This window comes from Macrobrachium nipponense, chromosome 2, assembly GCF_015104395.2.
Source record: "Macrobrachium nipponense isolate FS-2020 chromosome 2, ASM1510439v2, whole genome shotgun sequence".
Lineage (NCBI taxonomy): Eukaryota > Metazoa > Arthropoda > Malacostraca > Decapoda > Palaemonidae > Macrobrachium > Macrobrachium nipponense.
This window is the reverse complement of record NC_087201.1, coordinates 36729913-36802001: the sequence shown is the minus strand read 5'-3', so window position 1 is coordinate 36802001 and position 72089 is coordinate 36729913.

The window sequence follows — 72089 nt, the reverse complement described above, 5'->3', positions numbered from 1 at the left end:
CCGTAGAACTTCCGCCTCTCCTGTGTTCTTGTTTTAGGAACAGTCAATTCATTCAAGAGCTGCTAGTCTTTGGCATCCTGTTGTTGCAATTGAAGCCTCCCTTCGGGGTAGCTTCGCATTCACTTTCTTCATTAGAAAATGAAGGCGGTCTGCTTCCAGTCCTTCTTTTTCCTCTCTCAAATGACAAGGAAGAAATTAGGCTTGTTCTCAATCAACAGGATCTTTTGAATATACTGGTTATTTTCTCCTTACTACAGCGTCTGTTATCAGATGCACTGACCAAATAATAAGCGCATACCTGTAGGACTATTGTCATCAGGTGTGTAACTGAGAAGATAAGAACCTTCTCATCAACATCCGGGAAGTCAAGGCATCATTTTGGGCCTCCTGAGAGTTGTGGGATTTGCTTTTTAGGTACCCAGTGGTGTTTTTAATCAACACCACCATGTTACTGGGATTATCACCAAACTGGAGGGCTACACTTCTCTCCTGTTATGAAGATATTGTTCGACTTATTATTGTTTCTCCTATGCCAATAACATCTAATGATGATCCTCTCTATCTTTGGTCAGAATCGTGAGTTACTTATCTCCTATTTGGTTGTGTAAGACTTAAGTCCCTATTTGCCCTAGTCATTCACATAAGTAATATTGTTTCTCCTCAGTCTACTGATGAGAAACTTCTTTCTTTCATGCCATTACAAGACCTCAGGTCCGTAGACAAAACTTGACTCACATTTAGGGTGCATACACCCTTGCGAGAATCAGCAGTGTGTTTTGCTTTTCAAGACCTCATCTCTCTCTGGGATTGTAGAAGGGGATAGAGAAATTGTTTAGATCTTATATAATATCACTATTCTAAAGGTGGATGTCAAGAGTCTTGACTCCATCTTGAATGCCATAATGAACTCTGAATCATTCGGTATCTGTCGACAGGTTCAAGTCCTCCATGATCCGTAAGCAATTTCCCAATGTAAAGGACCTCAATTTTGTATAATTAGGAAAAATATAATTTATATACCTTTGAAAAATGTCATTTTAGGGTCTTTACAGTGAGAAAAAAAATCAATTTGCCATAGTGTAACTGTATAGCAACTTTGAAACCGGTTGTTTGAAGAATTGAAGAGTACTATACAATTATTTTGATAAAAGATAAAAGATACATTTTATAAGAATAATTACATTTTACACCATATTGATAAGCCATGGTCTCATGATGTATCTACATGCTTTGGCCATGAACCCCCCTAGTAAAATGTCAGTCAATTACATTTGTACAAATTTCTTAAGGAATTTTCTTTTCTTAGATGTTGGCAATATCATAATGAATAATGCATTTTGTGAAAAGAAGCTTCTTTCTTGTTGTTTTCATTAGGATCATTTCAGTGTCCTTTCCAGGAATTGGGACTTGATTTATATATGTGGTTTATGAAGTGAACACCAAGTTTTGACATGATTAACAATTGTCACAGTTAGATAGTGGAAATGAAGATTTCATGACGTACATACTCTTATGACTGGATTCGCTTGAAGATGGAATTTTTCTTGTGTTTCAGGATCGTTCTGAAACAAGCTCCCTCAACCATAGTGGTGAAGATGCTATTGATGTGGATATGCCTTTGGTGGACACAGCCTCTCCACCCCATCAGGTAAGGAAACCTGTCAGTTCTCAATGTAAAAGCTCTGAAAAGGTAACCTTGATCAACATGTTAGAATGAATTTTGCCATGTAAAAAGTAGTAGACATTAATTCTAATAGTCTTCCATCTTGTGAAGTGGGAAGAGTAATGGGGGGGGGGGAAAGGGGGGAGGGGAAGGGGGGGGTTGGCACCACACACTACTCATTTTTTCCCAATAAGCTTTGTTTTGTATCTCGTCAGGAATGGACTATTATTGAAATGAAAGGAGGGACAGTTTTAGGTTCTGACTTTAGTGTCCAAAGAAGGAAAACAGTCATTACACTGTTTGAAAAAAACATGCCTCAGTAACTCTTACGAATTCATGTTTCAAGAGCCTTGTAGAGAGAGAAAAAAATATAGCCATAGTTGAACTGTTTTTGCTATTTTGAAATCTGTTATGTTGAGGAATTGAAGAGTGGGAGCTGCCAGTAGTATACAAGAATTTTTATGGAAAATGTATTTGTTCATATGCTCTCCTTACCAAACTGTTTTTTTTTCCCTATTCATTGATGATTCTTTGTGTATGAGTGCTTGTAGGTGCTTATGTTTTAACATGGATCCCTCTAAGATTGTTAGTCTAGTCCCTGGCAATGTGTGTGGGCCTTTTAGGATAACCATGTTCACTGTTCATGGCTTCCTCCTTGACCTACCCCCATATCACTTGCAGTAGGTGCTGTTCTAATTTTTGCGGTATCACTAACCCCTGATTGGAATGTTGTTCCTGGTCTGTATTGCAGTTGAAGAATTTCTATAAGAAGAGGGAGGATCATAGAATATCTACTTATCCTTCTTGGGAAGGGTGCACGCCTCCTTGAGTGGACGATTCTGCTTCCCCTCCCAGAGTTTTTCCCTCTGCTACGTCTTCTGTTAGCATTCTGTCTCCTTCCTTTTCTTCCATTGATTCGTCTTTGGAAGCTAAGTAGTATATCTTAGTTTTACCAGACCACTGAGCTGATGAACAGCTCTCCTAGGTCTGGCCCAAAGTATTAGATATTTTCACACAGCTAGGAACCAAATGGTCACCTAGCAATGGGACCTACAGTTTATTGTGGGATCCGAACGACATTATATTAGGAAATGAATTTTTATCACCAGAAATAAATTCCTCTGATTCTGCATTTGCAGAGCCGGGAATCGAACTTCGGACCACTGGATTGGTAGCCAAGCGCAAAAACCATTCGTCCAACAAGGAACTTGAGTATCGCAGGGTGCACTGCTCACGCTGCTCCCCCCCCCCCCCCCCCCTCTCTCTCTCTCTCTCTCTCTCTCTCTCTCTCTCTCTCTCTCTCTCTCAGGAGGAAATTATCCTCCTAGGGGAGCGGAAGCAGCACCATCTTTTTAAATTTTTTTTTTTTTAGGGGATTATTCTCGCATGATAGTGGCTTTGGTGGGGACTTCGCTAGGCTTGTGGAGGTAACCCCCCCTTGGAAGGCCTATTTTTGTATTTCATGTCTGCTCGCCTTCCAGCAGTCTCCCCAGCTGTCTTCCCTTCTCCTGCCACCACTACTTTGGGTATTGAGTACAATTCTTGGAAAGCATTGTAATATACAGCAGTTTATATAAATTTATGGGGGAGGTGGGCCTCCTTAACCCAAATTTAAATTATACATATTGTCTTTGGTAATAATATATATTATATATTTATATTAAATATATATATATATATATATATTATATATATATATATATATATATATTATATATGATATATATATAATATCTATATATATATAGATTATAATTAATATATAATATATATATATATAATATATATTTAATATTATATATATATAGGTATATGTATATGTATCTGTATATATATCACATAATTATATATAAATATATATATATATATACACACATATATATAAACAAATATATACAAATATTTAGATATTTTTATATGAAACTTATTTAAAATTAATTTTTCTATTTAATTTATTTCGGTGTCAATTACCTATATGTTGTGACGCCAGGTTTAATAGACACAATCAATCGAGTCCTGTCACCCAGTGGGACACAGTCAATAATTTTGCTGCAGCCTGGCTCACCCTTTATCTCGCTGTCAGGGAGGCCATCAGCTCTGGCTGCCAGTCCAAATACCATGATTTTACTCCCAGCAGCTTCTCTACCTCAGCGTCCTCAAGCTAGTTCTTCATCACCTCGGCCCATTCAAGTTGTCATATGGATGACAAAAATCGCCTTGGCCTGTTTTAAGTTTGTTGTAAGGATGACAAGGCTCCGATGTAGATATTGAAGGTGGTCCTTTCTCAGGTTGTTGATCCAGGGCCTTCTATAAATACAGGTAGCCCTCGGTTAGTGGCAGGGGTTCCGTTCCTGGCCGCCGACGCTAAGTGATTTTTGACGCTAAGCCTATGGCTGCCGCACACCTTTAAAAATTCTAGACCAGTTAACAGCACAGCCTAAACCAGTCAAACAGCGCCATAATGGCACAATAGTAAAATTATATTTATGTAGTATAGTATTATAGAATTTACTGTACAGTACATATATAGTTTTATAAATACTGAAGTGAAAAAAGCCTAGCTTTAATCCTTTGGGTGTTTAGACTATGTAATATAATAATGTTTTATACAGTGTACAGGTAGCTGTAGTGTTCAAGTTACGATAATTCGTCTTATGATAATCTGATTTTATGAAAGACCAAATTACAATAGCCTAACTTGATCCCGACTCCTAGTGGACATAAGTTCAAAAACAGCAAAAGAGAATGATGAAAGTATGGTTTTAACGTTATACTCGTGTAAACGTTTACAGCCATGACCATCCGAATGAGAAACTCTCTCTCTCTCTCTCTCTCTCTCTCTCTCTCTCTCTCTCTCTCTCTCAGTACAACCAGATTGGATAACATCTGTTTGGCTTGTATTTCAATCATCGTACTATAGTACACTATTATATTACCGTAGTTGATATAAATAATGATATGTAGAATAGAACTGCGATATCTTAATGTAATAACTATATTTGCTGTAGATCAAAGATCAATTGAGAAATATACTGTTAAATTTAAACTTAGTTATAACTGAAGCTGAGAAAACTGTAAAAGCTGCTAATTACAATTATCGTGCATCAGCAACAAGGATAAAACTCCAGAAAACGTATGCCATCAAACACAACAAGTTCGTATTACGGTGATATAAAGGAAAATTGTGAACGGAATTTCATAATTTTTTTACGAAATAAACATGTTGCCAACGTAATCTGTTAACGAATAAATAAAAATTAGTTCACAATCACTATAAGACCTTTTCAATTCATAGTTCAACCTAAAAACACATTGTATAAAGGAAAATAACCTTGTCTCATATAAGTCAAGTAACTAGATATTTGTTTATGCTAACTAGAAGCAAGAAAATTTGCTCAGAAATGCGTTAAATATGGTGAAACAAACTTTTATTCGCCATCAGCTGATTTCAAACCAAAATATTGGCAGTTCCGCTGAATAGTGTCTTAGATTTGCCGTATTATAAAATACAATAATATGTATTTTATAATACATATTATTGTATTATAAAATACAATAATATTTATTCTCATATTATTGTATTTTATAATACAATAATATGAGAATACATACAATATTATTGGATACAGTGAAGTAATGTATAACTTTTTAAAGGATATATGGAAAAGATGCATGATTAATAAAGTAATACCATGCATTTTTCCAATCTGTGACTGACGAAGTACAAACATGAAAAAACATCCTCAGACAACATGGAGGGTAGTTACAAAAGCTGCCTTAATTTGTATGATATTTATGACTAAAATAAAAATACCCTAGTCGTAATACATTTTCATACACATTTTAAACATAGAAGCATGAACATTAATAAATCGACACATCCAATGTTAAATTTGCACTTATGTAATTCGATATTTTCAGCCTAGAACAGCGTCAGAGGCATATATTTTACTCTTAATACCAATGTAATAACTCTCCATAAAATTTGTTAATATCATTTGCATGAACTTTATGGTCTGAACGGCATTTCTTCAAATGTATGAGCTCTTTAGGCATAACGGCGCTTTTGACCGAAAATTGTGCCGTAAAAATACCTTAAAATGCCTTATTTTTTTAATGAATATTTTTGACGACTGCTGTAAAAGCGATTCACCTCTAAGTGATTCACTGCTAAGCGATTGCGCCATTAACTGCGAGCTGCCTGTACTCCTCTTCCATGGATGTGTTTCTAGTGATGGACGTGAGGAGGTTGTTGGTTGTGGTTCTCCTGTGACCAAGAAGCTCGGGCATTTTTCTCATTCTCTATTAGGTTCAATTCTTGTTTCTTGGACCATAGTGTCTGAGAACATAGGATAGAAGAAACAATCTCTTGAACTGTCTTCTGTAGTGGCTTCGTGCTTGGGTGGAGATTAGTGCATATTCAAGGGAAGCAATAGTTCTTGGCAGATGAGTTCTGCTCATAGTTGTGCACTGCTCAGCTCACTCGATTCAGCTGAATCAAGTGCTCTGTGTTGTAAGGGAGAACTTGTGCTCTACTCAGGTTGGTGCTTTGCCTTGGTATGAGTACCTACCTTCCCTGTGCAGCAGTATCTCAAGTGATGATCGCTTATAATCGACCTCTCCTTCTGGTTTTTCTTATGGAATTAATGAATGATAGGAAGTTTTCTGGCATCCTGACATCGAAGGTCATTGACGCTGTTATCGTGTATAATAAAGAATAAAAGTATATTCAATTAAAACCATAAAAGCAAATACAGTGTTCCCCCATATTCGCGGGGGATGTGTACCAGGCACCCCACGAATAGTTAGAACTCCCTTCTAAAAATGCCTAAAAATGCCTATATCTGCCTATCTTGAAAGTTCAAATACCAAATGTATACTTAAAGTATCATCCTACATCAAATATACCATTGAATTGGTATTATTAACCCTCTTATGCCAAAGGAGTATAATAAGAATAGTCTCCCGTATGCCGAGGGGGTCTCGGAGTGAGCGCTGAAGCGGAAAAAATATTTTTTTCAAAAAATCACAGCTCGCTTAGTTTTCAAGATTAATGTTCATTTTTGGCTCCTTTTTTTGTCATTGCCAGAAGTTTAGTATGCAACAATCAGAAATGATAAAAAATATAATTATCCTATATAAATAATGTGATATATGATAGCGCGAAAACAAAATTTCATATATAATTGTATACAAATCACGCTGTGAGCAAAACGGTTAAAGCTAACGAGTTAATTTTTTTTTCGTTGTATTGTACACTAAATTGAAATAATTTTGGTATATAACACATTGTAAAACGATCAAAGCAACACACAGAAAATATTATCACGAAATGATGCATGAATTAGTAATGCGCAGACAGTGTTTTTTTTTTTTTTTTTTTTTTTTTCAAAAATTCACCATAAATCTAAATATTGTTTTACAGACTTCCAATTTGTTTCAAAATTAAGATAAGTGATTGAATATTACTATACTGTAAGAGTTTTAGCTTAAAATTGCAGTTTTTCGGGACCATTTCGGACGACAAGGTCAAAGTTAAACCGAAGTGTTGAAAATTCCTTTTTTTTATATGCAAATAAATTTTGAAAAATGAGAAGCTACAACCTCAATTATTTTTTGTTGTATTCTACATGAATTGCACACATTTTCATATATAAAAACTATGAAAATGGAGCAAACATTACGAGAATGCGACATACCCATTTCGGAGATTTGCGGTGGGAGAAATCCGCGGCGCGGAGGGAAGGAAAGTTTTTTTTTTTTTTTTTAAATTCACAATTAAATCTAAATACTTGTGATAGAGACTTCAAATTTGTTTCAAAATGAAGATAAATGACTGAATATTACTAGACTGTAAGAGTTTTAGCTTACAATTGCGTTTTTCGACTTTCGATAGTCAAAGTTGACCGAATGTGGTTTTTTTTCTATTTATTGTGATTTATATGCAAATATTTCGAAAATGAGAAAAGCTACAACCTTCAGTCATTTCTTGTTGTATTTTACGTGAAATTGCGCACATTTTCATACATAAAACTTTATGTAACGGCTAATTTAAAATGGTGCAAACATTACGACAATCACACAAAAAAAGTTCAGATGTTTTTTTGGAAGAGTCACCGCGTGGACGTAAGTTTTTTTTTTTTTTTTTTTTTTTTCCCCTCTCCATAAATTCACCATAAATCAAATATTGTGCTAGAGACTTCCAATTTGTTGCAAAATGAAGGTAAATTATTGAATATTACTAGAATATAAGAGTTTTAGCTTACAATTGCGTTTTTCGACTATTTCGATAGTCAAAGTTGACCGAATGTGGCTTTTTTCTATTATCTTGATTATTTTTTTTTTCCAAAAAAATTCACCATAAATCAAAATATTGTGTAGAGACTTCCATTTGTTGCAAAATGTAGGTAAATTATTGAATATTAACTAGAATATAAGAGTTTTAGCTTACAATGTTTTTTTTTTTTACCATTTGGTAGTAAATTTGACCGAAGGTTGACATTTGAGAAACTATCATTATTGAAATGGAATTTTCAAAATTGCATAAAAGCTACAATATGAGCAATTTTTTTTTTTTTTTTTTTTTTTGTATTCTCATGAAATTGCGCACATTTTCATACATATACTCCATGTAACGGCTATTTAAATGGTTGTATGTAAAAATTGTCAAGTGACTAAATAGTTTGAGAGTCACTGATACTTTTTAGTGCGATAAGAAAGGACTATTTCGTGCTTGCGCACATGCCGTAAACGATTGTAAACAATACAGCAGTTCCGTGGAGCTCTCAGCATCCCCAAGGGGAGTGATTCAAAGTTTTCGCCTGGTAGGCGTATAAGTATTTTTCTGCGAATTTTCTAACTTTTTATCAACGTTTAATACGGCCAATTGGCACCTGACAGACAATATATGTCTACGTTCAATACATCCAATCGGCGCTCGGGGTTAATATAATTTCAAAGGCATCTTAAGGGGCCGGCCGGGAACCCCTATACAGGTGGCCTCGTTAGCGGAAGGGTTCCCGTTCTGGCCCACCGACGCAAGGATTTTCGACGCGAGCGATTTTAAAGCCTACGGCCCTCCGCACACCTTTCGAAACTCAGACCAGTCAACGGCGCCATAATACCACAACGGCGCAATAAGGTAAAATATAGTTATGCAGTATATACTATAGAATTTACTGCTACAGTACATGTGGGTGTCTAGGAGTTGTAAAGATATAATAAAGTTTATACAGTGTACAGGTAGCTGTAGTGATCATTAGTCGTACGAAGTTCGATTTTTATGAGAGATCAATTACAATGCCTAACTTTTATCATCTTCTAGTTACATAAGTCAATTAAAACAGCAAAAGAGAATGATGAAAGTATGGTTTTAAGTTATACTCGTTGCCGTGAAAGGGTACAGCATGAACAACCGAACGAGAAACAACTTATTTTTTTTTTGTTCTAAGTACACGAACTGGATAACATCTGTTTGGCTTGTATTTCGATCCATCGTATACAGTTGCAACATTACAGTAGTGGTTATAAAATGGCGTTAGTATAGAATTAGAAACGAGATATCTTAAGTAATAAATTTATCGCTATAGATCAGGATCATAAGATAAAGATCAATCGGGAAATATACCGTTAAAATTTAAACCTAGTTAAACTGAAAGCTGAAAAAAAACTGTTTCAAGCTGCTAATGACTATTATAGTACCTCGGCAACAAGGATAAACTGCTAGTTAAAAGTCTGCCATCACACACAACTGTAGATAAAATGGGATAAAATATTTTTAATCAAAACTACTGTGCTGAAAAAAACATTTTGACCGTTGGTTTCACGCCGATATAAGATAAAATAACGTAAAGTTCGTATCACGAATGATATAAAGATTACGTATTGCGGAACGTGAATCACGTAATTTTTTACGCAATAAACAGCCGCCAACGTAATCGGTGAACGAAAAAAATAGTAGTTCACATTAACAACGAGAATATTCAATAAAATATTTCCACCTAAAAAACACGCTGTATTAAGGAAAAAATAACTTTGTTCATTATAAGTCAAGTATCTAGAATTAGTTTATGCTACAAAATATAAGCAAGAGCATTCGCTCAGAATTGCCGTATGGTGAAACAGACTCGTTTCATCAGTGATTTCAAACCACAAAAATTGGCCGCTCCGAGGAATCCGGGCTTTAAGTTTGCCGTAGTATCAAAATACAAATAATATGAGAATACATACAATATTTCTTGGGAAAATAATGTATAACTTTTTAAAGGATCTATGGAAAAGATGCATAATTAATAAAATAACATTAATGGCATTTTCGGAACTGGCGGACAGAACGAACATTGGAAAAACCATCCCCGACAAAAGTGGAGCGTAGTTACAAAGGCTGCCTTAAATTTGTATCTTATTTATGCACAAAAATGAAAAACCTGTACGCAAGATATTTTCATACACATTAAACATAAGCATAAACATTGAAAAATCGACACAGCGATCACTAAATTGCACTTTTTTTTTTTTTTTTTTTTTTTACAATAATTTTGGAAAGAGTGGCAGACGGCGGCCTTTATACAGAACGACTTGAAAAAAACATCGTCAGGTCGTATTGGGGGTAACTTGAAGGGGAGGTTTAAAAGCGCCTTTTATCATATTTCCTGAAACATAAATAAAAATACACCCTATCGTATACAGTTCATACACATTTTACACATAAAAGCATAAAAATTTTATAAATCGACACATCGATCGATAATTGCACTTTTTTTAACATCCGATATTGTTCATGCACTTACCTGACAGATATATAATAGCTGATTTTCTGAAGTCCGACAGATTTTCAAAATCGCGGGCACACGCAGTGGGCGGCCAGGTGGTAGTACATTCCGCCGCTGGCGAGCGCGGATATCAGGAACATTCCCATTTTCGATTCTATTGTTTTTCCTGTCGCCGTCGGTAAACAATGCTTACAGACCTACTGCTCAGGATTTTTTGGATTTGACTCGCTTTTAAGTATCTGATTGGTTTTTTGGTATGACTGGATTGTTGTCTGAATTGGCTATGCGCGATAGTGGACTGTTTTTGGACTTTGGATTGGCTTTCTGTAAACGTGATGTCTGGATCAAGTGTGTGAGTTTCAGTGTGATGTGTGAGGACTGATTGTAAGGTGAGGCTACGTAAGCATTGGTAGAACCCACACACAGTATGTTGAGTTGTAGGGGGCATATTGTTTGGTGATATCGGTGCATATGAATGGAGAGATTTGAAGAGATTGATGGAGAGTATATGAGTCTATCGCCTTAAATTGGAACGCGATAGGGGATCAGGAGGTCTTCATCCAGGAGTGGTTCTACCAAAGGTAGGCTAAATCTCTCCTGTATTAACACCTGTAGAGTTTGCAGTCCTAACTTGTGGTGCCTTCGGGCCTCTGATTCTGTGTTCGGGAGAGCTAATGCTCTCTCTCTTATTTTGAGTCTATACGCAACTTGGAGACCAAAGTGAAAGCCTTGGAAACTGGCTCGGTGCAAGTGTGTGGTTTGTGATCCGTGCCACTATTGTGTGGAGGGGGCGTCAGATCGGCCCCATAATGCCTCTAGGCATAGACCTCTATCGGACCTCCCAAGACTCAGGGAGGAGGGTTTATATGTCCCCGAAAGACGCAAAGAGGGTTTTACGGGGGCTCCCACCGATCCTGGCGTCCCTTCGGCAGGCTTGTTGCAAAGTCCCAGGCTGCCAAGAGCGCGCGTCTGAAGGAGTGCTTTCGTGCCTCCGAAGCGTCCTCCCCGCGCAAAGGGGTGGAGCTGCTCGGAGAGACTCTGGTCCTCTGAAAGGACGTTTCGTGTTTGAAGGACGCTTCACAGTCATGTATCGCCGCTTTCGTTCGGGGATGCGTATGACGCTTTTCCGCCTCAGAAAAGGGGGTAAGATCTCCTCCGGATGAGGACGCTGGGTTGCGTGAACAGGCGCGTACTCCCTGAGAAGCAGGTAGTGTACCTGTGAGAAGGAAGGAGGTGTCCCCTCGCCCCTCGTCTTCTGCAGGATCAGTTCTACTTCATTCTGTTCGTTCCTCTCACAACGAAGAACATTTCTTTTGTCCCTCAGGGACAGCTATCGACGCTTATGGCTCAGAGGACTCGCCCAGTAGCAGCGAGCCTAAGCGGGGAAGGACCTTAGACTGCCCATCAAGAGGACGAAGCAGTCTACTTCTCCCTCTCCTAATTCGTTTGTTCGCGATCGCGTTCTACTTCGGCGATGTTCGCGATCTCGGTCGTCTCTTAGGAAAGACGTTGTGTCAAGACGCTTTGAGGAGGACGTCAGCACGACGTTCGGACAGGCACGCTCGTCAGGACGACTCGGCAGGACGCTTGGCAGGACGCCTTGCCGGACGTTCGGCAGGACGCTCGAAAGGACGCTTGTCAGGACGCTCGGAAGGGACATGGAAGGACGCTCGGCCAGGACGTTCGTCAGGACGCTCGGCAGGACGCTCGGCAGGACGCTCGACAGGACGTTCAGGACGCTCTTCAAGACGCTTTTGGGGACTCCGACCAAGAAGTCGTACCCCAAGACGCTAGTTTGCGCGACACATGCACGATTCCGGCTAACTGTCTTCCCCTTCGTGTAAGAAACGTAAGGACGCTTATCTGGCAAGTGAGGCTGCCTGGGTGTCGCTAAGGACGCTCGTCCTCGGTCAGGGGACGCTCTACTGCTTCAAGTGGTAAGCGCCCTAAAGAAGACAGCCGAAATAAGGCGTCATCAGTAAAGGAGGGGGTGCTTTGATAAGACAAAGACCCGGACATTCGTACGGCCCTCTCCGGACAGGCGGTCTCCTCTTCCGTTAGAGAAGAAGGAGAGCTGAGTAGTCGGCTGACTCGGTTGAGAGGGAACATTCTGCTGCCCCTTCATCTAATTAAAAAAGTTCTCTTCGAGGACAATGTTTCAGCCTGCAGCTCCCAAGTCTCCTCCTTGCAGTTTTCATCCTCTAAGACTGGTAAAACTTCGGAGTTTGCGAGATGAAAACTTCGCTCTCACTTAAACGAGCGTCAAGAAACTCCAAGATTGGATGGTACGAAGGAGAGGATAAGGCAAGACGACTTCGCTTGCCTCCAGCTAGGACTCAGCGGAAAAGGGGGTATTTGGTTATAGAACCAAAGAGAATGGGGTTCGTATACCTTCTTCAAGCTCAAGGAGGATTCTCCAGTTTGGTGGATTCGCAGAGAGGTCTCTTTTATCCACTCGCTAAAGTGACCTGTACCTCTACGCAGACGGGACCATCATTTGAAGGTCTGCGCCGGACTTTTGAAAGTTTCAAAACTTCTTGATGGTGCTTGGGAGTTCTGGATCTGCAAGCGAGAAGCCCAGAATCTCTCATCTGGGGAGCTGTTCTCAGGTGTTCGCATGTCTGGACAAAGAGTCTCAGGGATGGTTCGGAGGAGATCGTCTCTCATTTTGGAACGGCCTTATTGAAGAAGAGAGCTTGCTGTGCAATGTCACAGCTCGTTCAGTGACTCCAGCTCAAAGCGGATTGCTTTTCTCCCCAGGACTTTAGTAAAGGGACCTTACTAGCAGGATTGCAAGAGAAGGCAACGCAGGACATGTTTCTAGCCCAGTCTACAAGAGTTCGGCAGTACTCAACTTCTTCAGCTTCGGTTCGCCCCGACGAAGAAGGTTAAGCACTTTCGTAGGGGCTCCCCTCGAAGAGCCGCTCCTCGAGGGAGAGGGGTTTTCACGAGGAAGAGCCTCTTTAAGTCAAAGCATTCCAAGTGAGAAGCATGTCCTTCAGCCACCAGTCGGAGCCAGACTGAAGTTTTTTGCGGCGCGGGAGAGAGAGGGACACTGACTCTTGGTCCTCAAGATCGTGGAGCAGGGGTACAAGATCCCTTTTCGACTTCCTCCTCTTTCGACGACTCCAGAGACTTTCTCAATTCCTATCAGGGAGAGGAAGAAGCAAGTGTATTCGATCTTCTTCAACAAATGATCGAGAAAAAGAGCGGTGGAACAAGTCGCGGACCTGGGGTCTCAAGGTTTTTACAATAGGATTTTACTAGTACCGAAGCAGGTCGTCAGGTTTGGAGTCCAGTTCTAGATAAGCAAGGCTTCATCTTTTCGTGGAAAAGACCAAATCACGATGGAGGACGCCTCATTCTGTTCTGGAGCCTTGAGACCGGGCGACCTGGAGTGGTGTCCTTAGATTGCAGGACGCGTACTGTCACATCCCGATCCACCCTCTTTCAAGAAAGTATCTAGGTGTGTCCTAGACAAAAAAGTGTGGCAGTTCAGAGCATGTGTTTCGGCCTGAACACGGCTCCAATGGTGTCACCGTAGTCATGAAGAAATGTGGGCGAGGTGGTAAAACTCTTCGGGGATAAGAGTTTCCCGGTACCTCGACGACTGGATGATCAGAGATGTCGTCGAGAGAAAAGTGTCTGAAGGACTTGGCAGTTCACTTTAGCCCTAGACAAAGTCCCTGGGACTCTTGTCAACCTCGAAAAGTCGCATCTGACCCGACACAGTCCATGTTGCATTCTGGGGATTCAGATGAAGCTCAGTGGCTCTTTCAGAGCGTTTCGTCCAGGAACTTCATCGGACTAGGTTTAGAAAAGATTCTCGGCCTTCTAGGAAAGAGCTTGCTCGCGACGGGAATGGATGAGTCTGCTGGGAACCATTTCCTCGCTAGAAAGGTTGTTTCCTGGGAAGGAATGCACCTCAGGCCTCTCCAGTTTCCTTGTGGGACGAGTGAAGAAAAGGACGATCTCAATGCCCATATTGAGGAATATCTCTTCCGATAAAGAACATTATAATAGGTGTTCGACCCTCCGAAGCTACAGGGGGCGTGTCCCTAAGTCTTCTGAGCCCCGACCTAGTGTTGTTCTCCGACGCTTCCATCACCGGGCTGGGGGCAAACTAGGAGGAAGAAGTGTCAGGCTCGGGGAGGGGAACAGGTAGCCTGGCACATAAATGTCAAAGGAGCTTGCAGCACATCTTTCTGTCTCTGCAGTTCTTCGAAAGGATGTTTGAAGAACAAGATTGTTCAGTGAAATCAGACAATACAACAGCACTCGTTATTTGAAAAATCAGGAGGAACAAACTCCAGAACTGTGTTTTCCTGGCCGAGGAGATTCTGCTGTGGGCGAAGAGAAGAAAGGTGACAATCCTGGACGAGGTTCATGCAGGAGTGCAAACGCAGGCCGATCTTCTCAGTCGTCAGGGAACAAATCCTACCGACGGAATGGACCTTGAACAAAGATGTGTGTCGAGACCTTTGGAGGTTGTGGGGGACGGCCTCTGGTCGACGTATTCGCGACGCAAAGGGGGGGGGTTTTTTGCACCAAAGAGATTCCTCTTTATTGCTCCCCGGTCCTGATCCAGAAAGCGATCGCTTGTAGACGCGTTGACTTTGGAATTGGCGGGTCTAGAGCTGTACGCCTTCCCAACATTCAAGATTTTGGGGGCAGTCAGAGGAAGGTTGCGGCCCTCAGAAGGGAAGAGGTTGACCTGATCGCTCGATGATGCGCCAGCGAGAGAATGTTCACAGAGATGAGTCATGTCTTTCCTTGTAGACTGTAGACTTTCCAAGGACAGCCATGGAGAAAGATCTACTACAAACAGCCTCACTTCGAAAGGTGTCACCAAAAACCTCTACGCTCTGGGTCTGACTGCGTTCAGACTATCGAAAAGTTGGCCAGAGCGAGAGGTTTTTGAAAGCGCTGCGAGAGCAATCGCAAATGCAAGACGTGACTTCCCCAAGAGCTGTTTACATCGAAGTGGGCTTCCTTCAGGCATGGTGTAAAAAGGAGGGAGTGTCCTCTTCCTCGACCTATGTGAGCCAGTAGCTGATTTTGCTCTTTCTAAGGAATGTGCAGAAATTAGCGGTCCATACCATCAAGGGATATAAAGCATGTTGTTCAGCGGTTTTTAGGCACATAGGGCCTTGACCTTTCTGACAAAAGACATTAATGATCTTTAAAATCTTTCGAGACTTCGAAGATTCTCAAATGAGACCTCTTCATGGAACCATGACGTGGTTCTTAAGTTCCTTATGTCAAGCCCTTCGAACCGCTTCAGGCAGCGTCTCTTCGAAAACTTGACAAGGAAGGCTCTTTTCCTAAACTTCTCTTGCGACGGCTAAGAGAGTTAGTGAGATTAAGCGTCTAGTAATTAGTGGGATAAAAGGCGACAATGCTGTTGTCTTTGAAACCCAACTTTCTTGGCGAAGAATGAAAATCCTTCGAATCCTTGGCCGAAAACTTTCGAGATCAAAGGGTATGTCAAGTCTGGTGGGCCAAGAAACAGAGAAGAGCCCTGTGCCCGGTCAGGGCTCTCAAGTTCTATGTACATAGAACAAAAGAGTTAACAGAGGTCCCTCAGGTATCTCTGGTGCTCTGTGAAGAGACCAGAGTACCTGTATCTTAAGAATTGCTGTTGCTTTCTTTCTGAGGGTACGTCATTAAGGGAGGCTATTCATTCTTTCAAGGAAGACTGATGTGAGACTATTAGAGTGAAAAGCTCACGAAGTCGAGCTGTCGCATACTCTCTGCCTTCAAAAGAACTTATGTCAATCAAGGAAATTCTTGATGCACCTTTTGGAGGAGTAACTCCGTCGTTTCGCCTCATATTACCTAAGGGATGTGAGAACGATTTTATGACGACTGTAATTCACTGGGGCCATACGTTTCGCGGACACAGTCTTGGGGTCCGGAAGTAGCTCTTTCCCTATCCTTAGGGTAGCTTAGGTTAGTTTTATTGTTGTGTTTTTAGGTTGTGGTGAGTCTATGTGAAGATCTCCCATCCTTTAGTTAGTTTTAAGGCTTTGAATAGTTGGTCAGGTGGTGGTTAGTTGCTTCGTGCCCTCATATGTATGGCTCGATGGTTTGTCACGTGAGGTCGTCGTACCCGTTGACAGCTCATCCAGGAGCGCACCAGCACTACAAGGTCTCCACATGGCTGGCAACTATGATTTAAGCAAAAGCAGCCTTAAGTGACAGTGTTAATCACAGAGTCTACTTGCTAACACGGTGAGGAACCAAGAGTATATCATCTACTTATTTAAGTTTCCTAATAAATCCTATTTGTCTTTCCCACTATCCGATAGGTGGGGATTAGCTATATATCTATCTGTCAGTAAGTGGCATGAACAAAAATGTTTATTGTATTATACAATTAAGTTTGTTCATATTTACCTGGCAGATATATATAATTTAAAATGCCGCCTCCTCCCTCAGGAGACAGTGTAATTAATAAAATATGAATAGAAAATGGGAAATGGTTCCTGATATCGACTCCCAGCGCGCGGGAATGGGTACTACCACATGGCGCCCACTGAGTGTGCCGCGAGAAGTTTTGAAATCGTCGGACTCAGAAAAATTACAGCTATATATATATATTCTGCCAGGTAAGTATGAACAAACTTAATTGTATAATAACAATAAATTTCGGGAAGAGCGGCAGGCGGCGGCTTCCAAGAAAGAACATGCAAAAAAGCATAGTATTTGATATCGTTTGGAAGGGCAGTTTCAAAAGCTGCCTTTGTATCAAAAATCTGTACAGAAATAAAAAATGCCTTTCAAATAATAAATTTTCACACACAGTTTAAACAAAAGTCATGAACAATTTTGAATGACACATACATAGCTAAAATTTGCACTTATGTACTCGATATTTTCGCATAGAAAGGTCAGAGGACATATATTTTACCCTATACTACGTAATAACTCTCCATAAAATTTGTTATATAATTTGCATAACCCTTTAATGGTCTGAACGGCATTTTATACATATGTATGAACTGTTAGACAACGGACGATAGCGGTGCTGTTAACTGAAATTTGTGCCGTAAAGATACCTTTAAAATGCCTTTTTTTTTAATAAATATTTTTGACGACCGCCGTAAAACCGATTCGCCGCTTGAGTGATTGCGCCGTTAACCGCGAGGCCGCCTGTACTATGGTGGTATCGGGCGAAAAATGGCAAGTCATGACAAAATTCATGGAGCGTCATATGGCAATTGAGAATACGTAATACGAAATATTTTGTCAAAAAATTCCTCTTACGTTCTTCGTTACAGGGTAATTAGTAAACATATGCTCAATAAGCCCTAAAACATTCATCCGTACAAGAAAATGCACTTTTCTTCTGTATCGTAAAATTTGATAATTATGGCAAAGAAATTGTGAAGAAATGCATCTGTAGAGATCCGTGGGCTGCAGAAAATAGAAGCATCTTGAAGCGAGATCTGGTTCAATCATGACTCAGTTGGACCATACTTCAAAGTAGATTATACCGTTCGAGTTTCATCCTCGGTGACATTCGACTGCTTTTAGTATGTTTATTGTATGTTTCGGGCTAGCAAGTTCATCAGCCAGTGAGGAAAAAGACAAGGAAACATCTCGCAACAGAGACAAAGAAAAATCGCTCAAGTATTCTTACAGAATCTCATAGTATACGCGTAGGTACTGAAGAGAGAGGGAGGTGCCTTAGTCATACGCCCCATTTCTTACCGGACAGCACACGTCACACTGTGCCAAGGCTACGATGTTGAGCAAAGAGATCTTCATTTATGATAAATAACAAGTTTGGTTTTTGTTGAAATACCCAAAATGGAATTGTATTTTTTTGAAATCATAATAATCATGATTATTAAATTGTTCTTTGTGAAAAAAGAGAGTACACTTCGAGGTTCACCTTTGACATTCTCTTGACATATATGTTTGTTTATCCTTTGTGTCGGCAAGAAATGTCATCATGCCAAGAGGAAAATGCAAGGAAAAATCTCGCTAACATACAGACAGAAAATTCGCTGTTACAATAAGCGAGTTAGTGAAGTGGAAGAGGAGAGGGGGGTATGTAGAAGGAGTGCCCCATCTTGCCGACGCAGAAACCCAGGCTAGGATATATGAGCAAAGGGGTCATCATTATGACTAAATTATGATAAATAAACTGTTTTGTTTATTAATACACAAAAAAGAAATATACATTCATAATAATAATTATTTATTAACAGGGTCTTATAGAAATACAAAGGAAAACTTGAAACGCCGTATCTCAAAACATACTTATTGACCTTCAAAATCTATTCCTCACTTAGTTTTAGAAAGCTAACATCGGAATTTGGTATATAACTCAGAAAGACATTAAGAACAATCAAATAAGAGCCTTTTTCCAATTTTGTTTCGTCTTCTTTTGATAAATTTTTTCTCATGATTATAGGGTTTATTTTTTACATATTGAAAAATTCATATCTAGCAAATAAAAATGATTTTAGAAAAAAAATCTCCATTCGATGGAGCTCGACATCAGGTCTATATTATGGTAGGGAATCCCAGGTCTTAATATTAAATATCAAGGGAGGAGATAGAATTTGAAAAAAATGTTATTTTCAGGATAAATGCCCTGGCGTCACAAAACCGAGGTCAGAGAGCGAAAATCATATGTGGTTTGAGATGTCCCAGTACCTATTAAGTGGGTATGAATGTCAAAGTTCCTGTCATTGAAAAAAACTGCATTAGCGGCCGGGCCCCCATAATAAAACATTTTACCATTAGAACTACATAAACAGCCAATAACAGAGAGAGAGAGAAAACTCCTTACCATAAATACATATACGATCTGTTCCAGAGAAAAGAGGAAAGAGAACTGCAATATGGTTTGTCTGTATATCAATCTTTTGCTGGAGAGAAGAGAGACCAATATGTATACTTATGAACATCCTAAATTAAATTTACCGTAAATATATCATCATACTAAAGTATTAATCTTAAGATGTATTAATATAACTTCAAGTATCCTAAACATTGCGTTTACCTCAAGGTATATACGTACATAATATGTACTCCTAACACTTGCAGCCAAGAGAAAGAGAGAGTGAGTTACTACTATGGACATACGTATCTTGTGGAGAGAGAAAGTTCTCCTTACAGTATTTAAAGAGTGAAATGAAAGATTATTGATTTTTCTAAATACTCCCATATGAATTTTCATCTTTATGCGTTCAACTTACCTGTCAGATAATATACGTAGCCTATACGACTCCGTCGTCCCCTGATAGAAATTCGAATTTCGCGGCACACAATACAGGTAGGTCAGGTGATCTACCGCCCCGCCGACGGTGGCCGGAATAGGAATTATTCCCGTTTTCTAAGACGATTTCTCTATCGTCCGTGACAGAACATTGTTTTGGACTCCTGATTTGATTTTCGTGTTCTGTTTGTTCATCAGCATTGATCTTTAAGTCGGTTATTTTGTGAACGTATTGGATCTTTGGTTTGGCATAATCTTCGTTTGGAACGTTATTTGGACATTGGTTTTTGGATTTTTTCTCACAATGTCGGATTCGAGCTTACGGTTAAGAAGACAGTGTGTTAAATGAGGGAGCATTGGTGAGGCACGAAAAGCTTCGGTGGATCCTAACACAGTTGTCAGGGGTAGAATGAATGAATGCTCTATATCTACACACTGTGATGACTGTGTTGGTTTGAATGAGGAAGAAATGGAAGAATTAAATTCCTATTGAGAAAATTGGAGAGATAGAGCTAGGAAGGCTTCCTCTAGAAGCGTAAGTTAGGTCTCGCTCTAACGAGACTATTAAATTAAACACACTAACTAAACCTGTTATTTCTCCTCTAGTACTAGACTGCAAATCAAGCAACGGAAATTGCAGATCTTAAAGCTGCCACACAATACGCAAGGATGGAACGTAAAATGTGAGTTACAAGGTAAGCACAGTGAAGTGAATACGTGTCCTAGTGACAGTGGAGGCGTGCGTTCTGATCGGCTCCACTCTCGCACTCCAGGCCTAGACCTCTTCCAAGCTCCCAGCGCCCAGGGAGAGAAGAATGTCCAAAGCCTTACGGAGGGTTAGGAGAATCCCCACCGATCAGGCGTCCCATTGGCAGATTCTGTGACGACCCGAACTGCAAGGATCGCTATCGAAAAACGCATCCTGAAAAAGTGTTTTTTCCTCGTCAGATTCTTCACCTATGTAGGGGCTGAAGCTACGAGAAACTGTCACGCCCCTTACAGAGGAGTCTGGAAGGCTCCAACTTTGAATTAAGCCCTGAGCTTTTCTCCGATGGATCTCCATGTAAAGGAAGAAAAAGAAAATTAGTCCGAAACGAAATCGGAGTCTCCTTCCTCTTCTAGAACTCCCTCACCTGAATCAGGAAAGGAGAAAGAGAATGCTAGCGGCGAAGATTCTCCTAATGTACAGGAGCAGCTTTCCGCTTTAGTAGGAGTTTTTACGAAGGGAGACTCCCAGAAAAAAGGCCTCTTTCCTTCCGATAAAGATAAAACTAAGGGAAGGAAAGAAATAACGAAAGTTTTGGATTCTACTAGGATGAGACGAAGAATGCACCAAATGCGCTAGAAGCCCATCCGGCGCAATGCGCCAGAAACGCCAGGCCTGCGCAAGGAGCTACGAGCGCAACCTGGCGACATGAGCCACAAGTGACATCTAAGAGACGACTTTTCAAAAGACAATTAAACCGGAGGATTTGTCTAGCTCTCGGAAGGATTAAACCTTACCTGACAGGGGAAACTAGGGTGTCGGCAAGGGCGGCGTTATAGCCTTGTCAGGATATAGGTGGTTCCGGCGGAAAAGCGATAGGAGAGGACATCCTTCCTCTACAGGATAGAAAGGTGTACGCGCACATGGCGGCCGTCACTCTGCAGGAGAAGATAAGGTCGTTCTGCAGGATAAAACCTATCTCTTCTTAGGGACGCAAGTTATTGCACCGGCGGTCGTCGTTCTGCGAGAGTGGGCAGATACGGCAAGCAGACCGTGTCTCCTATGGAAAAAGAAATCCTCTCGGAAATGGAGTTAGTTGGATTTGGACGAGTTCGGACTCTGAAGACCATTGGCTCCAGGCTGTCAGATTACAAGACACTGCAGCCCTATACTTAAGAGTTTGGGGAACTCTCTTTAAGCCGACTGCTCCTCCTTCTCCAAAGTCCGTATTTACAAGTACTAAGTCTCGAAGCAATCATCTTTCATTAAAATGAAGCCAACCATTTTCCATGAATAAGGCTCTCCGATTCCGTAGGAAATGGTTTAAATCCAAGGAGAATGCGGTGGAAGACAGTCTTTGCCTGCCTCCTTCCAGACTATTGGAAAGAAGGGAATTTGGTACAGAACGGAGAATCACTGGGTCGAGCTCTCCCTACCACTGACTGAACAGATTTTGTCGAACCTGGTGGATTCGCTCAAGGAGACAAACCTTGTCATCAGCAAAGATCACATGGGGGACTTCTGATGTTGGACCATCTCCTCCAAGGGGTGTGTTAAGGTCGTAGAAGTTTAACTTCTTTAGACTCGGTCCCTTGGGGTGTGGCCAGAAAGACTCAAGAGAAAGGAATATCTTAGTCCAGAGGTTCTATAGTGTACGTCCGCATGGACCAAACGGTTCAAGATGGATCCGAAAGGTGGCCTGCGCTGTGGAACTGGATAATTCTGAAGAAGAGAGGGTCTTATTTAGATCCTTTCTGACGAAAGCAGTGAATCCCATTCAGAGGTCATCTCTTCTTTATGCTACTCTGTCCGACCAATTGTTCCTGAACAACTATACGGAACATTCTCATCTTGACAGAAACGGCCACACAAGAGTATCTTGGACTCAATCTGCAAAGAAATCAAGAATTCGGTGCCCTGTAAGAGGAGAGAATCGTACTCATCAACAGCCCTTTCGAGGGAAGAGCTCCTCGACCCAGACCATCCTTTTAAGAAAGAGAGGAGTAAAGGAAGAGAGGTAGGTCCTTCATCCGATCTATCAAGAAAGCAAAATGAGAACACAGTCCTTCAAGACCGGTAGGAGCCAGACTTCGGAAAATTTTCCGAAGAATGGGACTCTGAGACAGGCAGAAGAAAGATGGTCCCTTCAGTGGTAACAAAGGGATATATGATCCAATTTCGAGACAGGCCCTCCCTTGGGATAATGCATTGTGCCAGTAGCTCTCGTCTTGCCTATTTCGGAGAGGGAAGCGGTCGTGAATCAGCGAAGGACACACTGCATTAGTAATGAGGCAGGCGAGAGCGCATTCAAAACTTAGACCTCTTAAGCACGCGGGTTAAATAGAAAACAACTAAGAGCCGCTGCAATGTCTAGAAAACGTTAGAATCTGTGATACCCTCGTCTTTGGAAAGATATCAGTCCTTAAATCCCAAAACTAAAAAGTTACACAGAGAGGAGGGGAAAGCGGTCGGAGATGAGGCCTATCGCAAGGATGTGGGGGTGATAATTCAAGGAATATCCTGAATTGCATAAATGATCCGGATTCCCGAAGAGAGGTAGATAACCTCCTTAATACACATTCAATTTCATTTGCAGACCGTTATGAGCCAGGTAACATCAGCGATGCCATAAACAGAAGTAACTAATAATAAATTCGCCCGGGCTGTGATGGTCTTTCCCGCAAGGCTTCACATTTGCCATCCGTATAATTACATTTTGCTAGCTGCCTATCAATGAGTGCATAATTTCACGATGTTTCTTCCAGGACTCCCTACTCTTAGTTCACTTGAATACCATTAATCAAAACAAGCCAAAGATGCAGCTGACCCTGGCAACATATCCGGCCAATTGCAATCACAACGATCGCATCGAAGATACTTGAGTCAGTTCTTCTGGTGATGAGACTCTCCCCTTCATACCACACCACTGACAACCAGTCAGTTTAAGAAAACACTCTTACCGACACCTGCATCTACATACTGAAAGAATTGCTGAGCTACTACCTATCATCACGCATCTCCTGTTTCCTGTGTTCGTAGATTTGAGAAAAGCATTGACAGAGTAAAACGACCTGAAGCTACTTCCTGAAGCTGCTTAAAAGGGGCACCACCCTATAATAATTGCATTTACATGTGGTTCTCCAAACAGCAATCTGTGTAAAATGGCGGCAACGTAATTATCATACACCTTCAGCTCCCTAACGGGCTTGGCAAGGGGGATTCTCTCCATACCTGTTTAATTATTTATACACAGATGCCTTGAAGTCAAACTGCACTCACTCCAATCAGATTGCACTGTCAATGAAACTACTATAAACCAAACCTCTGTTACGCTGACGATATGGTTCTTATTTCACCATCAGTGCTTGGCCTCGACTCATCGACACTTGCCGCCAATATGCAGAAAAAAATTTGATATAAGCTACAACGAAACAAGACCCAATGCATGTCGCTGCTCACGAGATCATTTAAGCATATTGCAGAACACAAATTTTCCTCGGAAACCATCGGCTGGAATTTGTGCTGCGGAATTTCCGTATTGGGCACCATTAATTACCGACGACTAAAGGAACACGGCAGACATGAACAGAGGTTCGTAAACTATTGACAACTCTGCAAATGATTGCAAGGAGGTTTGCTTTCTGTCACCGAGACGTGAAACTGTGCTCTTCCGCTCGTAATGCTTACAGTATTATGGGGTCCCTCTGGGACTAACTATACCGAGAGACCATTGAGACGTATCACTGTGTGCACAATGACATTCTGAGACGCCTAAACTAACACACTACGCTACCACTCCACCACACAGATGTTCTTAGAAAACCACATGGACAATTAAAAATCATTGTAAGTGCGAACAATGTCCAGTTTCTGGTAACCCGAGTTGGAAGAACACAGCGGCAACTCGCTCAACAAAGCATCCTAAGGATTGAAGCAAGAAGATGACTAAATTGGGGAAGGATGGGAAAATGAGGCCTTTGTTCCCTAAAGGGACTAATCTCTGTATTAGCAAGATGTCATCTGCAGATTTTCATTATGATATCTATTGTGATATTTAATTTTTCATTAATTACGTGATTACTTCTTATCAAATTTTTTTTTTTTTTGTTGTTTTTTTTTTTTTTTTTTTTTTTTACTCCTACAGTCAATATGTATTTAGCCCATCTGACGACTACTGTAACCACCTACGTATCTAGTTGAAATTTAAGGTTATAAATCTGTGCACTAAACTGTTATAACTTCTCGAGACTTTTTCTTTCTCAACCAATATTATTACTATTATACCCGTATTATGATACTATCTTTTATCGCCTCAAGCTATTTAGTGGATAAGTGCGATTTACCCATTTTTCCTATCATGTGACTCATTATCTAGATATGTGTATGTTACTGTGTATTTTGTAGATTCATTGTATATGGGCTATGTAAAGGACCTTCCTAGCGGTCCTTACGTCTGGAAGCCTGGGAGCCTTTTGCTAAATTGTGTTATTGCACAATCTGGCTTAAGTTTCCCTACTGTGAAGGTAGTCGGGAGATCTGCCAAAGATCATCGGTGCCTGTGAGGAGAAGAGATGTGGGCTTCCCGTTTCTAGGAGTCAAGGCCATGGTCTCATCATCATAGCGGCCTGAAGAGTCAACTCCGCACCTTTGTAGGCTGAACGGAATGGGGGTTTCTCCGTTCCACCACAAAGATAGTATAAAGGACTCTTTAAAGGCTTCGCATCTGGTATGGTGCAATCCCAGTCTCTAAGTTCCTTCAGCCAATCTCTCGGGGCATGATCTCGGCTGAAAATGACAGTCTCTTGGGTATTATGCCTCCCTCACTCACATCGCCTGTCTCTGGGAGGACCGGCGTATTAACCAATGAAGGGCGGGCTGCAGGTAAAGCAGGGTGGAAATCGGCGAAAGTCTTCCAGCCTTCGAGTACCCACAGTCCCCCACGTTAGCATGCCGTCCTTAAAGGGGGCATAAAGTGAGACCCTCCATGGTTGCCGCCGTTATAAGGAGGGAGGATGTTGTAGCCCGGCATGGCTTGCTTGCCATAACGGGCTGTGGGAGAACAGTGAAGGGTTTCTCTGAGACTTTCCATGCAGGTTCTCCTGGTTGGTCAGTCATTCGACAATTTTTCGGATCGACAGGCCCGACTCCTCAAAAGAAGAAGAGATGTGAGTCAACATCTGTTCGAACTATGTCACTGAACTAGGTTCCGACAAAGTTCCCCACATGCTGCTGATCTTTCAGTAAATGCTTGCCGTGTCGAAGGGGCTAGGTTTCCTTGATCACGGCCAGGAGTTTGGGGCGTGTCCCGTAGAGGTCGAAGCTCAGGATGCAGGGTGGCTGAAGCCTTGTCCCTGAGGGACTTGCCTGGACCCTTGGAGTGGTGAAGAGGTGCGACTTCGACTTCTCTGCTCCGGGATGGTAGCCGGAGATCTTATGAGACGAAGTTAGACGTTAGTCTTTTTAGACACCGTCTTCTCCCAGTGTTAATCCACGCTTCCCTTTACACCTTTAGGATAGCCTGGAGTGGACTTGGCCTAACTGAAAGTTACTTTCTGAAAAACCTTTGGAAAGAAGCAGAGTAGAAGGAATAGTGGAAGTAGATCCAGACGGAACCAAGGGAAGCCCTTGAGGCCCCCCAACAAATTTGCCTCATCGAGCATATACCTGCTCACTACCGCCATGGTTCGAGGTCCAAATTTAGCGTTGCCACGTCGTCTGTGATTTCTGAGTTACCCGGATCCTGTAGCGCCTGAGCCACCTGATGTTGAATGGTGGCAATGTACGGGGCCGCCGATGCCGGGTGGAGTAGCAGGTAGAATTTCCGCCGGTTAGTTTGGAAGATACGGGACAGCCACTATTCTTGTAAAGGATGTATTGCTGCCTCTTGGGTAACCGCCCGACCCAGGCTTTAGGGGTGTTGATTGGCGTCCTTAAACAGCAGCGCCTGAAAGATTGAGGGTATTGTAAGCCCTAGACTAGGCGGAGCTAAAATTATTTAAGAACTATATGAGTGAAATTATCAATATTAGGACAGTATATGTATAGGTCAAAAAAATATATAACTCTACTTCGGCATATACTTACCACGGAGGTAAACTGATCTACAAGATCATAACAAAATGGAAACAGCTTCATGTGCCAGACCGCTATGTCCCGTAGCAGATAGGACGCAGACGGCGTGGGTCCGGCAGGGACATTGTGATTTTGCCCACCAGGGGTCCTGTTGGACAGTGGTTACAGCCAGATGTCCTTGCAAGGGTGCCTGTAAGTGAACACGATACAATGAAATCAACACTGAACTAACAGGACGAGTCCAGTAAGTGACAGTTGAACGCGGCGGGTACCGACTTTGTGGTTAACATAGATGTTAGACTTCTTTGTTTCCTGTAGTGGTGGAGTTCAATAGGATAGTATAATAGTTAGAAAATTCGGATGTACCGGGGGAAGAGTTTCCACCAAAACTAGGTAACCAGCCTTATTACGCCTGAGGCGAGGAGTACGAGGTCAGCGGGGAGAAGAAATGAGTAGGTAACCAGAAATAAAAAAATAATTTAAGGGGAGCTAGCTCAGCTGTAATGAAAACTCGCAAGGCCAGGAGGAGAAACCCGGTTGCGTGAGCGGGAACTCCGCCAGCTTAGCGAAGGGACATAAAAACCTGTAATAATATAACAAGAATAAATAATGGTAAATAGATGCATGCAGCGGGCTTCTCTCCGTCACCCCCCTTAAGGAGCGGCGGAGCCAGCGAGCCCGCCGCTGACGCCGTGTTCAAGGGAGTGGACTCGGGTGAGGAGCAGAGCGGCAAGGGACCCGAGGGGGCCCGAGCACGGCCAAGTGTGGTGGATAGCCGAGCCCGAGCGCACAGGAGACCCCCCGTGGAACCAAGGGTGAGAGCGGTAGGAAGAGTCAGCCCCAGATCTCCCCCCACTGGCTCCCATACCCTCCCCTAGTAGCGGGGAGAAGGGGAGAGAGCCCGGATGGTTGCCGTGACAACGTGAGCGAGCGATACTCCCCCCATAGGGAGGGAGAAGCAGGGGGACAGAGCTGGGTGGCTCATGGTGATCGTCTGGTTCGCCGTGAGCGTGGTAGGACCACGCGGTAGGTCAGACCAGGCGAACATGGGTAGCCTAGGCTACTTCAAACCGTCTCTAGCATGCAAAAGATAAAATAACACAGGGAAAGGAAAAGAATGAGTAGAAATAGAGAAAGCAATGTCCTGGAGAAGTTAGGCTAACCGACCTGGGAGGAAGGGCGCCTAACTACTCGGGAGCTGGCCTCTGCCGATACGTAAGAACGGAGGGCGACGGCCAGGGTTGGCAAGGACTAAAAAGGGAGGACACATGTCCTAATACGCCTAACAGACCTAGACAAAGGGACATGCATGCATGAACACTGAGCTAAGGTAACATAGGCAGGAGCTCAATCGAGCTAGAATCCCTGTGAAAAGTAAAATAAAATACAAGCACATCTTGCACACACAAAAATGTAGTCATCTAAATACTGTAAGGTTACTGCTACAACGGTATGGGAGACCGAAGAAGCATGAAACAATGACACTTGGGCAAGCCGACTGGGGGCGATCCTATAGCCATGCCGCTGAGGGCGCCGTCATAAAACCTAAATAAAAGCAGTAAAACGGGCCCTAGCTGGCTAAAATTACGTGAAACACTTTAGCAGTACTTAACTTAGCTGCGGCGATGGCTTGGAGTTCCGTGATGAATGATAAATCCAAAAACGGAAGCTCAAAAACACAGCGAGAAAAAACATGTGTTCGAGATGGAGTTAAAGAAAAGGATGTCCGCTAGAGGCGCTCGTGCTGGCGTTGGGAGCGCTAGTAGTAGTAGTTACTGGTGTGGGCTGTGTATCAGCCCTCTCTAGCAGGGGGATTTTGTAGGAGGAGGGATCAAAATGGTAAGAGATCCATGGTAGTGGTTTCACTCCCCCAGAAACCATACCGACACCTTTTATATAAGGTGAGCGAGTCAGAATACTCTGACATACCATTTTAGTTTTTCTCTGGTAATGTTAGTAATATTTACCTTAGAAATATGTGCTAAAAGGATATTTCACGAAGCGACACGGGCTGAGCCCAGAAATACATAATTATTATTGGATTGAGTGAAGTAAAATATAGGTTATCGTGACTCGAGATGGAATCACGATAGTGTAATTATAAGACTAGTAAACAATCATTTATCTTTAGTTTGTAAGAGAAATATTGTAAACATTATGCAGCGCAAGATGCGTAGATTATTATATATATATTGTGTGGAATTGTTAGTTATAGTATAATATTTCTTTATATTAAGTGTTTTGAAGGGTTAAATACGTTAAATGGTGGTTTAACTCTAAGTAATCTTTAACAAGTAGTTAAGTATTGTCGTTGGTGAATGCGGGTCGCGCATGCGTGGATCGTCAGTCGTCTCCGACTGATTTGAGTCAAGAGTCCGGCAGTACCGGTTTAGTTGTAAAAGTGTGAAGGTCAACGTCGCCTTACGGTAGCTCAACATGCGAGGGGGGTAAAGGAATCAACACAACTTCAGAGAAATATCATCATCATGTATTACAGCTAAGTCTAAGAATTTATAAGTGTTTTAGGTGATAATATTGAAGGGCATGCATGCACGATAGATATTGTTACTGACAGGCATTTGTAAATGAATAAGGCTATTCTTCGGATCGTGGTATAGGAAATTACACAATGTTTTAAAGGTTAGTAATAAGTATATCTATTCCTGGTCAAATAATGGGTTGATACGATCACAAAATATGGTAATTTAAGACGTATATTTAAACACAACGCAATTTCTCGATTTATTGAACAGAAAAGAATCCTTGAAAAATCTGTTCGTGAACCTGGTAATATGCGAACCAAATTAGGGTAAGTTTGGGTTTTCATATTTATTGAATATTTTATATGTTTACTATTTTGGATTCTTTTGAGTAAAGATATAAATGGTGCCGTGACCAGGATTGATTAATTTTGTGGGTGATGATTGATAATTGGTAACTGATTGATAACGCATATATTTTAACTTTGATATTGGTGTTTATAGGCTAATAGGTGTTTTACCAGTATTGCGCTTCGTGAGAAAGTGTTCGTTGCGTCGGGTTGTTATGACTAGGATGGTATTGGCAAATTAGAAAACGTTGACGCCGTAACTTTATGCCGTAAATCATATGAGGAAAATTGTTGAGTAAGATATTATCGTTCCCTTTTGTAATTGCACTCTATTTTGATTAATTGTATTTATCGATCGTAGTAGGAAATCGCGAGTGTGAATTTTAAATTAGTAATTTCGTTCTCTTTAGATTCATAAATGTTTAACGGCTATTAAACCATTTACAACGACGAAGGTCGAAATTTGTGGAAAAAATGAACTTTTAAGTTTTTGAAAATCATATATGCGTTGTACATTTTGAATTGATCAGTGTTAATCGTTGCCACTAATTGAGAACATTTAAGTATGAAAATTGATTTTCATTAGTTGTGATTTTTATTGAAATAATAATTTTGGAAAGTTGTTGAATTTTGGTAATTCGTTAATAGTTGAAAGTGAAATTTTCGAGTTGTGTATTAGTGAGTTTGCGTCGACATTGATAATATTGTCGCACTGGCGACCATTTTGTCAATGATCGGGCATTCATTGTTGGGTTAAGCTAGTCTCGGCATTAATTAAGAATAACTTTGTCGCACTGGCGGCCATCTTGTTAATGACCGAGCAGCTAAGTTGAAGTTTAAAAATGGAAAGTGCCTTTGATGAAATAAATGAAGAAGAGGAAAACCTTCATTTTATAACACGCTCAAAAGGTGGTGCTACTTGTTATGATATCTCATCTGAAGAAGTAGAGGGGAGTGAAGCAGAGGCAGTTGTACTTTTTATAGGAAGTAATGATCTAGATAGTGAAGATGCTGAATCAACAAGTGATATTCGAAATAATATCATAGAACTAGTAAATGATATCTCCAATGTGGATGGAGTCAAGATAGTCTATATCGTCACTGTAGAACCCCGCACAACCCTGAGATATGTAACCTATGATGAATATCGAAAAGGTCGAAATAGGTTGAACCAAAGGTTACGTAAGTCAACCAATTATTATATCATTGGTAATGGTCTTACTGAAGAGGATCTAGGCAATGATGGAGTTCATTTGACTCAAGAAGCCTCTGAAACACTAGCAAAAAAGATATATGAAAGAGTCAGCAGTGATGCTGATTCAGGAGACAATGGTAATAACACAACGTGGACCAAGTGGGGTGGGGATGAGGGACTACGCATCTTGCATTGCATTAGTTATAAGCTGTATATAATTATTGTGATAAGTTCTGAAGTGAATTTCTCTTGAAGTGTGTTGATTAATTGTATTTAATGGGGTGGTTATATATATATATTAAATTAAAATTTGCTGAAATTGTTGAATATTTGTAAATCGTATATTTTGTATAAACAGTTGTTGGATGAAATTGTTGAAAGTCTGGAAAAGTTTGTTGGTTTTAGCTGGTTTGATAATTATCATTGGAAAAATGGCAGAAAGAGAAGCTTTGGTGAGGTCACGAGGTGGTTACAAGGGTGTGATCACCAAATGGATAAATAAGATAGACTCTGCTATTGCCGCAGGTAATGTCAATACATTGTCTTCAATCAAGGATTTATTCATAAAACAAATGAAGATTGTGCAAGACCTGAATGAAAAGATATTGGCTTTAACCACTGAAGAAGATCGAATGAATGAGGTGGAAGAACAAGCAGAATATGAAGTAGTAATTGGAGAACATTGGTATAAGTTGATCAATGCCATCACAGCGATGTCAGGAAGCGGTTCTCCTGGAAATCCTCCGACCACACCGAAGACTAATGTTAGATTGCCAAAATTGGGATCTCCCACATTACAATGAGATTTGTTGGAGTGGAATTCCTTCTGGGAATTGTACAATGTGTCGGTACACCAGCGAGTGGACTTAGAGCCGATTCAGAAATTTTCATATCTGCAAAGTTTACTCACAGGAGATGCTCTAAAATTGATTTCAGGATTTAAGTTGGAAGCTGCGAACTATTCACAAGCTATATCTCTTCTCCAAGCCACTTATGGGAAAAAGGATGAAATTAAACGAGTTCTGGTAAGAAGATTACTTGAAATGGAGTCTCCATCTGCTAATTCAGAATCATTACAAAACATTCAGAGCAAATTTTGAATGTCTATAAGATCTTTGGAGAGTGAAAACTAGGAGTTGAACGAGCTTTACACCATTTTGCTATATGGTAAGTTGCCTAAGAGTGTAAGTGAAACTGTGAAACGCAGATGTGGAGATGATTGGCTGGTGTTTGACACATTTAAAAAAATATCTAGAGGAAGAAATTCACAATCTAGGCTCTTTCGTCTCAACAGATGTAAATAAACCTGGAACTTTATCAACAGTATCTACATTCACAGTGAATCAATCACAATCGGTTAGACCTAAGAGTAAAGGAACTGTGAATAAATTTAGTTCTTAACAAACAAGAAAATGTGCATTGTGTGAAGGTGAACACTGGTGGACACAGTGTAAAACCTATGCCAGTAGGGATAAGAAATTGAGTCGTCTCGGGTTTTTACGATTGTGCTTTGTGTGTGCGTCAAATAAGCACTTTAGTGTAGATTGTGAAAAACAAATTTGTGGAAACGGATGTAGATTAAAACATCATCGTGTATTGTGTGATAAACAACAAACCAGCGAACCAAAAAAATAAACCAGCAAGTAAATCAACAATTAAATCTAATAATGGTGTGCAAATTGGAACACTTTCCGTAAGTGATCAGGGTCAAAAATCCAAACTGAAGTCTATTTTACCACAGCCACAATTGTGTTAAAGGGCAAAGGAAGACACTTGGTACGTCTTCGGGGATTGTTAGACACGTGCAGAACGAACCTTTATTAGAAGGTCAGCACTTCAGGATCTACAGTATAGATCTAGGCACGGAGAAAATTGCCTTAAGGGGTTATTTGACAAGCAAACCTGTGAACGAATATGAAACGGTGAGTGTTTCTATTCCTTATAAGGGTAGATTTATTATTATGGATTGTATTGTGGTAGATGAATTACCAGAGTATGCTAAGAAATTCAATGTTAAACGAAATTTGAAAACGTTGTGCAAAACCAAGATTGGTCTAGCGGACAAAGATTTCGATCTACCTGTGGACAAGCAAGCACCCATTGATATATTGGTAGGTGTTGATAATGTCTATAACACACCCGGATTTAGAAAGGTTGGAAATTGATATTGTTACCTACCATATTTGGATATGTTGTAACAGGTCCTGTAATGCTCCCCCAGTTACAGGAAACCCAAGTAACTGTGTTAAAGCTAGCAACTAAAGAGGAAGAAATTGAAGCTACTCATAAATTTGATGATGTAAGAATGATTTGGATATTTTGTGGAATTTAGATAAGTAGGTATTGACTGCAATGAATTGAAAGAACATGACAGAAAGGTTCTAGAAGACTTTGAAAAAATACCATTGTATATTCTGAAATGGAAGGAAGAAGCAATATGTTGTGGCCTTACCATGGAAGTCTAATAAGCCGAGGCTTCCCATCCAAACTTTGGCATGGCGTTGGGCCGGTTAAACAACAATGTGCAAAATCAGAAAAGATGAAGCCTACCTGAACCACTATCAAAAATCCTGAAGGATCAGGAGGATAGGGGGTTCATTGAAAGGGTAAGGGAGATAAAAACAATTCGGTGAAAATTGTCACTATCTAGCACATCATGGTGTAAGGAAAGATAGTGTCACCACTCCAATTAGAATAGTGTTCGATTGTTCTTGGAGACAAGGCAAAAATGGATTGAGCCTTAACGACTGTCTGTGGACTGGACCACATATTACGACAGATTTGCTCAAAGTCTTATTGCAGTTCAGGACTAACAACTACGCTTGTATTAGTGATATAGAAAAAAAAAAGCATTTCTTATGGTGCAATTGAGAGAAGAAGACCGCGATTCACACGGACGGTTTTTATGGTTAAAAGACCAATGGATCCAAATAGCGAATTAATCATATATAGGTTTAGGGTGGTGTTGTTCGGTGCTACGTGTTCTCCGTTTCTTTTGAATGCCACTATTAAATCACATCTGGCAGCTGTTTAGAGAAGATTCAAGCTGTACTAAGATAGTGGATATGATGAAGAGGGGATTATATGTAGACAACCTTCAATTTACCTCCAACAGTGAAGATGAATGATAAGTTATTTTTGGTTGCAAACAAAATCTTTGCTCAGGCGCACTTGTATTTAAGGGAATGGACTAGTAATAGTGATCTTTTGAATACTGTCGCGGATGCTTATCGTATAAGATCAAAAGAGAAACAAACCTATAAAGTTTTAGGCCTAAACTGGAACATCTCTAGTGATAAATTAACAATAACACCTAATCATCTTAAGACCGGTCAAACAAAACGTGAAATTCTAAGTGCAATTGCCCAAATTTATGATCCTTTAGGAGTGCTTATCCCTGTTACAATACGAGCTAGGAGTATTCTTACAGGATTTGTGGAAACAACAGTTGAAATGGGATGAATTATTGTCAGTTCCTTTATTAGGAACAGTGGAATGAGTTGTCCAAAGACTTAGAGAAAAGTCTCAGTATTTCCTTCCCCAGAAGCACTAATCTGGAGAAAGCGGATTACCTCCACATTTTTCGTGATGCTAGCATAACAGCTTATGGTGTGTGGCCTATCGAGCAAGTGGTAAAACTTCGTCTCTGATTATGGCAAAGGGTAGAGTAGCACCCATTAAAGAGTTGACTGTACCTAAATTGGAATTAATGGCTTTGTTGTTAGGTGCAAGATTGTGTAGATTTATGTTGAACTTTTGAGAAAAGGAAAAAATAAATTTGAGAAAATAATAATTTGGTCTGATAGTAAAGTTGCCCTGGGATGTTAGTGACAAAGAATAATTTGCCAGTATTTGTGAAAATAGAGTAGTGGAAATTAACTCTATAACTACAGGATTGTCTTTTCTTACGTTCCATCTTCAGAAAACCCTAGTGATTGGATTACTAGAGGAAAAAGGACAGAAGAAGTAAGAAATAACTCCTTTTGGTGGGAGGGACCTCCCTGGTTAAAATGAAGTTATTCAGGTCCATCTTGTAGGGAACAGTGAAAAAATCCATCTGCTGAACTGGAAAGATTTAGTAGAGTGGATAAATTTTGTAGAACTATAGCTTGGATAATACGATTTATTGACAATTGTAAATCAACTGGCTGTAGAAAAACTGGAAGTTTAACACTGGAAGAACTTCAACAAGCTAAAAATAAAATGATTATCCTCTTACAAAAGGAATACTTTCCGAAAGAATATAAAGTTTTGGAAAAGGGGGATAAAGTTTCAAAATGACCTTATTAGTACAATTGAATCTCTCTTGGAAGAAGGTATTGATGATGCAGAGGAAGATTGGAACATGTCGCACAGGCGGCAGAAATAAAATTCCCAATCTTACTGCCAAAAGGGTTGTTTTCTCACAAAATTGATAGTAAGGGAGCATCACTGTTTACAAGCTCACATGGGAGTAAATGCAACTGTAGCAAGTGTGAGACAGGAATACTGGGTCCCACAGCTTCGCCAATTAGCCAAAAGTGTAATACATCATTGTATAATTTGTAAGAAAACACAGGGGAGACCCTACCGTGTGAATATTGCTCCACCATTGCCAGAATTTCGGGTGCAGAGAAAAACAACCTTTAGCGTTACGGGGTAGATTATACAGGAGCGTTGTTAACCAAGGAGAAACATCAAAATCCTGAAAAAGCTTATATTGTGTTGTTTACTTGTCCAGTTACTAGAGGAATTCATATCGAATTAGTAAAAGATCTGTCCTGCGATTCGTTTCTTATGGTGTTCCGAAAGTTTTGTAGCCGTCGGGGATTTTCTTCTTTAATGCTAAGTGACAATGCTACTACCTTTGTATCGGCTTCAGATTATTTAAAAGGCATGGCAGAAAGTTCCTTAGTGCAAGAACACCTAAATGCTATAGAATGTAAAATGGAAGTTCATACCAGCCAGAGCACCTTGGTTTGGAGCTATATGGGAAAGATTGATTGGTCTTCTGAAAACATGTCTGAAAAAGGTAATAGGTCAGGCCTTTCTCAGTTTTGGTGACTTTCCTGTGTGTGACTGAACTTGAAGCAATTATTAATGACAGACCCTTAAGTTATACACCGGGAGAATTAGATCAGTTGGATATTCTGACGCCCAATCATTTGATTTTAGGACGTAGATTGAGATCTTTCCCTAGGGAAGTCATAGATTGGAAAGATGAAGCTAAGGACCCTCTGTATGGAGAAATAAGGATGTTGGAAAGCGATTTGTGTACATTACAAAAACATGTGATGACCTGTGGAAAAGGTGGGAGAGAGAAAATTTAACTTCTCTCAGAGAAACTCATCGGGTGGGAATCAGACACGAATCTTGGCCCAAAAAGGGAGATGTTGTGTTGATACACGATGAAGGACCAAGAAGTCGTTGGAAGCTCGGTCAAATTGTCAAATTACATGTGGGACCGGATGATGTTTTGCGCGTGGTTACTTTAAAAACCCCACAAGGTCAAGTGATGAGACCTGTTGTCAAGCTATATCCTTTAGAATTATGGCAAGAGACTGATGTTGTCATATCTGAGAAAACTGATAACAAAAGCACCCGACCAAACAGGAAAACGGCACAGGCGGCTACTGAGGCCAGAAGAGCCCTCATTCAAGGAGGACAATTATAACTGTAAATATTGCTTTGTTTGCTGGGAGTGTATCGTGACTCGAGATGGAATCACGATAGTGTAATTATAAAGACCAGTAAACAATCATTTATCTTTAGTTTGTAAGAGAAATTGTAAACATTATGCAGTGCAAGATGCGTAGATTATTATATATATATTGTGTGGGAATTGTTAGTTATAGTAATATATTTCTTTATACAGGCAGTCCCCGGGTTACAACGGGGGTTCCGTTCTTGAGGCGCGTCGTAAGCCGAAAATCGTCGTAAGCCGGAACGACACTTGGAAACTATGCCTTAAACTAAGAAAAAGTTAGAGAGACCTTACCTGTGTGACATGCAAGTATTGCATGATGTGTAGTGTGGTTATTTCAATGGCAAAGGATGGTTCTTGAAGGTATAATTCTTTATTAAACTCTTGTGACACTATAAAGCACAATGTACTACACTTAATCCTTAGGTTAGATTATACACTAAACACTATTATACACTGTACACTAGTATGTAATCCTTTGGTAGATCCTGGAGTACACTAAAATCCCAGTCTGGTAGCTCTGGAAGGTAAAAGTATAACACAATTAGTACAAAATACTACACAAAGTCCTGAATGCAATATGTAAATTATAGATATCAAGAGTAAAAGAGTTAATGTATGTTAATTAATTCCTTACTTTTAGTTTATAATTCCTTACTTTGAGTTATATCAAGAGTAAAAAAGTTAATGTATGTGAATTAATTCCTTACTTTTAGTTTAAAGTTGTCATGCTATGTAACCCTGGATGCACAAAGTCTTATGTGGCCCCATAGCCTACATCATTCAGGGGGTTCTGGAATGTACAAAAAATAATTAGTATGTCAGTAAGTACTCTATGCATAGTAAGTTACATACAGTAATATGCACCATACAGTGGTTTAATATCACATATATAACATGTATAAAACTTAGTTAATGTATGTTAATTAATTCCTTACCTTTAGTTTAAAGTTGTCGTGCTATGTAACCCTGGATGCACAAAGTCTTATGTGGCCCCATAGCCTACATCATTCAGGGGGTTGGGGCTGGAATGTACAAAAATAATTTTGTCAGTAAGTACTCTATGCATAGTAAGTTACATACAGTAATATGCACCATACAGTGGTTTAATATCAACTGGTATGCATATTGTAATGATTGGTCTACACACCCCCTTTTCAGCAGGGAGTGTACAGTATGTAATTCCATGAGGGACCTTGATCACTTATCCCATGTGAGAGATCTTGGTCACTTTTTTTTAGTATGTACGTATAAAACTTACTTAAGTATGTTTACTACTATGTATAATTCCTTACCTTTAGTACAGTAGTACATAGTTTACAGTTGTCGTGCTATGTTATGTAGTAACCCCTGGACAAAGTTTTATGTGGCCCCCATAGCCTGCATCATGGGGGGGATGGGAGGGGTCCTGGTTTTCTGGAATGTACAAAAAAAAGTATCAAAGTTAAGTCATGTAATGTATGGTTAGTAAGTTACATACAGTAACCATACGTACAGTATAACATAACATGTACATAATCAAACTTGGTTGGAAATTCCTGTAAAAAAAAGTTATGTACGTATGTAATACTACTGTATGTAAAAACCTTACTGTTCATACTTTGTTACACTACATGTTACATGTGATACGTATACTTTCCTGAAGGGTTTTTTCCATCCAAAAATGGTGCTTCTACTTGTAGTTATCCCTTGATGACACTTGTAGTAATTTTGTTAGTAACAACCTGGAGTTGTGTGAAAAATGTTGGTTCTGGAAGCCAGCAGCTCTGTTACATCATCAAGGTTCAAGATCTAGTTTCAGCCTTCTTGCTTAGCCCTACGATCTTCCCTCGTCACAGTCTCGACGTCTCTGCCTGGTCAAAGCCTTCAAAACTGTGCACAAACTGTGGACACAGTTTCTTCCAGGCCCCATTTAAAGTGGTCGTCTTCACCTCGTCCCAAGCACTTGCAATATTTTTCACTGCATCAGCAATGTTGTAGCCTTCCAGAATTGCTTCAGTGTCAACTCCTTGTTAGCTTCTATGGCCCTCAAAGCAAAACGTATTGGTCCTTCTAAGGTAGTAAGCCTTGAAATTAGCTATTACTCCCTGGTCCATTGGCTGTATCAGCGATGTGGTATTGGGTGGGAGGTACACCACCTTCACATTAGGGTGCATGTCGCTCAAATTTGAAGGGTGACCAGGGGCATTGTCCAGGACTAAGAGGGCCTTAAAAGGCAGACCCTTCGAAGTCAAATACCGCTCCACTGCTGGCACGAAATGGTCATTGAACCAATCTTCGAAGACCATCAAGGTAACCCAAGCCTTCTTGTTTGATTTCCAAATCACAGGGAGTTGACTCTTGAAAATGCCCCTTGAATGCCCTGGGATTCTCGGCCAAATACACCAGCAAGGGCTTCAGTTTCAAATCGCCCACTTGCATTGGACCCAAACAGCAAAGTCAGTCGCTCCTTTCCAGCTTTATGGCCAGGTGCTGACTTCTCCTCCTTGGAAAGGTACGTTCGATTTGGCATTCTTTTCCAAAATAATCCAGTCTCATCACTTAAAGACTTGGTCAGCCGTGTAACCCACCATCCTTAATTATCTCAGCCAAACCACCTGGAAAATTTTCTGCTGCTTCGCTATCAGCACTAGCAGCTTCACCTTGCAGCTTCACATTATGCAAATTTGCACGAGCCTTAAAACGGTTTTAAACCAACCTCTACTCGCAGGAAATTCACCACCAGCACTGCCTTCGCCAAACTTGTTTTCACTACTGCCTCATGCAGCGCTCTAGCCTTCTCCTGGATCACACTTAAGCTCACCGGAACACGTCGCTGGTTCTGGTCCTCCAGCCAGATCATGAGCAATTTCTCCATTTCAACAATGCTCTGGCTACGTTGCTTCTCGTTTATCACCGTTGACTTCATCGGTGCAGCATCCTTAACATGCTTCAGAATACGTTCCTTGTCCTCACAATGGTTACCACCGTGGTCCTGCTCAAGCCTAAAGAACGGCCTATTTCGGTGTTAGTTTTTCTCCCTTCTCCGAACGCTTTACCACGTCATATTTGACCTCCATTGTGATGACCTTCCTCTTCTTGGATGAACTATCATCGGAGAAGTACTTTGGTGTTTAGGAGCCATTGTAAATTGCGAAAATGGCAAGGAATTTCAGCAACGTCTTAGCACACAACCGACTGAACTTCAGGCAGACACGCGATTGAAAGTGGCGTCCTTTCGTATTGTTACGCTTGGCGTCCTCGACCATCCGAGGTCGTTGTTCGGTCAATTTACCATACAGTTATAGCGTTAATTAATTTATGCACCTCCGCTCAAAACTAGTTTCTGCATATGAGGTATCGTTAAAAAGCATAACAAAACGTCGTAACCTTGGAATTTGTGTTGTAATCTAACCAGAAACTTAGTTTTTTAATTATGTACTGGAAACAACAACAATGATTTTTCATTATTTGCGCTTTTGGACTGTTTTTAAACTGCGCATATCCCAAGCTAGTGTATTCATTCGCCCGCAAACTAGTTCCGCATGTGCGGCGTCACTAAAAAATCAAAAAATTCAAAAATACGAAAAAAAAAGTGTCAAAAATCATCATAACCTCAAAACAAAATTTTTGTTATGTAACCAAAAACATATTTTTATTATATACTGTGCTAAACTATAAAGGATTTTTATTCATAGCATGCGTTTTTTAAAAGCGTCGTTAACTCGGAGCGTCGGAAGCGTCAGCGTCGTAACCTCGGAACAAGCGTCGTAACCCAGGACGGATTTTCCATTGAATATTTAAGAAGAAAAAGCGTCGTAACCTCGGAACGTCGTAAGCCGGAACCGTCGTAACCCGGGGACCGCCTGTATTAAGTGTTTTGAAGGGTTAAATACGTTAAATGGTGGTTTAACTCTAAGTAATCTTTAACAAGTAGTTAAGTATTGTCGTTGGTGAATGCGGGTCGCGCATGCGTGGATCGTCAGTCTCTCCGACTGATTTGAGTCAAGAGTCCGGCAGTACCGGTTTAGTTGTAAAAGTGTGAAGGTCAACGTCGCCTTACGGTAGCTCAACATGCGAGGGGGGTAAAGGAATCAACACAACTTCAGAGAAATAATATCATCATGTATTACAGCTAAGTCTAAGAATTTTATAAGTGTTTTAGGTGATAATATTGAACGGGATGCATGCACGATAGATATTGTTACTGACAGGCATTTGTAAATGAATAAGGCTATTCTTCGGATCGTGGTATAGGAAATTACACAATGTTTTAAAGGTTAGTAATAAGTATATCTATTCCCTGGTCAAATAATGGGTTGATACGATCACAAAATATGGTAATTTAACGACGTATATTTAAAACACAACGCAATTTCTCGATTTATTGAACAGAAAAGAATCCTTGAAAAATCTGTTCGTGAACCTGGTAATATGCGAACCAAATTAGGGTAAGTTTGGGTTTCATATTTATTGAATATTTTATATGTTTACTATTTTGGATTCTTTTGAGTAAGATATAGGTTTTTAAAAGATCCATGGAAAAGATGCATATCCATTATGTTTGCATTTTTTCAAACAATACTAGTATATGATTATTACATACTCAAATTTTGTATAACTCGTGTAAGATGCGACCCCTTTAAAATCCGCTCCAAAATTATGGCTTCAAAAGTCACATAATATGCGTAGATATACGGTACTTCCGTTATACACCATGTTAATATGCTATTGTCTCATGATCTCATGATGCATCTACATGCATTGGCCATGAACCCTCCATAGTAAAATATCAGTCAATTATATTTTTTGCAAATTTCTTAAGGAATTTTCTTTTCTTAGATGTTGGCAATATCATAATGAATAATGCATTTTGTGAAAAGAAGCTTCTTTCTTGTTGTTTTCATTAGGATCATTTCAGTGTCCTTTCCAGGAATTGGGACTTGATTTAAGTATGTGGTTTATGAAGTGAACACCAAGTTTTGACATGATTAACAATTGTCACAGTTAGATAGTGGAAATGAAGATTTTCATAACGTACATACTCTTATGACTGATTCGCTTGAAGATGGAATTTTTTTTTTGTTTCAGGATCGTTCTGAAACAAGCTCCCTCAACCATAGTGGTGAAGATGCTATGATGGGATAGCCTTTGTGGGGACACAGCCTCTCCACCTCATCAGGTAAGAAAACCTGTCAGTTCTCGATGTAAAAGCTCTGAAAAGGTAACCTTGATCAACATGTTAGAATGAATTTTGCCATGTAAAAAGTAGTAGACATTAATTCTAAGAGTCTTCCATCTTGTGAAGTGGGAAGAGTAATGGGGAGAGGGGGGGGGGGGGGGGGGGGGGGGCGCCACACACTACTCATTTTTTCTCAATAAGCTTTGTTTTGTATCTCGTCAGGAATGGACTATTATTGAAATGAAAGGAGGGACAGTTTTAGGTTCTGACTTTAGTGTCCAAAGAAGGAAAACAGTCATTACACTGTTTGAAAAAAAACATGCCTCAGTAACTCATATGATTCATGTTTCAAGAGCCTTGTAGAGAGAGAGAAAAAAATATAGCCATAGTTGAACTGTTTTGTTAATTTTTAAATCTGTTGTTTGAGGAATTGAAGAGTGGGAGCTGCCAGTAGTATACAAGAATTTTTATGGAGAATGTATTTGTTCATATGCGGAACATACCTTTGGTCTTGATAAACGAGTAAATCTTTTAGTGCCAGCGGGAAACCAGTTAAAAGCAACTCAGAAAGGTTTTGAGTGCAAGGAAATCTTGGTCCAATTTGGACAACCTCCCATGCGGTATAAGAGGTGGAGGGGGTTCCACTGACTACGCTTGATACTCCATGTGGCATTTAGTCTTTCTTCAACTGCCTTTAGGGAGTGGATGTTCGATTTTCGTCTCCTTACCAAGCTGTTTTTTTTTTTATTTTTCCCTATTCATTGATGATTCTTTGTGTATGAGTGCTTGTAGGTGCTTATGTTTTAACATGGATCCCTCTAAGATTGTTAGTCTAGTCCCTGGCAATATGTGTCTGGGCCTTTTAGGATTCCCATGTTCACTGTTCATGGCTTCCTCCTTGACCTACCCCCATACCACTTGCAGTAGGTGCTGTTCTAATTTTTGCGGTATCACTAACCCCTGATTGGAATGTTGTTCCTGGTCTGTATTGGCAGTTTGAAGAATTTCTATAAGAAGAGGGAGGATCATAGGATATCTACTTATCCTTCTTTGGAAGGGTTCACGCCTCCTTGAGTGGACGATTCTGCTTCCCCTCCCAGAGTTTTTCCCTCTGCTATGTCTTCTGTTATCATCCTGTCTCCTTCCTTTTCTTCCATTTATTTGTCTTTGGAAGCTAAGTGTATCTTAGTTTTACCAGACCACTGAGCTGATGAACAGCTCTCCTAGGGCTGGCCCAAAGTATTAGATATTTTCACACAACTAGGAACCAAATGGTCACCTAGCAATGGACCTACAGTTTATTGTGGGATCCGACCCACATTATATTAGGAAATGAATTTTATCACCAGAAATAAATTCCTCTGATTCTGCATTTGCAGAGCCGGGAATCGAACTTTGGACCACTGGATTGGTAGCCAAGCGCAAAAACCATTCGTCCAACAAGGAACTTGAGTATCGCAGGGTGCTAACGCTGCTCCCCCCCCCCCCCTCTCTCTCTCTCTCTCTCTCTCTCTCTCTCTCTCTCTCTCTCTCTCTCTCTCTCTCAGGAGGAAATTATCCTCCTAGGGGAGCGGAAGCAGCACCATCTTTTAAATTTTTTTTTTTTAGGGGATTATTTCTCGCAATGGATAGTGCTTTTGTGGACTTTCTTAGGGGCTTATTCTCGCATGATAGTGGCTTGTGGACTTCCCTTAGGGGCTTAGCTGAGGTAACTTGAAGGTCCTATTTTTTTGTATTTAATGTCTGCTCGCCTTCCAGCATAGTCTCCCCAGGTGTCTTCCCTTCTCCTGGCCACCACTACTTTGGGTATTGAGTACAATTCTTGGAAAGTATTGTAATATACAGCAGTTATATAAATTTATGGGGGAGGTGGGCCTCCTTAACCAAATTTAAATTATACATATTGTCTATGTAATAATATATATATATATATATATATATATATATATATATATATATATATATATAAACAAAATTTTTATATACAAATATTTATTGATATTTTTTTATGAAACTTATTTAAAATTAATATTTCGTTTATTTATTTCGGTGTCAATTACCTATATGTTGTGACGCCAGGTTTTAATAGACACAATCAATCGAGTCCTGTCACTCACCCAGTGGGACTCAGTCAAGTAATTATGCTGCAGCCTGGCTCACCCTTTATCTCGCTGTCAGGGAGGCCATCAGCTCTGGCTGCCAGTCCAAATACCATGATATTACTCCCAGCAGCTTCTCTACCTCAGAGTCCTCAAGCTAGTTCGACGCTAAGTGATTTTCGACGCTAAGCCTACGGCTCCCGCACATCTTTAAAAATTCTAGACCAGTTAACAGCACAGCCTAGACCAGTCAAACTGCGCCTTAATGGCACAATAAGTAAAAATTATATTTATGTAGTATAGTATTATAGAATTTACTGTACAGTACATTTATAGTGTTTTTTTTTTTTTTTTTTTTATAAAAAATACTTTGAAGTGAAAAAAAAGCACTAGCCTGTAATCCTTTAGGTGTTTAGACTATGTAATATTAATAAGTGTTTTGATACCAGTGTACAGGTAGCTGTAGTGTTCAAGTTACGATAATTCGTCTTATGATAATCTGATTTTTGTTTTATGAGAGACCAAATTACAATAGCCTAACTTGATCCCGTCTCCTTAGTTTACAAATAAGTTCAAAATAAAAAACAGCAAAAGAGAATGATGAAACGTGATGGTTTTAACGTTATAACTCGGTTGTGTAAACCGTGTACAGCCAATGACCATCCGGAACCTGAGAAAAACTCTCTCTCTCTCCTATCTCTCTCCTCTTCTCTCTCCTCTCTCGTCTCCTCTCTCTCTCTTCTTCTCTCTCTCTCTCTCTCTCAGTACAACCAGATTGGATAACATCTGTTTGGCTTGTATTTCAATCATCGTACTATAGTACACTATTACCGTAGTTGATATAAATATGTAGAATAGAACTGCAATATCTTAATGTAATAACTTTATTTGCTGTAGATCAAAGATCAATTGAGAAATATACTGTTAAATTTAAACTTCGTTATAACTGAAGCTGAGAAAACTGTACAAGCTGCTAATTACAATTATCGTGCATCAGCAACAAGGATAAAACTCCAGAAAACGTATGCCATCAAACACAACAAGTTCGTATTACGGTGATATAAAGGAAAATTGTGAACGGAATTTCATAATTTTTTTGCGAAATAAACATGTTGCCAACGTAATCTCTTAACGAATAAATAAAAATTAGTTCACAATCACAATAAGACCTTTTCAATTCATAGTTCAACCTAAAAACACATTGTATAAGGGAAAATAACCTTGTCTCATATAAGTCAAGTAACTAGATATTTGTTTATGCTAACTAGAAGCAAGAAAATTTGCTCAGAATTGCATTAAATATAGTGAAACAAACTTTTATTCGCCATCAGCTGATTTCAAACCAAAATATTGGCCGTTCCGCTGAATACTGGCTTAGATTTGCCGTGGTATTTTATAATACAATAATATGAGAATACATACAATATTATTGGATACAGTGAAGTAATGTATAACTTTTTAAAGGGATATATGGAAAAGATGCATAATTAATAAAGTAATACCATGCATTTTTCCAATCTGTGACTGACAAGTACAAACATGAAAAAAACATCTCAGACAACGTGGAGGGTAGTTAAAAAAGCTGCCTATTAATTTGTATGATATTTATGACTAAAATAAAAATACCCTATACGCAATACATTTTTCATACACATTTTAAACATAAAAGCATGAACATTAATAAATTGACACATCCAATGTTAAATTTGCGCCTATGTAACTTGATATTTTCAGCCTAGAACAGCGTCAGAGGCATATATTTTACTCTAATACCAATGTAATAACTCTCCATAAAATTTGTTAATATCATTTGCATAAACTTTATGGTCTGAACGGCATTTCTACAAATGTATGAGCTCTTTAGGCATAACGGCGCTTTTGACCGAAAATTGTGCCGTAAATACCTTAAACGCTGAAGCGGTAAAATAAAAAACACCCCCCGAATGCCGGAGCCGGTTTTGAGTGAGGGCGGAAGCGGAAAAAATAATTTTTTTCAAAAAATCACAGCACGCTTAGTTTTGAAGATTAAGAGTTCATTTTTGGCTCCTTTTTTTGTCATTTCCTGAAGTTTAGTATGCAATCATCAGAAATGAAAAATAATATCATTATCATATGTAAATAATGCGGTATATGGTAGCGGAAAAAAAAAAAAAACTTCATACATAATTGTATTAAAATCACGCTGTGCAAAAAACGGTAAAAGCTAACGAGTTTCTTTTTTTTTCGTTGTATTGTACACTAAATTGCAATCATTTTGGTATATAATACATTGTAAAAACAATAAAAGCAACACCGGAAAAATATATCACAAAATGATGTACGAATTCGTAACGCGCGGACGTAAAAAAATGTTTTTTTCAAAAATTCAAAAATTCACCGTAAATCTAAATATTGTTCTAGAGACTTCCAATTTGTTTCAAAATGAATACAAATGATTGAATATTACGATACTGTAAGAGTTTTAGCTTACAATTGCGTTTTTCGACCATTTCGGTAGAGTCAAAGTTGACCGAACGAAGTTTTTTTTTTCTATTTATCGTGATTTATATGCAAATATTTCGAAAATGAGAAAAGCTACAACCTTCAAATATTTTCCCGTTTTGAGTACATGAAATTGCGCACATTTTCATATATAAAACTCTATGAAATGCCTAATATGAAACGGAGCAAATTTTCCGAGAATTCGATGTACGCAATTCGGAGATTTATGGCGGAGAATCCGCGCGCGAAGGGAAGGAAATTTTTTTTCATAAATTCACCATAAATCAAAATATTGTGCTAGAGACTTCAAATTTGTTGCTAAATGAAGGTAAATGATTGAATATTACTAAAATTTAAGAGTTATAGCTTACAATTGCGTTTTTCGACCATTTCGGTAGAGTCAAAGTTGACCAAACGTGGTTTTTTTTTCTATTTATCGTGATTTATATGCAAAATATTTCGAAAATGAGAAAAGCTACAACCTTCAATTATTTTTCGTTGTATCTTCATGAAATAGCGCACATTTTCATATATAAAACTTTTGTACAGCTAATTTAAAATGGTGCAAACATTACCACAATCGCATGTATGATTTTTTCGGAAGTTACCGCGCGGACGTAAGGAAATGTTATTTTTTTCATAAATTCACCATAAAGGAAATATTGTGCTAGAGAACTTCCAATTTGTTACAAAATGAAAGGTAAATGATGGAATATTACTAAAATATAAGAGAGTTAGCTTACAATTGCGTTTTTCTACCATTTCGGTAGAGTCAAAATTGACCGAAGGTTGAAAATTTGTCACATCATTTTTTATATGAAAATATTTCAAAACTGATAAAAGCTACAACCATGGGTTGTTTTTAGTTGTATTGTGCATGAAATTGCGCACATTTTCATATATAAAACTTTATGTAACGGCTAATTTTAAAATGGTGCAAACATTACCACAATCGCATGTATGATTTTTTCGGAAGAGTTACCGCGCGGACGTAAGGAAAAGTTTTTTCATAAATTCACAATAAATCGAATATTGTGCTAGAGACTTCCAATTTGTTGCAAAATTAAGGAAAATAGTTGAATATTACTATAATATAAGCGTTTTAGCTTACAATTTCATTTTTCGACCATTTCGGTAGAGTCAAAGTGGACCAAAGGTTGAAATTTTGGCACTTATCGTTATTTATATGGAAATATTTCAAACTGATAAAAGTTACAATCATGAGTATTTTTTTGTTTTTTTGTATTCTAAATGAAGTTGCGCACATTTCATATATTCTTCATGTAACGGATAATTTAAAACGGTGCAAAAATTATGTCAAAGTGACAAAAATAATTTTTGAGATGTCACTGATACTTTTTAGTGCGATAAGAAAGAAATTCGCGCTTGCGTGCCTGCGTAACGATTGTAAACAAAACAACGCCTTGATCCGTGAACTCCCAGCATCCCCCAAGGCGCGTGATTCAAAAGTTTTTGGCTGGTAGGCCTATAAGTATTTTTCCGCAAATTTTTAAAAAAACTTTTTGAGCCGACGTATGGTACGTCCATTCAGAAATCGGGGGAGATTTTGACTCGACGTTTAATACGTCCATTCGGCGTTTAATGGTTAAAATGCCTTATTTTTTTCATGAATATTTTTGACGACTGCCGTAAAAGCGATGCACCTCTAAGCGATTGCGCCATTAACTGCGTGCTGCCTGTACTCCTCTTCCATGGATGTGTTTCTAGTGATGGACGTGAGGAGGTTGTTGGTTGTGGTTCTCCTGTGACCAAGAAGCTCAGGCATTTTTCTCATTCTCTGTTAGGTTCAATTCTTGTTTCTTGGACCATAGTGTCTGAGAACGTAGGATAGAAGAAACAATCTCTTGAACTGTCTTCTGTAGTGGCTTCGTCCTTGTGTGGAGATTAGTGCATATTCAAGGGAAGCGATAGTTCTTGGCAGATGAGTTCTGCTCATAGTTGTGCACTGCTCAGCTCACTCGATTCAGCTGAATCAAGTGCTCTGTGTTGTAAGGGAGAACTTGTGCTCTACTCAGGTTGGTGCTTTGCCTTGGTATGAGTACCTTCCTTCCTTGTGCAGCAGTATCTCAAGTGATGGTCGCTTATAATCGACCTCTCCTTCTGGTTTTTCTTATGGAATTAATGAATGATTGGAAGTTTTCTGGCATCCTGACATCGAAGGTCATTGACGCTGATATCGTGTATAATAAAGAATAAAAGTATATTCAATTAAAACCATAAAAGCAAATACAGTGTTCCCCCATATTCGGGGGGGATGTGTACCAGGCACCCCACGAATAGTTAGAACTCCCTTCTAAAAATGCCTATATCTGCCTATCTTGAAAGTTCAAATACCAAATGTATACTAAAAGTATCATCCTACATCAAATATACCATTGAATTGGTATTATTAACCCTCTTATGCCGAAGGAGTATAATAAGAATCGTCTCCCGTATGCCGAGGGGGTCTCGGAGTGAGCGCTGAAGCGGAAAACATTTTTTTTTCAAAAAATCACAGCTCGCTTAGTTTTCAAGATTAATGTTTATTTTTATACATTCAACTTACCTGTCAGATATATACTTAGCTATTTGACTCCGTCGTCCGACAGAAATTCGAATTTCGCGCGCACGTTACCGGTAGGTCAGGTGATCTACTTACCTGCCGCTGGGTGGCAGGACTAGGAACCATTCCCATGTTCTATCATATTTTTTCTGTCGGCCATACCTGCAACATCGTTGTGGGTATCTTCGGCTGGATTCGTATTTTGCATCGCAATTGATCTTCGTTTGGACTTCTTGGTGACGTATTTGCATTGATTGTACTGGCATACACGATTGTGGACAGTTTTTGGAATTTGATTTGGATTGTTCAACATGATATCTGATTCTGGAAGTGTGGTGAGAATGTGTGTGAATGTGGGGTGTAAAGTTAGGATGCCGAAGGCATCGCTTGATCCTCATACTATTTGCAAGAAATGCAGGATGTATGAATGTTCTTTTGATAATACTTGTAATGAATGCAAGGATTTGAGTGCGGAAGAATGGAAATCTCTAGCTTCATACTTGAAGAAGTTGGAAAGAGACAGGGTGAGGAGGTCTTCTTCCAAACCTTTGTCTAGTTCTGTATCTAGCGGGGTTATCAGTAATATTATACCTCTTCTCCTTTTTTACTGCCCCATCTAATGTACCTGCTCCTTTATTAGATCCACAGATTCGGATCTGAGATTGCGAATCTTAAAGCCGCCCTTTGGAAAATGGAAACCAAAATGGCGGCCATTGAAGGTAAGCAGTGTGATTATAGTGCTGTGGATAGTGATATAATTGTCCCCAGTGCGGTGGGAAGGGGGGGCTTTTGATTGTCTTCCAAGCACGCTCCCAGGCCCGAGACCTCTTTCAAAGCTCCCAAGCCCAGAGGAGAAGGAATGTCGAAAGCCGAAAGGAGGTTGTGGAGGATCCCCAACAGTCAGACGTCCCTTCGGCATTTTCTGTATCGCCACAGAATGCCAGAGAACGCTACAGAAAAAGCGTTCTGTGTGAGTGTTTCTCCTCCTCGGAGAATTCTTCACCTAAAAGAGGTTGGAGATCGGCGGATCTTTCTCGCCCCCTGAAAAGACGTTTGGATGAACCCAGGATTACTTCGAGTCCTGAACGTTTTCAAGAGGAGGACCATTCAGTAATTTAAATTAAACAACCTAGGGTAGACAATAATGAAGAAACTAACAGAATCCTTCGCACTATGCAGGATTCCATCACTTCTCTGGTAGGAGTTCTGTCAAGAGAACCTCCCAGAAGGAAAGACGATTTCCTGCCTATTAAGAAGTCTAGGCTGTCGAGGGTTCAGACTCTCCATCAAGATTTGTCATCCTCGATTTGGAATCGGATTCATCAGCCTTGCATAGGCTGAGCAAGATCCGTCTCCTGTCAAGCGCAAGGCGCCAGACAGGAAATTATCTCCTGTTTATCATGAAGCGCCAGCCAGGCACGAAGGCGCCAACGAAACGCGTAGAGCATTCCAGGCGCGAGACGCCAGACGAGCGTCGAGTTTTCTAGACACGAAGCGTCAGCCAAGCGGGAAGCGCCAGCCCAGACGCGAAGCGCTTTCCAGACGCGAGTCGCCAGTCAGGCGCGTCGAGCATTCCAAGCGCGAGACGTCAACCAGATGCGAGACGCCAGTTTGGATTGAGGCGCCAAGAAGACGCGAGTTTCCAGACAGGCGCGTGACGCCAGCCAGAGCATGACGCCTCCATAGGCTCCAGCGAGGCGCAGAGAAATGCGAGCGCGAGACGTCAACAGTAGCGTGGACGCCTCCCAGGAGAGACCGTGCCAAGCAAGTGCGAGACCAAGCTGCAAGGGCGCGAGACGCCAGCCAGAAGCGTGACGCCTCCCAGACGCGAGGATCATGACAGGCGCGAGACGCCAGCCAGACGCAAGCAGCCTACCAAGCGCGAGGGGCCGACTAGGCATGACCCAGTCGGACGCGAGGCTTCTACTAGTTTGTGGGGACGTTATTGTTCGTAGTCCTTCCCTACTAGAAGCATTTCTCCTAGAGCGACCTTCTCTTGATAGAGAATCGATCAGGAAAGAGCGATCTCCTTCTAACCTTGACCTTGAAGAGGTTTCTGAAGAAGTAGTTCGACCAACGAGGGACCTTTCCAATTATAAAGTTTTTAGCCTCGTTACTTCTTAAGGAGTTTGGGGACACTTTTAGTCTGCGGCGGCTCCCTCTCCGAGATCGCTGTTTTCGAGCACAAAAAACCCAAAATCCTCGGCTTTCTTAAAGATGAAGCCTGCGATCTCAATGAGAAAAGCCCTCCAGTCTTTGGATTCTTGGCTTTTATCTAAGAAGGAATCACTGAGAACTGTTTATTGCTCTCCTCCCTCTAAGCTGACAGGGAAGAGAGGCATTTGGTATAAGACGGAAGAGGCTATGGCTTGATGCTCCCCTCGTCTGCAGATTCAGATTTCTCGGAGTCTTGTAGAGTCAGTGGGAGAGACACACTCTTCAATTCAGCAAAGGCGTCCTGGAGTATGTCGGAATTAGATCAGCACCTTAAGGGAATTTTTCACGTCTTAGAGGTGTTTAACTTCTTGGATTGGTCTCTTGGGGTGCTGGCTAAGAAGACGAGTAAGCCAGATTTTCTTGATCCAGAAACTTTGCACAGTGTCCTATCTTGCATGGATAAGGCTGTGCAAGATGGTTCTGGTGAGTTTAGCGGCACTGTTTGGATCTGGAGTTTTAAAGAAAAGATCTCTTACAGTTCCTTTCTGACAAAAGGAGTTTCTCCTTCTCAGAGGTCCGCTCTACTTTTCGCACCTATGTCAGAACATCTGTTTCCTTCATCGTTAGTGAAGATATTTCAAGATCCCTGTCAGAAAAGGGCTTACGCAGGACCTTCTAGTGCAATCTACAAAGAAGATTAGACCTGCAGTTCCGGCTCAGAACAAGGTGGCTCGTACTCCTGTGGTGCCCTTTCGTGGAGCCCCCTCGACTCAATCAACTTCGAAGAGAAAGCCCTTCGACAAGCGAGGGAGGTCTTCCTTCTGCTCTTTTAAAAAGAGCAAGTAGCAGCCATGTCCTCCAAGCACAGGTAGGGGCCAGACTTCAAAATTTTGTGGAGGCCTGGTCCGTAAGAGAAGCAGATCCCTGGACTGTCTGTCATACAGAAGGGTTACATCATTCCCTTCGTAGACAGACCTCCTTTAGCAACATCTCTGAAGGATTTGTCGACGAGTTACAAGGACCCTGGACTGAGAGAGAGACTCCTTCAGACGGTGGTGTCGATGAGGGACAAGAATGCAATAGAGCTAGTGCAGGATCCATTCTCCCCGGGGTTTTACAACCGCCTTTCTTGGTTCCAAAGGCTTTCTAGATGTAAGCATCCTGAACTGGTATGTGGAGAAAAAGAAGTTCTCCATGGAGACTTAAGCTTCGGTTCTGTCATCCCTACATCAGGGAGATTGGATGGTACCCTGGACCTTCAGGATGCTTACTTTCATGTTTCGATTCACCCATCGTCCAAGAAAATACCTAAGATTTGTTGTACAAGGACAAATCTTCCAGTTCAGGGCCTTGTGCTTCGGCCTATCAACCGCTTCTCAGGGATTTACGTATCTGATGAGGAACGTGGCCAAATGGCTTCATTTAGAAGGGATCAACATCTCAATGTATCTCGACGATTGGCTAATCCGGGCCAAGTCGGAGAAACTATGTTTGGAGGGCCTACAGACTACTTTGAACCTAACAAGGACGTTAGGATTACTCGTGAACCTCGAGAAATCTCAGATGATCCCCAGTCAGAACTTAGTCTATTTGGGGATTCGGATGGATTCTCGGGGTTTTCGGGCTTTTCCATCCCTGGAAAGGATTGCTCGGGGATTACAGAAAATCTCGAGCTTCCTAGAGAAAGAACGGAGTTCGGTGAGGGAATGGTTAAGTCTTCTCGGAACCCTTTCCTCACTAGAACAGTTCATTTCTCTAGGAAGACTCCACCTACGCCCTCTTCAGTTCTTCCTAAGAAGTATTTGGAGTTGGAAGAACGGGCAACTTTCAGACACTTTCAGAATTCCTCTGGAAGTAAAGAATCATCTGAAATGGTGGATTTTTCCCTAAAAGAACGATGGCTTGTTCTCAGACGCTTCAGAGAAGGGATGGGGAGCGACTCTAGGGACAAAAAGAAGTATCAGGCCAATGGAGGAAGGATCAGCAAGACTGGCATATAACTCCAAAGAACTTTATGCCGTTGTTCTAGCCCTAAAGCTTCGAGACAGAAGTTTTAGGTCAAGTGGTACAGGTCAACTCGGACAACACCACAGCGTTGGCCTATATCAAGAAACAAGGGGGAACTCACTCTTTTTCTCTGTTCCAGATAACAAAAGAGCTGTTGTATTGGACAAAAGAAAAGAAGGTGACTCTCCTCACAAGATTCGTGAAAGGAGAGAAGAACATCAGAGCAGACAGACTAAGCAGGTTAAACCAAGTTCTCCCCACAGAGTGGACCCTTCACATTCAGGTGTGTCAAGCTCTGTGGTCCCTGTGGGGCAGGCTGCATATAGACCTATTTGCCACCTACCTATCCAGAAGGATAGAGAACTTTTGCTCCTTAGTGGAAGACCCGAGAGCGATAGCGGTGGATGCCATGCTGCTGGACTGGTTAGGCCTAGATGCCTACGCCTTTTCCCCCCTTCAAATGTTAGGAGTGGTGTTAAGAAAATTTGTGGCGTCAAAGGGACGAGACTAACACTCATTGCTCCCTTTTTTTTTGGCCGTCTCAAGATTGTTCACAGAGGTACAGGAATGGACGGTGGACTTCCCAAGATCTCTTCCACACAGGAGAGATCTTCTCCAAACAACCCCATTTCGAGAGGTACCATCAAAACAAAACCTCCCCGCTCTCGCTCTGACTGCCTTTCGACTATCGAAAGACTTGTCAGAGCGAGAGGCTTTTCAAGCAAAGCTTCAAAAGCAATTGCTAGGGCCCGGAGATCTTCAACTATTCGGGTCTACCAATCAAAATGGGATGTTTTTAGAAGATGGTGTAAGAAGAATAAACTGTCCTCCTCCGATACCTCTGTGATTTCTTGATTTTCCCTAGGGAAGAATCGAAATTATCAGTTTCTACCATTAAAGGTTATCGGAGTATGCTTTCTGCTGTGTTTCGAAACAGAGGTTTGAAAATAGCAGAAGATAAAGATCTCCACGACCTTATTAGATCTTTTGAAACCTCTAAAACCTTTTCTCCTCGTACTCCGAACTGACTTAGAGTGGTTTTGAAATTTCTATCATCAAATAGATTTGAACCTCTCACAACGCGTCGTTTAGAGATCTAACGAGAAAATGTATTTTTCTTGGTCGTTTAGCGACTTCTGCGCAAGAGAATTAGTTGGAAATACACGCGATAGATTCTCGAGTAGGATTTAAGAGTGATGCGGCAATTTGTTCTTTCCAGACTCTGTTTTCTGGCCAAGAACGAGAACCCTTCAAAACCCTGGCCAAAGAGTTTTGAAGTTAAAGGACTTTTCAAATGTAGTAGGAGAGGAATTAGAAAGATCTTTATGTCCGGTTAGAGCTCTGAAGTTCATTTAAAAGAAGAAGAATGAACTCAGCGGATGTAAACATAGCCTGTGGTGCGCAGTTCGGGATCCTAGTAGACCCATGTCAAAAAAATGCATTAGCATTTTTTTGTTAGGAGCATTATTACGGATGCTCATAATAACTGCACTGAAGACTTTCAGGACTCTCCGAGTGAAGGCTCATGAGGTTAGAGCGGGTGGCCCACTTCATTAGCTTTTCAGAAGAACATGTCTTTAAAAGACATTGTGGATGCGACTTACTGGAGGTGTAATTCAGTGTTCGCATCGCACTACCTTAAGGACGTTAAAGTGACATATGAAAAGTGTTTCTCTCTGGGTCCTTTTGTATCAGCCGATACAGTGCTGGGGCTGGGAACACATAACGATCCTTAGAAAAATTTGTATTTGTTCTAATTTTTGATAGTACATAGATCTACCTTGTGGGACGAGTTGTTGTTTTTCTGCTGATTAGTATGCATGGTGGCGCACGGGCGTCCTGGCTTGGATCAGTGGGGAATCAAGAGACGTCTTACTGGCTAGATTGTACAATTTTTTTTTTTTTTCATTTTTTGTACTTAAAATGTACGAATGTTTGTGATTCGAGTTTGTGGTTGTTTGCAAGGAGTTAGGGGTTAACTTCTTGCAATCTTAGAACTAACATGGATAGGTTGAGGTGATCGGGATCGATGTTGTGCTCCTTGTATAGGTCTTGTCAAGTAAGTGGATAAGCACCCATTGACATAGTCCTTCCAGGATCTGCCAAGTAAGCGGGTAAGACCCCTTTGGCAGAACCACAAGAACTCTTAGCCATAGATCAATATCTCGCTGAGGCTCTTGAGACTGACTAGACTCCTGGATTGTATTCATGAAGTCTTCAGTCTAAACAGGTAGGAACCAAGGTTTTATTTATTTATTACCTACAACGATAGTTGTGATTCCTGTTTGATTCTGTATTTAGCTGTCTCTGTCCCACCTCCAATGGTGTGAATCAGCTAAGTATATATCTGACAGGTAAGTTGAATGTATAAAGAAGATATTGTTATGATACAATAAAGTTTTATACATACTTACCTGGCAGATATATACAATTTATACCCACCCTACCTCCCCTCAGGAGACAGGCGGTATAGAAAAAATATGATAGAACATGGGTATGGTTCTAGTTCTGCACCAGCGGCAGGTAAAGTAGATCACTGACCTACCGGTAGCGTTTGCGCGAAATTCGAATTTCTGTCGGACGACGGAGTCAAATAGCTAAGTATATATCTGCCAGGTAAGTATGTATAAAACTTTATTGTATCATAACAATATCATTTTTGGCTCCTTTTTTTGTCATTGCCAGAAGTTTAGTATGCAACCATCAGAAATGATAAAAAATATAATTATCCTATATAAATAATGCGATATATGATAGCGCGAAAACAAATTTTATATATAATTGTATACAAATCACGCTGTGAGGAAAACGGTTAAAGCTAAAGAGTTAATTTTTTTTTCGTTGTATTGTACACTAAATTGAAATCATTTTGGTATATAACACATTGTAAAACGATCAAAGCAACACACAGAAAATATTATCACGAAATGATGCATGAATTAGTAACGCGCGGACGTAAATTTTTTTTTTTTTTTTTTTTTTTTTTTTTTTTTTGTTTTTTTTTTTTTTTTTTTTTTTTTTTTTTTTTTTTTTTTTTTCAAAAATTCACCATAAATCTAAATATTGTTCTATAGACTTCCAATTTGTTTCAAAATTAAGATAAGTGATTGAATATTACTATACTGTAAGAGTTTTAGCTTACAATTGCAGTTTTCGACCATTTCGGACGAGTTAAAGTTAACCGAATGTTGAAATTTTTTTTATATGCAAATATTTTGAAAATGAGAAGCTATAACCTTCAATTATTTTTTGTTGTATTCTACATGAAATTGCACACATTTTCGTATATAAAACTATGAAACGGAGCAAACATTACGAGAATGCGCCATACCCATTTCGGAGATTTGCGGCGGAGAATCCGCGCGCGGAGGGAAGGAAAGGTTTTTTTTTAAATTCACCATGAATAAATATTGTGCTAGAGACTTCGAATTTGTTTCAAAATGAAGATAAATGACTGAATATTACTAGACTGTAAGAGTTTTAGCTTACAATTGCGTTTTTCGACTATTTCGATAGTCAAAGTTGACCGAATGTTGTTTTTTTTTCTATTTATCGTGATTTATATGCAAATATTTCCAAAAAATGAGGAAAAGCTACAACCTTCAGTCATTTTTCTTGTATTCTACATGAAATTGCGCACATTTTCATTTATAAAACTTTATGTAACGGCTAATTTAAAATGGTGCAAAAATTACGACAATCGCACGAAAAAATTTCAGATTTTTTTGGAAGTTACCGGGCGTGGACGTAAGGATTTTTTTTTTTTTTTTTTTTTTTTTTTTCTTCATAAATTCACCATAAATCGAAATATTGTGCTAGAGACTTCCAATTTGTTGCAAAATGAAGGTAAATTATTGAATATTACTAGAATATAAGAGTTTTAGCTTACAATTGCGTTTTTCGACTATTTCGATAGTCAAAGTTGACCGAGTGTGGTTTTTTTCTATTTATCGTGATTATTATTTTTTTTCCCCCAAAAAAAATTCACCATAAATCAAAATATTGTGCTAGAGACTTCGAATTTGTTTCAAAATGAAGATAAATGACTGAATATTACTAGACTGTAAGAGTTTTAGCTTACAATTGCGTTTTTCGACTATTTCGATAGTCAAAGTTGACGAATGTGGTTTTTTTTCTATTTATCGTGATTTATATGCAAATATTTCAAAAATGAGAAAAGCTACAACCTTCAGTCATTTCTTGTTGTATTCTACATGAAATTGCGCACATTTTCATATATAAAACTTTATGTAACGGCTAATTTAAAATGGTGCAAAAATTACGACAATCGCACGAAAAAATTTCAGATTTTTTTTGGAAGAGTTACCGCGTGGACGTAAGGATTTTTTTTTTTTTTTTTTTTTCTTCATAAATTCCACCATAACAAATCGAAATATTGTAAGCTAGACTTCCAATTTGTTGCAAAATGAAGGTAAATTATTGAATATTACTAGAATATAAGAGTTTTAGCTTACAATTGCGTTTTTTTTTTCTTTTTCGACTATTTCGATAGTCAAAGTTGACCGAGTGTGGTTTTTTTCTATTTATCGTGATTATTATTTTTTTCCGCAAAAAAAAAAATTCACCATAAATCAAAATATTGTGCTAGAGACTTCCCATTTGTTGCAAAATGAAGGTAAATTATTGAATATTACTAGAATATAAGAGTTTTAGCTTACCATTGCGTTTTTCGACCATTTCGGTAGAGTCAAAGTTGACCGAAGGTTGATATTTTGGCACTTTTCATATTTGTATGAAAATATTTCAGAACTGACAAAAGCTACAACCAAGGGTTGGTTTTAGTTGTATTGTGCATGAAATTGTGCACATTTCCATATATAAAACTATTACGGCTAATTTAAAATGGTGCAAACATTAAGACAATCGCACGAAAAAATTTATCGGAAGAGTTACCGCGTGGACGTGAGGAAAAAGTTTTTTTTTTTATAAATTCACCATAAATCAAAATATTGTGCTAGAGACGTCCAATTTGATGCAAAATGAAGGTAAATGATTGAATATTACTAGAATATAAGAGTTTTAGCTTACAATTGCGTTTTTCGACCATTTTGGTAGTCAAATTTGACCGAAGGTTGACATTTTTGCACTTATCATTATTTAAATGAGAATATTTCAAAATTGATAAAAGCTACAATAATGAGTATTTTTTTTTTTCTACATGAATGCGGCACATTTTCATATATAATACTCCATGTAACGGCGAATTTAAAATGGTGTAAAAATTGTCAAAGTGACTAAATATTTTGAGATGTCACTGATACTTTTTAGTGCGATAAGAAAGAAATTCGCGCTTGCGCACCTGCGTAACGATTGTAAACAAAACAACAGCTTGATCCGTGAGCTCTCAGCATCCCCCAAGTCGCGATTCAAAAGTTTTCGCCTGGTACGCCTATAAGTATTTTTCCTCGAATTTTTAAACTTTTTATCGACGTTTATTACGTCCAATTGGCACCCGACAGACAATATATGTCTACGTTCAATACATCCAATCGGCGTTAGGGGGTTAATATAATTTCAAAGTCATCTTAAACATTTTACCATTAGAAATATATAAACAGCCAATAACAGAGAGAGAGAGAGAGAGAACTCCTTACGATAAATACATATATCTGTTCCAGAGAAAAGAGAAAGAGAACTGAACAATGTTTGTCTGTATATCAATTCTTTTGCTGAGAGAGAGAGACCAAATGTATACCTTATGTAACATCCTACATTAAATTTACCGTAAATTATTATCATATTAATGTATTAATCTTAGAGATTGTATTAATATAATTTCAAAGTAATCCTAAACATTGGTACCCTCAAGGTATATACGTACATACATATGTACTTCTAACACTTGCAGCCAAGAGAAAGAGAGAGTGAGTTACTACTATGACATACGTATCTTGTGGAGAGAGAAAGTTCTCCTTACAGTATTTAAAGAGTGAAATGGAAAGATTATTGTATTCAAAATACTCACATATGAATTTTTCAATTACAGTTATGGTATTGTTATTAAAAATATAGTAGTATTGTTGGAAAATATTAATAATAAACTTATTACACACATGTACCATAAAAATTATCAGTAAGAGAGAGAGAGTGCATAAAAACCATTAAATTCGTTGACCATTGTATGGCACCATTACTTGACATATTTGACAGCTTCCCAGCTCCGAGCGTCACTGGTGTTATGAGAAGGTAGGGAAACTGATACAGAAAAAGACTTAAGGGAAGAATTTTCATTTGAAATTAGTTATTATTATTATTATTATTATTATTATTATTATTATTATTGTACTCAGGAAGCTGACCCTCTCTCAAGCATACTTTATTAAAAGTAATGGCTACTTCAGCAGCGTTACACTTGTAGAGATTCTTCTCTATTTGCGAATAGCTTCTTTTTCGGTGCTACTTAAACAGGCTAGTAGAGCGCCTATAGGGAGAGGTCATGGTAAAAATACAGGGTCAAAATAGGTGTATATATTAAATTTTACAGATAAACTATGATACCATAGTCATCAAAGTCATTAATGATTTTCTCTCTCTCTCTCTCTCTCTCTCTCTCTCTCTCTCTCTCTCTCTCTCTTTCTTTTAAAGTGAGCTTTCGTCTGGAGCTGCCAGACATCCTCGGGCTGGGAAGCTGAGGGTGGACTGATCTTGGTGCGGTGTCCGTCCTCCTTATATCTGTGGTTGACAGCAGGGGGTCTGCCCCATGCTTGTCTCCTATTGGCTGGTGGCGGTAAGTCTTGTTTTCATTGGTTGCCTGAGGCAGGTCTCAAGCCACTTTCTTCGAGCCGATGGTTGCGTTGCAGCATATCCTGCAGCCGCCTGGGACCTCCTAAGCGGCGCTGTAACATTGATGGGCGTTGCGCTACGCTGTGGGATGTCACGGCTACTTTGATTTCCATCGGCTGCAGGAGTACCTCGTTCGGGGGCGTTGTCATCCATAGAGTTGTCATGATCGGTGGTGTCATTGTTGGTGGCAGGTCTTCTCATACTCGTAGGGAGCAGAAATTCTTCCTGCGTCATATTCAGTGTAGGTTTTATTTGCTGGATGAGGAGCGCCTCCAGCAGGCGCAACCGACGGGCATCAGGGGCCTTCCCGATGATCTTCGTGTTCTTTATGATGACATCCCGGGAGATGGCCTTGTGATGTTTGGTGCGGGCGTGATTCTTTATAGCCCCCTCTTGGGCGTGGCACGAGTCTCTCTTCGACAGTCGCATGGTAGTCATACCTACGTAGGCGCCGCTGCCAAAATAATGAGGACACCAGGAGCTTTAGAAAATCCCTCCTACAGCGGCAAATAGCGATCAAGACTACCGAACTGCGAGCCCTCCAGAACGAGACCAAGAGTATGCGGCAGGAGTGGGAGAGAGTGAGAAGCAGCCCGGCACCAGTGGAGTAGGAGAGGAACCTATAGCAGTAAGTCCTGGTGCCCTTCGAGAGGAAGGTAGTCATGGACTGGACGACACCGAATTTGGTAATCCTGAACGTGACATACCCATGGATGTAGACAACCCCGCAGGAGAGGAACCAACGTACCCTGGGAACATCGAGAGAAGCCTCGTCCGCCTTCAGGAGGACGACATGAAACAGCGGATGAGAGGTGCCGTGCGCAAGCTCATCTCCCTGAACGGCGGCAAACTCCGTGTCCCTGAACGAACCCAAGGATACATTAACCTTACTGATTACGACCCCACTCCCAATCAAGACGCCCTTCTGAAGCTGGGTCTTAATTGCCACTTCATTTCGAGACCCAGGCCTCATGACAAGAGACTCGAAATCGAGTTGCTCCTAGACTCAATCCAGCAACTCGAAGCCCGGAGAATCGTGAGAACTACAGACGCCCTTCAACCCCTCCTACTTGCTGAAGCTCTTACAGAGAGGGGCTCGCACTCCAGCGGGATCCTCACCAAGGAGATGAAGAAAGCAGCGAAGGAACTGAAGGAGAAAGTGACATCACGGTGCGACGCGCGGACAAGACAGCAGCCTTCGTCTTGATTGATACTGCCGAATATCACGAGAAGCTGGATGCTATTTGTCTGACGAGAGCAAGTTCGAGCGCCTGACGAGGAACCCGACAGACGACATCAAGAGGGAGGCTAACGGAGTCATTAGCGCAGTGAATGCTGCAACAAATGCTGTGCACCTCCCGCCCATACAAGGAGACTACAGCCTGGGTTATTTATATGGCAATGTAAAACCACAAACAAGGAAACCCCCTCCGAGGCCGATCATCAGCCAGACGCCCGCGCCCTACGTACGCCTTGGCTAAACGCCTAAACCAAAAAATTTTGACCCTTACGTCCCGAGTCGGTACAGCCTGCAGTCTTCGGCAAAGTTCTTAGAAGCCATCAAGGACGCCCCTGGTACCGGGATTATTGCCTTGCTGGATTTAGAGTCCCTATTTACGAATGTGCCTGTTGACGAAACCATAGATACCTATAATCCTTGATCGTGTCTACAGGAATCAGTCGACAGCGCCCCTCAACATACCGGAAGCCTTGTTCCGTCACTGCTGGAGATATGCACGAAGAAGGTCCCTTTTCTCCACCCACCGTTGGCGATGTTTTCCGCCAAAAAGGACGCGTGGCGATGGCTACCCACTGGGGGTCCTCTTCGCTAACTTTTATTTTATATGGGCACCGTGGAGGAACGGGTCTTCGCCAGGATGCAGCAACCCTGCAGATGATGTTATTGACGACATTCTTTGTGCAAGTCGACGCCGAGGATGAGGTAGAAGCCCTCCGTCAAGCATTTCAGCAGCGTAGTGTGCTGAATTACACAGTCGAACGCAGCTCCGACGATCGGCTCCCCTTCCTCGACGTCCTTGTAAGCAAGACGGAAGACGGTCTCTGTACTTCAATCTACACAAAGAAAACCAATTTAGGACTTTGCCTTCAACGGAGACAGCGAGTGCCCCGCCAGATTCAAAAAGCACCACCGTCAGGGCCTTCGTCAGGAGGGCCCTCTCCACTGCTCGACCTGCAGGACACTCACCAGGAACTCGACCGCGCCTCCCAAGTACTGTGAATAACGGGTACTCAAATAAATTAATCAGCAAGAAAAGTCCGCACAGCCCTGGAGAAATGGTACGGTAGTGAGAGCCCGCAGCCCCGCCCCCAGGATAACATCAAGCTGTACTACAAAGCCTTCATGAGTTCCCATTACCGTGAAGAGAGGATGCCATTAAGAAAATTATTTCTGATAATGTATCCCCTACTGACGACACCAAGAATATCGACTTATAATATATTACCAGAATCGAGGACGCGCAATCTTATTATGAAAATAACCCCTCTCCACATGGTACGAGAACCCCTGAAGCAGACGCCATGTAGTGTACCAGTATACATGCCCAGTCCTCGAATGCAGCGGCGCCTACGTAGGTATGACTACCATGCGACTGTTGAAGAAGACTCTAGGGCCACGCCCAAGAGGGTGCTATAAAGAATCACGCCCGACACCATCACGAGGCCATCTACGGGATGTCATCATAAAGAACATGAAGATCATCGGGAAGGCCCCTGATGCCATCGGTTGCGCCTGCTGGAGGCGCTCCTCATCCAGCAAATAAAACCGACACTGAATACGATGCAGGAAGAATTTCTGCTCCCTACGAGTATGAGAAGACCTGCCACCAACAATGACACCACCGATCATGACAACTCTATGGATGACAACGCCCCCAAACGAGGTACTCCTGCAGGACCGATGGAAATCAAAGTAGCCGTGACGTCCCACAGCGTAGCACAACGCCCATCAATGTTACAGCGCGCCGCTTAGGAGGTTCCTCCAGGCGGCTACAGGATATGCTGTAACGCAACCATCGGCTCGAAGAAAGTGGCTTGAGACCTGGCTCAGGCAACCAATGAAAACAAGACTCACCGCCACCAGCCAATAGGAGGACAAGCATGGGGCAGACCCCCTGCTGTCAACCACAGATATAAGGAGGACGGACACCGCACCAAGATCAGTCCACCCTCAGCTTCCAGCCCGAGGATGTCTGGCAGCTCCAGACGAAAGCTCGCTTTAAGAAAGAAAGAGAGAGAGAGAGAGAGAAAATCGTTAATGACTTTGATGACTATGGTATCATAGTTTATCTGTAAAATTCAAATATATACACCTATTTTGACCTGTATTTTACCATGAACCTCTATAGGCGCTCTACTAGCCTGTTTAAGTAGCACCGAAAAAGCCTCTATTCGCAAAATAGAGAAGAATCTCTACAAGTGTAACGCTGCTGAAGTAGCCATTACTTTTAATAAAGTTATATTATTATTATTATTATTATTTTGATAATATTAATAAACATGCATCTACCACAAAAATGCTCTCATCTCAGTAAGAGTGAGATAAGAGTGAGGAGTTATCCAAGTGAAATGGAAAGGTAATTTTTATCTCTTAAGATACTACCTGACATACAATAAAGGTTTTTTAATTATAGTTTTTATTATTATTATTATTATTATTATTATTATTATTATTATTATTATTATTTTACTATTATCAAAAAATATCAGTAAAGCACATTTTCATACTAATACCATAAAACTTCTTTCATCTCAGTAAAAGGTGTGTGTGTGTGGTTTATCTATCTGTTCTCTAAGAAAATACTAATAATGCTTCCAGCGAAACAGAGGGAGGGAGTTACCACTATGACATACGTATATTGTGTGGCAAAAGAGGGAGAGAGAGAGAGAGAGAGTGAGTTATCCTTAATTAAAAGAGTGAAATGGATAGATTATTGCATTTCTTTAAAATACTATCATGTAATATGAATTTTATCATTACAGTTTTTTTATTATTATTATTATTATTATTATTATTATTATTATTATTATTATTATTATTTGAAAGTAATAAAAACATATAGGAGAGAGAGAGAGAGAGAGAGAGAGAGAGAGAGAGAGAGAGAGAGAGAGAGAGAGAGGTATTTAGTACCTGGAGTTAGAGAGAGAAGACTGGGATTTCCGTCATTCTTACATAATTTTTCAAATTTATAAACTAAAACCTTACTAATTGACATTAGTATTTTCTTTAATGAATTGATATTATTGATGTATACATTAATATTTGCAAATAGTAAATCATTTAATTATCATACAAAAGAAAAACTTACATCTCTGTAGGAGAGAGAGAGAGAGAAAGAGAGAATTACTATTTTCAATATGTGATATTTAACATTATTAAACTTACTAAACAGTATTAATCAATATTATTTCAAAATTGGTAAATAATTTTTGTACCATAAAAATTTATCTAGTCATGAAAATAACATCAAAATACACTAATTAGTGATTATTTTCACCGGGAAAATCCCGCGAATAGGCGAATCCCCCCCCCAAATAATTGGTAGACATGGCCCAGAGAGAAATCCGCGAATCAGTGAGTGAACGAATACGGGGGTCCACTGTATGTCATTATAAAAGTTAAATAGCTTTCAGAAGACCTGCTTCTGAAATAAATCTAAAAATGCCGCTTGCACTGTAAGACACATCATGTACAAGAATCTTGGCAAGGATGAACCTGCCATCCTCACCTCGAGCCTCAAACAGATATCTATTTCTTTCCGTGCTATAAGTGGGGCATTGAGTCAACAAATGCCTCACTGTCAAGGGTATCAAATAGTCATCGCAATATGGTTGGTGTTGGCCAGCTAGCAGAAACTAGTGTCATCCGAGTGTGACCAATTCGGAGACGACAAAGAGTGGTCTCCCACTTTTGGGGCATCACGTTATACTTCCAAGGAGATTTAACTTTTGTTGTTTCTCTCATCTTATTATCAACTAAGCTATCCCAATGCTGTTGCCAATTATTAAAATAAAATTCTTAATTATAGGTAAAAAATCATTACTGGGAATGGGATACCTTCTTGGTAGCAACTCGGCTGCAGCATTCTTTGCCAGTGAATCTGCCTCCTCATATCCAGATGCTTACGTGTGCTGGAACCCAAAAAATCAAACTTTTATACCTTTCAGACCAATAATGAAAAGCCACTCTAAAATCTTTAAAATCAAACGGTTACTAGAATTAAGGGTTAATGTAATAACTTTATTCGCTATAGATCAAAGATCAATCGGAAATATACTGGTAATTTAAACCTAGTTATAACTGAAGCTGAGAAAACTGTTCAAGCTTCTAATGACTATTATAGTGCAACGGCAACAAGTAAATGTATGCCATCAAACACAACCGTAGGTAAAATTGAGATATCATTTTAATCAAAACTACTCCCCCTGATCCCAACTCCTTGACGAGGTGGGGGGCTTAGGGATCCACTGCAGAGAGAGTATTGCCCCTTTACGCCTACTCTCTCTGCTGTGGATCCAACTGAACATTGGGACCTTTAACTCCTTTACTCCTCCTCCTTATAATTTTCCCTTTCCCTCCTTCTTTCGTTGACGACCCTGGCATGGTTTTGGACTATTGAATTGACAGCTCTTTTAACTTGATGGAGGGTGGAGTTAGATGGCATGCCTCTCCACCCGTAAAACTAGAGTACCTGACGTGGTTGAGCGAGGGGAATTTTTTAAGTCAAGCCATGCCCACAGTGCTGGGTCCGATCTCATGGGACTGACGACCCTTAAGGCTCTGTGGGTGGTATCGGCGTTATATATCCAGGCCCGGTGAGGGACCCAGGGCAGTTACCAGTGTGTGTAACGGCATTGCCCCTCCCCCCCGGTTGGGCCTCCTTGGTGAGAGGGACCTCATCCTGGATGAAATTTTTTTAATACTATATAGGTGGAGAAAAAAAATTAACCTCACAACGACTTATGGCATGGCAATGGACTGTTCTCAGGATAACTCAAATAATGAAAATCAGAGTGGTATTAAGACATTATTACCATACAATAAACCCAAAAGAAATTGATATCGCCAGGACCCAACCTTGATTCACTTGATTCTCTCTTTGGGGAGTCAAACTGGTCAAGGTTTTGAACTTAGAAGCTGACAAAGATGATATCTTTATTAAAATTAGAAAATTACCTATTGAATCTATGCCCATCGCAAGAGATGAGCATAAGACAAATAAAAAAAGGGAATGGTTGGTTGAAATAACAACCAAAAACCCCAATCAGAAAATTATCAATGTATAAAAAATATAGATAACATAAATATAAAGGTTACAAGGCATGATACAATGAACAGTATGCAAGGCACAGTAGTAGTACCAAATCTTGAGGATGAAACATTAGATAGATTAATACTTTTAGATTCATTAAAGAAAAGGTACAATAATGTTGAAGACTGCGAAGTATATGAGGTCCCAAGCAGGAAAGACAAAAGTCAAACTGTCAAAATAGCCAAGATAAAGTTCAGTGGCCAAACCTTACCCTTAAAAATTAAAATGCTAGGATTAAATAGGGAACTAAGACCTTATGTTCCTAAACCTATGCAATGCAAGAACTGTTGCAAATATGGTCATACAGCAATTAAGTGCAGGAATATTTATAGATGTGCCTTTTGCAGCTCGCAGGACCATAAAACACGCTGGGACTGTGGCCAACCCAAATGCGTAAATTGTGGATTAGAACATCATGCCAGATCTAAATTGTGTGCGTTCTATATCTACAATACAGAACTTAAATACTACAAGAACGAACTGGAATGACGATAAGAGAAACAAAGTTTAGAACTGAAAGTGAGAGGATTTAAATGACCCAGCTAAGAAATTTAGGTATGCAGACACCTCAAAGTCAAGCGATACCAGTACTGAGAATAAAGAAATACCACCACAAAAAATACAAGATGAAAAGAACTCTTCAAACATACATAATATTACGACTGTGGAAAATCGATTTAGCTCTTTATCAGAAATTGAAATAGATAATGACATAGAGGAAAACAAAGAAGAATTAATTAAATCACAAGAATGTGAAAAAACAGATAATACTACTCGAAAGAGGCAACTGGATAAGACCCCCACCTAATTCCACCAAACAAGTCTGTAAAAAGATAAATAACCCACCAATCTCGCCGAAAGCTAAAGTTCAGAAACAAAACACTAATATTCCACTGTCTCCCATAGTAACAATAGTACCTCTAGGAACCGAATCACAAAATTCAGATGAAATGGAAAACCAAAATACAGGTCACTACAGTGAAAACGAAGAAATTCAACCATCACCAATTATAGGCGCCACAGGAAAAAAAACGAGAAAAACAACAAACTGAGAAACGTGAAGATACATGCGGCTGCAGTAAATGCCTTATAGCAATGTGCCACAAAAATAAGACTATAACTAAAGACAGCCTAACCAACACCATAAGAAATTTCATGAGGAATAGGAGTAAGGAAAAAACAAACATCAAATCTCATGAAGAAGGTTGTAGTGTATTGAACACTTAGAATATTACAAAGAGAACACATCAGTGTTGTAGATAATTTCTAAAGAAAATCAAAATGGAAAAATCAAATCAAGATAGTAAAAAAGTAACAGTTAACGAAAGTAAGATTCAAACTACAACAAAAAATGAATCAAGACCTACAAAAATACAAATTAACTTATAAAAAATTTTAAGAAAATATCAGCTTTAATAATCTAGGGTAATTTGACCACTTATATTACACCATTCAATCGTTATATAATTCAATGGAATATATAAATGGATTATTTAACGAGAATGCACTTAGGGGAAGTCCAACGACTTATTAGCGAACATGAACCAATGATTATATGTATACGCAAACCCAATAGGAAAACGTGTTCCAAAAATAGGTAAATATCTATTAGCTACAATATCACAGGAAAATGAAAAATAATTTAGGAACAGCAATATATGTCCATAATAAAATTATATACGACAAATTAGATATAGATTACACTGAATTGCAAATTTCAGGGATTACAGTGAAAATAGAAAATAATGTGTTTGATATAATTAACTTATACAATCAGCCTAATAAAAAGTATGATTTAAACAAATTACAGAAAATAATAAAAGAAAAGAGTTTAAGAATCCAATATTAATTGTAGGAGATTTCAATGCGCATAACTCAATATGGGACTATAACAACATTACTCCAGATAAAGATGGAGCAAAAATAGAAAACTTAATGAACGCTAATAATCTTTGTTGTCTGAATGACAGCGAAGTAAATAAATATTATTCCAGAACCCATGGAACATTTTCCACAGTAGATGTCACCCTTTGTTCAACAATAGTTAGTTGACAGACTAGATTGGAATTTATGTGATGACTCCTACTCAAGTGACCATTTTCCCATAATAATATCCTTATTAAATAATGAACAAAACCATATTCTCCACATTACAACATGCAAAAAGCAGATTGGGACATATTTTACTTTCATACCGATAAAATACCTCCGTATGATTATTTGAGAAATCACAATGAGACAAACGATTTCATTGTGTCCTTCATTAAAAAAAAAGGCAGCAGACAAAGCTATTCCTCATTCAAAACCCCATAATAAAAAACTTAAGTCCCCTGGTGGTCAGATGATCTAACTGAATTAGTACGAGAAAAACACTCTTTAGCAAGAAGGTTAGATACTCTAAACAGAAGATTCAATAAAGTTAATAAATCAAAACCATTCACAGAAGAAAATATATTATGACAATTTTACTATTAGAAATAGATGTATTAAAACCTTTATTTATAATAAAATATCAGCCAAATTTAGAAAAGAAGTAATAAAAGGTAAAATAATATCTTGGAGGTCCTAGTGTCGGAAATAACAAGCGAAACATCCATTCAAAAACTATGGGAAAAATTCAGAAAAATAAATGGAACAAACATTAGACCACCCAGACAAGCTATATTAGATAATGGAAATAAAATTTTAGATCCCTTCGAAATAAGTAACATACTTGGGGCAAGTTTTGCCAAATAAGTAGTGACGAAAATCTAGACAAACATTTTAAAAAAGTAAAAAACAAAGCAGAGTCTATTATACTTAATTTGAGACAAAGGAAGATATATATTATAATAAAAAGTTCAATATGGAAGAGTTAGAATATGCTCTCTTGAACAGTAATAAATCTGCCCCTGGAGGAGATGATGTTTGCTTTGAGATGATTTGCCACCTAGCACCTTTGGCAAAATCATACTTATTAAATTAAAATTTTTACAATCATTTATGGCTCCTAAACTTGTTTCCAGACAAATGGCGAAATGCAATAATAATTCCTATACCCAAACCAGGAAAAGATGCTAGTAATGTGAATAATTATAGACCTATCTCATTAACAAGTTGTATATGCAAGTTATTGGAGAAAATGGTAAATGCACGACTTACATGGCACATTCGTGAAAATAAAATTTTAAGTCCTACACAGTTTGGTTCACAACGTAATAGGTCTACATTAGATTCTCTGTGTAGTTTGGAAGACCATATACGTAGAGGATTTGAAAGAAAACAAAATTACAATAGCTGTCTTTTTGACATTCAAAAGGCATACGACACTACATGGAGGTATTGCAATATTAAAATCTTTACATAATAATAACCTCCGCGGCGCCCATCTTCCTAATTTATTACAAACTTTTATGACTGACCGCACTTTTCAGGTGAGAATAGATAATGTGTTTTTTCCAAAATATTTCCACTTGAAAATGGAGTACCACAAGGTAGCGTCCTTAGGGGTACTTTGTTCACATTGGCAATTAACAACAACAGTAACATGCTACCGGTTGGAATTAAGAGTAATTTGTATATGGGATGATTTTGCAATATATTACACAGCATCACGCATAAAACATGCAGAAAGATGATATAAAACTATAATAAAAATAGATGAATGGGCCTCATCAGTAGGATTTAGATTTTCCATAGAAAAAAACCCAAGCGGTCATTTTTTATAAAAGTAAAATTGGAAAAAAGGTGAAGAAGCAGACTTTAAAAATGAGAAACCATAATACAGTAATACCTTGGGTTACGAATTTAATCCGTTCCAGAACCTGCTTCGTAACCTAAAAAATTCGTAACCCAAATGGATTTTCCCATAAGAATGTTATAAAAAGCAAATAATGCGTTCCACCCGACCATGAATAACCATTTCAATTCATATTTTTTCCATTTATTTTTGTTCACTAAGGTTGAAAATTCGTGTAGGAATTACATAAAATTATAAAATTGAAGAATGAAATTAAATATAAACACTAGATTTAATATGCATGCACAGTAAAACCTGAACTTTACCTTTGGCGAGTGTGGCTGCTGGCTTGACGGAGACGGGAGGAGGGGGAAGGGTGAGGAGGAGGTTAGGGTTAGGCTTGGGGGGGAAATCCCCCTCCGTGAACACTTCTGGAAGACTTTCTGGTTCTTTCTCTAGAGAGCACCGTTCACTACGATCACTAATTTTACGCTTACGCAACACTATGTTGTCTTTCACAATTTTGAAAAAAATATTTTTCTATGAGCAAATTTTCTACATCGTCGAGAATATAAGGCCGTTGTTTCGTCAATACTGTGACACCTTTTGATGCTTTACTGGCTTTAATTCTTCCTTTTTCTTCAAAATAGTGCAGATCGTTGATTGCGACCGCTTGAAGAATGCTGCAATGTCTTTCACGCACTCGCCTTTATCATGCATTTGGATAATTTCCTTCTCCATTTCGACTGTAATCATCTCCTTCTTTCTTATGCTTTCCTTCTTGCTGCTTGCCTTCGTCATCTTGGGAGGGAGCCATTGTCTTTAGTATTTGGGTAATAGTAATGTATAAGCACTATTACGGAAACACAACACGTGCGCAAATCACTAAGCAAATTTGAGAGCGTATCACGGACAGATACGTTCAATCTTACCGCCAGCGAGATATTGAAAGAGTTATGGTTTAAAAAGGGTCAAGGGATGCGTAGGAGGAAGTCACGTGACCCTCGTTAAGTTTTGGCCGAAAAAATGCGTTCGCAGATCCCACGCTCATCCGATGTAAACAAAGCAGGCGTTAAGTTTTTGGCCGAAAAAAATGCGTTCGCAGATCCCACGCTCATCCGATGTAAACAAATCAGGCGGCCTCCCATGATGGAAATTCGCGCATTCGTATTCCAAGCGAAATTCGTATTCCAGAATGAGGTCGTCACTTCGTAAGTTAAAAAATTCGTATACTAATCGGTTCGTAACCCAAAGTATTACTGTATACCAATTAGCCAAACTGCAAAATTTTTAGGTTTAATATTTTGATGCAACACCTCAACTGGAAAGCCCATATAACTTACATAAAATCGAAATGCAAAAGAGCATTAAACCTAATTACTTTCTCACACAAATTGGGGAGCTGATAGACATACTCTTACTATACTTTATAAAGCAACAGTGCTTATTCAATATTAATTATGGAAGTGAAATATATGGGTCAGCTTCAGAAGCAGCACTGAAAATATTAAACCCAATTCACAACGAAGGCCTAAGAATATGCACAGGAGCATTTAGATCCTCACCAGTCTCCTCTGTACAAGTTGAATGCGGCGAACTGCCACTATCCCTCCAATAGAGAAGGCATAACCATGAAAAGTGCATTAAGAATCAAGGAAGTGATTCACCAACTAAAAGTCTATTTGAGTTAAGGGATGTCTTTATAAACAATCATTCACCACCTTTCCCAATTAGAACTAATAGACTGTTCGAGTCATTATATAAATATACAAGTACCTCCAATAGTAAAGTTACCACCCCATTGGACTATGATTAAAGTAAAGACTTGCACTCACATGAAATATTTATCAAAAAGTTCCGTATATACCCCAGAACACCATAAACAAAAAACCATAGAACATATAAGACAAAAAAGTTCACATTATGCAATATATACCGACGGGTCCAAATCGCAACATGGCGTAGGATATGCAGCTATATCGCAGAACAAAACATATAAATTTTCTTTACCCAATCATGCCTCAGTCTTCACAGCAGAGTTGTGTGCAATTAAAGTAGCTATCAAAATTATAAAGCAAACTTCAATTAATAATTTTGTGATTTTTAGTGACTCGAGAAGTGCCATAGAAGCTCTTCAGAATTACAATCCAAAAAATAATATTGTACAGCAAATTCAATTTGAACTCCACAAATTATATAAAAATGGCAAAAATATTGAAATATGTTGGATCCCTGCTCATGTGGGGATAAGAGGAAATGAAGAGGCTGATAAAGCAGCTAAAGAAGCAGTCCAAATGATAAAAGCAAATGTAAACATCCCCACCAGTGATTATATAAGATATATAAAAACAATAATTGTAAATAAATGGCAAAACGTATGGGCTGAAGAGCCTGAAAATAATAAATTAAAACAAATAAAACAGGATGTTAACAAATGGAGTTCAGCATATCAAAGAGAGAGACATGCTCAAGTAATCCTGACACGCCTCCGTATAGGCCACACTCATCTGACACACGGGCACTTGATGAGCAACCCACGCGACCCTGCTCCAGAGTGCAAGGAGTTGGTAACAGTCAGACATGTCTTGTGCGAGTGTCCAAAGTATGACCAG